General features: G+C 37.7%; 4 protein-coding genes and 1 pseudogene across 4 annotated transcripts; 4 read left to right on the forward strand and 1 right to left on the reverse strand.

The window, feature by feature from the left end:
* The first annotated feature begins 5,524 nt into the window (after positions 1–5,524).
* LOC122223637 lies at positions 5,525–6,435 on the forward strand (annotated as a pseudogene).
* Positions 6,436–23,091: 16,656 nt separating this feature from the next.
* LOC122223638 (olfactory receptor 6C4) lies at positions 23,092–24,018 on the forward strand. Its single transcript, XM_042944613.1, has one exon. The coding sequence runs from the start codon at positions 23,092–23,094 to the stop codon at positions 24,016–24,018; it is 927 nt and encodes a 308-aa protein (XP_042800547.1).
* A 1,620-nt stretch (positions 24,019–25,638) lies between these two features.
* LOC122225410 (olfactory receptor 6C2-like) lies at positions 25,639–34,082 on the reverse strand. Its single transcript, XM_042948318.1, has 3 exons — positions 33,173–34,082; positions 32,204–32,261; positions 25,639–25,729 (listed from the first exon to the last, which is right to left on the reverse strand). Exons 1-3 carry the CDS (start codon positions 34,080–34,082, stop codon positions 25,639–25,641), a joined length of 1,059 nt encoding a protein of 352 aa, XP_042804252.1.
* A 6,708-nt stretch (positions 34,083–40,790) lies between these two features.
* Positions 40,791–41,717, forward strand: LOC122224652 (olfactory receptor 2AP1-like). The gene is given in 3 exon segments (XM_042946779.1): positions 40,791–41,416; positions 41,418–41,578; positions 41,581–41,717. Coding segments are annotated over 3 exon segments (924 nt in total).
* Positions 41,718–64,185: 22,468 nt separating this feature from the next.
* Positions 64,186–65,115, forward strand: LOC122224651 (olfactory receptor 6C4-like). Its single transcript, XM_042946778.1, has one exon. It carries the CDS (start codon positions 64,186–64,188, stop codon positions 65,113–65,115), a length of 930 nt encoding a protein of 309 aa, XP_042802712.1.
* Positions 65,116–72,089: the final 6,974 nt, after the last annotated feature.

Here is a 72,089-nt window from a genome sequence, read left to right on the forward strand (position 1 = left end):
GAGCAGGAAGATGGCGGCATAGGAGGACGCTGGGCTCGCCTCCTCCTGCTGATAGCTTAGATTCCACTCACATCTGCCTAAATAACCCAGAAAACCACCAGAAGACTAGCAGAACGGACTCTCTGGAGCCAAGCATAGATGAGAGGCCCACGGAAGAGGGTAGGAAGGGCAGAGAGGCGGTGTGTGCTACACGCCATGCTACACGGCAGGAGGGAGCCCAGGCAGTGGAGGGGCAGCCCGCCCAGCAAGCCAGAATCCCCGAGTCTGGCTTGTAAAAGCGGAGAGGCTGGACTGTGTGAGTTCTGACAGCCAGGGGGACTTAACATCTAGAATGTTAAAAGTGAACAGCTCTGCTCTCGGAGAGTGGGGAGGGCGAGAGGACACCAGGAGGGAGAGTTGCTGAGCCCAGGAACACAGAGCTCAGCTTGGTGGGGAACAAAGGCGCTGCCCAGCACCATCTCCCTCTCCCACTCCCCAGCCGAAATCCAAAAGGGAACCAGTTCCCCTGAACGAACTTGCTTACACCACGCAAACACCCAACGCTGTGCTTCTGTAGATCCATCCCTCCAATTGGTCTGCCTCCCTCCCGGTGCTGCAGGGCCCCTCCCACAGGGGACCACTGATGGCAAAGCAAGCTAAGCCTGACCCTCCCACCTCTGTGCACTTTGTGGATCCACCCTGCCTAATATGCCAGATCCCATCAAAGCAGCACCACAAGCCTGGCAGTGTGGAAGTAGCCCAGACAGGGGCCACACCACTCCACAGTGAGTCCTGCCCCTGGGAGAGGGGAAAATAAGGTACACACCAGTCTGACTGTGGCCCCAGCGGTGGGCTGGGGACAGACATCAGGTCTGACTGCAGCCTGCCCACCAAAGCAAGTTACTGTGCAGTACAGGGGAAGTGTTCTGCAGATTGGAGCCACCTCAGGGACTACCCAAAATGACAAAATGGAAGAATTCTCCTCAAAAGAAACTCCAGGAATTAGCGACAGCTAACGAATTGGTCAAAAATGATTTAAGCAATATAACAGAAGAAGAATTTAGAATAATAGTCACAAAATTAATCGCTGGGCTTGAAAAAAGTATAGAGGACAACAGAGTATCTATTGCTACAGAGATCAAGGGACTAAGAAACAGCCATGAGGAGCTAAAAAATGCTATAAATGAGGTGCAAAATAAAATGGAGTTGACCACAGTTCGGATTGAAGAGGCAGAGGAGAGAATAGGTGAATTAGAAGATAAAATTATGGAAAAAGAGAAAGCTGAGAAAAAGAGAGATAAAAAAAAATCCAGGAGTATGAGGGGAGCATTGGAGAACTAAGTGATGCAATCAAAAGGAACAATATCCGTACAATAGGAATTCCAGAAGAGGAAGAGAGAGAGAAAGGGGATGAAGGTGTACTTGAAGAAATCATAGCTGAGAACTTCCCTGATCTGGGGAAGGAAAAATGCATTGAAATCCAAGAGGCACAGAGAACTTCCTTCAGACGTAACTTGAATTGATCTTTTGCACGACATATCATAGTGAAACTGGCAACATACAAGGATAAAGAGAAAATTCTGAAAGCAGCTAGGGATAAACATGCTGTAACATATAAAGGGAGACCGATAAGACTAGTGACAGACCTATCTACTGAAAGTTGGCAGGCCAGAAAGGAATGGCAGGAAATCTTCAATGTGATGAACGGGAAAAATATGCAGCTGAGAATCCTTTATCCAGCAAGTCTGTCATTCAGAATAGGAGAGACAAAGGTCTTCCCAAACAAACAAAAACTGAAGGAATTCATCACCACTAAACCAGCCCTATAAGAGATCCTAACGGGGATTCTGTGAGTGAAATGTTGCAAGGACCACAAAGTACACAATGTTTATGTACCCAATGGAATACTACGTGGCAATGAGAAGGAATGAAATATGGCCTTTTGTAGCAATGCAGATGGAACTGGAGAGTGTTAAGTGAAATAAGTCATACAGAGAAAGACAGATACCATATGTTTTCACTCATATGTGGATCCTGAGAAACTTAACAGAAGACCATGGGGGAAGGGAAAGAAAAAAAAAAGTTAAGAGAGGGAGGGAGCCATACCATAAGAGACTCTTAAAACCTGAGAACAAACTGAAGGTTGATGGGGGGGTGGGTGATGGGTATTGAGGAGGGCACCTGTTTGGACGAGCACTGGGTGTTGTATGGAAACCAATTTGACAATAAATTTCATTTAAAAAAAAAAGATTAATTATTTACTCTTAGGTACAGATGAAATAGCCTGGTGTAATTATGGGTGATTATGAAAAAAAGTGACCATTTATCTTCCTGATGCCTAAAATTGCCTCAATACATTGAGGTCCTTAATTGAATATTTAAATCCTAAAATGTAAATAGATTGGTGATGTAAACTTTAGATTACACTTTAAGCATAATTAATCAATCAATGTCAAGGACAAAATGCCTGGTCTCATCCATCCAATAAAAACTTGCTGATTATCTGCTATGTTCCAGGCAAAGCTCTAGTCCTGGATCTACAGTGGTTTACAAAATAGATATGGTCTGTGTTCTCACGGAACTTGCCGTCAATTAGGGGATAGGGATAAAAAGTAAAAGAATCTAAAATTACCAATTATACTTTAATTATACTCTAAATTAAATAAACATATCTTTTGTTTTAGCAGTGGGGACAGAATATAAATAGAATTTCACAGGAAGGCATCTTTTTTTTTTCAATATATGAAATTTATTGTCAAATTGGTTTCCATACAACACCCAGTGCTCATCCCAACAGGTGCCCTCCTCAATACCCATCACCCACCCTCCCCTCCCTCCCACCCCCCATCAACCCTCAGTTTGTTCTCAGTTTTTAAGAGTCTCTTACGCTTTGGCTCTCTTCCACTCTAAACTCTTTTTTTTTTTTCCTTCCCCTCCCCCATGGACTTCTGTTAAGTTTCTCAGGATCCACATAAGAGTGAAAACATATGGTATCTGTCTTTCTCTGTATGGCTTATTTAACTTAGCATCACACTCTCCAGTTCCATCCACGTTGCTACAAAAGGGCCATATTTCGTTCTTTCTCATTGCCATGTAGTACTCCATTGTGTATATAAACCACAATTTCTTTATCCGTTCATCAGTTGATGGACATTTAGGCTCTTTCCATAATTTGGCTATTGTTGAGAGTGCTGCTATAAACATTGGGGTACAGGTGCCCCTATGCATCAGTACTCCTGTATCCCTTGGGTAAATTCCTAGCAGTGCTATTGCTGGGTCATAGGGTAGGTCTATTTTTAATTTTTTGAGGAACCTCCACACTGTTTTCCAGAGTGGCTGCACCAGTTTGCATTCCCACCAACAGTGCAAGAGGGTTCCTGTTTCTCCACATCCTCGCCAGCATCTATAGTCTCCTGATTTGTTCATTTTGGCCACTCTGACTGGCGTGAGGTGATATCTGAGTGTGGTTTTCATTTGTATTTCCCTGATAAGGAGCGACGTTGAACATCTTTTCATGTGCCTGTTGGCCATCTGGATGTCTTCTTTAGAGAAGTGTCTATTCATATTTTCTGCCCATTTCTTCACTGGGTTATTTTTTTTGGGTGTGGAGTTTGGTGAGCTCTTTATAGATTTTAAAGGGCTAGGGATACTAGCCCTTTGTCTGATATGTCATTTGCAAATATCTTTTCCCATTCCGTTGGTTGCCTTTTAGTTTTGTAGATTGTTTCCTTTGCTGTGCAGAAGCTTTTTATCTTCATAAGGTCCCAGTAATTCATTTTTGCTTTTAATTCCCTTGTCTTTGGGGATGTGTTGAGTAAGAGATTGCTACGGCTGAGGTCAGAGAGGTCTTTTCCTGCTTTCTCCTCTAGGGTTTTGATGGTTTCCTGTCTCACATTGAGGTCCTTTATCCATTTTGAGTTTATTTTTGTGAATGGTGTGAGAAAGTGGTCTAGTTTCAACCTTCTGCATGTTGCTGTCCAGTTCTCCCAGCACCATTTGTTAGAGACTGTCTTTTTCCATTGGATGTTCTTTCCTGCTTTGTCAAAGATGAGTTGGCCATACGTTTGTGGGTCTAGTTCTGGGGTTTCTATTCTATTCCATTGGTCTATGTGTCTGTTTTTGTGCCAATACCATGCTGTCTTGATGATGACAGCTTTGTAATAGAGGCTAAAGTCTGGGATTGTGATGCCTCCTGCTTTGGTCTTCTTCTTCAAAATTAGTTTGGCTATTCGGGGCCTTTTGTGGTTCCATATAAATTTTAGGATTGCTTGTTCTAGTTTCGAGAAGAATGTTGGTGCAATTTTGATTGGGATTGCATTGAATGTGTAGATAGCTTTGGGTAGTATTGACATTTTGACAATATTTATTCTTCCAATCCATGAGCAGGGAATGTCTTTCCATTTCTTTATATCTTCTTCAATTACCTTCATAAGCTTTCTATAGTTTTCAGCATACAGATCTTTTACATCTTTGGTTAGATTTAATCCTAGGTATTTTATGCTTCTTGGTGCAATTGTGAATGGGATCAGTTTCTTTATTTGTCTTTCTGTTGCTTCATTAGGAAGGCATCTTTGAAGGGGTTATATTTAAGCTGGCACCTGAAAAATAAAATCCAGCCATTCAAGAATGCATTCAGAGCATTTCAAGAAGAGAGAAACCGTTGCAAAAGCCCTGGGATGGGAAAAACTTGACATCTTCAGGAAACTGAAGAAGACTAGTACAGCTGGATAAGCAAGAGATGAATTAGAATTACACAGCCATGAGATCATGAAGGACCATATAAACCAAAGTAAGGAGTTTGAATTTTATCCCACAGGAAACAGAACCCTATTGAGTGGCTTTAAACACAGAAGGGGATCTCATGCATTTTTTCTTTAAGAAAGCTCTATGCCCAATGTGGGGCTTGAACTCATGACTCCAAGATCAAGAGTCACATGCTCTACTGGTTGAGCCAGCCAAGTACACCTCATGTATTGTTTTAATTCTTTAATGTCTACTTGCTTATTTTGAGAGGGGGTTGGGGGAGGGAGGAAAGAGAGAATCCCAGGTAGGCCCCATGCTGGCTGTCAGCCCAGAGCCCAAAGCAGGACTCAATCCCACGAACCTTGAGATCATGACCTGAACCAAAATCAAGAGTTGGACACTTAAACAGACTGAGCCACCCAGGTGCCCCATGTATTATTTTAAAAGATCATTCTGGTTCTATCTCTAGAATGGACTTGCAAGAGTGTTTTTGTGTAGTTTAGAAAGAGAAGAGAGCAGAAAGGCATAAAATACTTTAGATGAGAATTTGGATTACTACAGTGAGTAGAAAGCAGAGGCTGAAAGATTTAACTTCAGAACTTTAACCAGTCAACCCTGTTTGCCTCACATGGAACTAAGATGACAAGCATATCTTCATTAACAGGTGGCACATAAAATAAAATCCTGGCTCAGCTAACATTTTCAACTCAACCCACTGCTAACTTGTGCTGACAGTCTCTCTCTCTGATCTAATTTCTCTCTTATTTTCATATACAGACCAAGCCATAGTCAGGAATCCGTGATGAAAAATTATACAGCAATAACAACATTCATCCTGGTGGGACTAACAGATGACCCAAATCTACAGATTCTGCTTTTTATTTTTTTGTTTCTAATTTACTTGTTAAGTGTTGTAGGGAATCTGACCATCATCACTCTCACCTTGGTGGATTCCCACCTTAAAAGTCCCATGTATTTTTTCCTCTGGAATTTCTCCATCTTGGAAGTGTCATTTACAACTGTTTGCATTCCCAGATTCCTCTACACAATGGCATCTGGGGACAATAACGTTACCTACAGTGCATGTGCCACTCAATTATTTTTTGTTACTGTCTTGGGTGTAACTGAGTTTTTTCTCCTGACAACCATGTCCTATGACCACTATGTTGCCATCTGCAAACCCCTGCATTACATAACCTTCATGAATAACAGGGTCTGCATCAAGTTCCTGATTGGAACCTGCATCATTGCTCTGATCATTGTCATCCCACCATTTGGCATGGGCTTGAGCTCAAGTTTTGTGACTCCAATGTCATATATCACTTTGGCTGTGATGCTACTTCCATCCTGAAGATTACCTGCTCAGACACAGAGTTTATAGAGCAATTTGTCTTGGTCCTGGCTGTGCTGACACTCATTTTCACCTTGGTGTGTGTAATTCTGTCCTACACATACATCATCAGGACCATTCTCAGATTCCCTTCTGCCCAGCAAAGGAAAAAGGCTTTTTCTACTTGTTCTCCCCATATAATTGTGGTTTCTATTACTTATGGAAGATGCATCTTTATCTATATCAAACCTCATGCAAAAGAAGGGGTTGCTATTAATAAGGTGGTGTCAGTGCTTACCACCTCCATTGCCCCAGTGATGAATCCCTTCATTTCTACTCTGAGGAACAAGCAAGTAGTACAAGCTTTCAAAGACATGATCTGAAATGTTACATCTATCTCAAATAACTAAAGGACTAGTGAGGACAGAATGACAAATTATAGAAGAATTCTTGACCTCTGTTTTATTTTTCCCTAATTGTATATTGTTCATAGTTATATATATACAGCCCCATTCTGCTACACCTAGTGCCCACTATTGATACACACATTAATTTTTTAGTTCAATCTATTCTGAGAAACACATGGGAATAATTCTGCAGTAAATATTTATAACAATATACCTGCTTTTACTTATAGGACTAAGAAATTTGACAGCATCAATTACTATCATATGAGTGCTCAGCTACCCCTCTTGTACTGCTATGTCCTGATCTGAGTGCCTAATTTCTTAGGAACATCAGTGATGAGAATCTAGGTCTAAAGGAATGACCCTGCTATCACTCTATTGGATAATACTCATTACTCTGTCTCTCTCACTTTTCAGGGAGATATAAATGTAGGCTAAAATTTTCCTCTAAAACCATTTGCTTAAAAGTTGTACAACTTTTTATAAAAACCCAGCCTTTTTTCAAAATAGAATTTCATATTCTTATCATCTGTGTGTCTCTGTGTATGTCTGTGTGCATTTGTTTTCCTTTTTGGAATGTCATCTTAACAGGCTTAAAAAGATTAATGGGACAGATAAAATGTAAGTGACAGCTTAAACTTGCATTCTATTCTGTTATCCAAGTTATTCACTGTAATGATTTTTTTTTTACATTCAAAAACAATCCAATCTCAAACACAAAAGCTTACAAAATTAACCAATGAATAAAGAATAATTTTTAAGTGCCCAGTTTTGGCGTTTCAAGTTGGTGCCTCTTCCCCACTACCCCTTTCTTTCATCATAATTTTCTACTGTTCATCTGATGCTCTAGGAAGACATACGCTGTACCAGGAATCAGAAAGTCCAAGTTGCAACTAGGCTTTTACTACCACCAATTCAGACACATCTTCTAACTTTCCTCATCCCTTTCAATGTCAGGAAGGGACAAAGTAGGGAGTAAGGTAGCTAGAAAACAGGCAAGAAATTCCAGGGATACTTAGGAGTAGAGGGATATTCCAAGCTGATTTAGAAGACTAAGGAACTGGTATACGGATCAGCAGTCTTGATGCCAGAGGTAAAGAATTAATGAGTCTTTTCTTATACTAAAAATTACATGAGGGGAAATGAATCTTCATTCCCTCAATCCTACTCACACTCTGTCCACTGGAAATCACTGGATACAGAAAATGTTTTTTAAAATAAAATGAGAAAGAAAGACTTGTGGGAATTCTGAGCAGTGGGCTAAGCAAAGCTTGATTATTAAATGAGATTAGCAAGCTAAAAGAGTAATTAAAGGACATATTTAGTTTGCTAAGGATAGATAAAAACAAAGGGTATAGCTGAAGATAATGATTTTTCTTATCTTTTTCACCAAACTTTGAGAATGAATAACCCCCTAACCATATGACATATTTGTTGTTATTATTTTATTAATTGATCTCTACTGCTCTAGACACTAGGCCCTCTCTTTCACTAAACACTAAACTCCATAAAGTCAAAGATTGTGTCTACTTTTACTTACCAACAGTATTTTGAATGGAGTTAAATTTTACTCCATGCACCTCTTCCATTGAGCTGAAGATAGCCTCAGCCATTGTCCCCCTAACCCCAACCCAGGTAATACAAAGGTCCTTGGTCTTACCAAGGCCATGGAGAAGCTCTTCTAGGCAATAACCAAGAAAATATCCACTGGCCCCACCTGCATGTCCTTTCATGTTCACTAGCTCTTCTGTTTCCATGCCATGCTTGTAACTGGAAATCTTTGGGAAAGAAAGGGCCTAGGAATCTTAGGCCTAGGATCTAGTACCATGTAGTGAATCCCATTGAGTTGTAGCTGCCAGGGAGGAATGCATAGGCTGCCTTCTATGTGGAGTACCCACAAAATCTATTTAGTCTTTTTTTAATCTTTGTACTATATTCTCAGTAGGTTCAGGCTTTCAGAAATAAAAGTTATAAAACCCTTAATTCATTATCTCAAAAGTTATCTTGCCACACACAATTCATCTTTCCACATCCTATCCAAGACTCTTCTCCACCCAGTACAGACACACAAGTCTTAGCTCTGTGGTATTAGTGATTAGTGATTCTCTCTAAGACATAATTAAACTAGATCTTATCCATGTCAGTAGTAAGGTGGAGGAAAGAACACATAATTCAAGATTGTTATGGAAGTAAGAAAGTATATATTTAAAGTTCATAACACTTATTAGGTACTTCAAATGGTGAAAAGACATGTGGAATGAAATAAGTTAAAGGAAAGAGAGGAATCCTTCCATATTCCTGCCATATGATTATGTGGCCTTTTCTGATTAATGACAGTTAAGTGTATCACATGGGCACCACATAGTCCTCCCTGCTCCCTTTGTGTACAAGAAACTTTTGCTCAATCCCAGATGTACCACTTGCATCTTATGATGTACTGCTGTCAGGCCTGCTCAATATTATAACATGGTTGGTCTGTCCAAACTCAGTTCTTGATTGGTAATTCCAGAAGCACAACCACTTGCTATCCCATGGTCATATGCTCTGCACCTAGAAAGGTCAATTAGCACACCAGGAGTTTTTTTCAAAAAATGTGTAACTCTCCAGTGAAGATGGTTTAGCCTTGTCTCTCAGAACCCCACAAACCTTTGTTATGATTCTCACACTGAACCCAACATATGCTCTACATGGCATATTTTCCAGCTACTGAAGGCTTGATCTTTAATATTCCTTGCACTCTCACTATAAGAGATGGGAGCCTCTATGCAAGCTACCAGACAGGCCTTCAGGCTTTTTGAACACTTATTAATCATGCTCAGCTTTTTATTATCTTCTTCTAAAATGCCAATAGCACTTAGCAATAGCCATCCATATTAATTTTTCTCTTGTTGCATAACAAATTACCACAATTTTTATAAGTTAAAACAGCACACTTTTTTTAAGTTTACTTATTTATTTATTTTGAGAGTGAGAGATCAAGCATGAATGGGAGAGGGGTAGAGAGAGAGGAAGAATCCCAAACAGGCTCTAGGCTGTCATCACAGAGGCCAATGCACAGCTCAAACCCATGAAATGGTGAAATCATGACCTGAGCCAAAATCAAGAGTCAGATGCTCAACTGATTGAGCCACCCAGGTGACCTAAAACAGGACACATTTATTATCTCACAGTTTCTATGGGTCAGAAGTCTGAACACAGCTTAGCTAGGTCTTCTGTTCAAAGTCTCATAAGGCTATGATCAAGGCATCAGCCAGGCTGCCCTCTTTCCTGGAGATTACAGTTCTCTTCCATGTACCTATGGTTATCAGCAGAATTCAGTTCCTTTCTGCTACTGACTGAGGCTCTCAGCCCCTGGAGACTACCTGCAGTTCCCTGCCATGTGACCCACTCCATAAGCAGTTCACGTCACAACAACTTGCTTCTTAAAGGCCAGCAGGAAAAGAATTTTGCTTCAGCCTGCTAAGATGGAGTCTTATATGATGTAACATAATCATGGGAGTGGCATCACATTACCATTGTCACATAACACAACCAAATCAAAGAAGTTACAGTCCCACTATATTTTTCACATTCTATTGGTTAGAATCAAGTAAATGATTTTATCTGTACTCAAAGGGAGGGAATTACACAAAGGCATGGACACCAGGAGGTGGAAATTATTGGATGTCATACCAGGGACTGTTTTCCATATCATGTGTATTAGGTTCTCCAGAGAAACAGAAACAATAGGATGTGTATAAATAGACATTTATTTTAAGTAATTGGCTCATGCAATTGTGGAGGTATGGTAAGTCCAAAATCTGAAGGTTGGCCAGCAAGCCAGAGACTAAGGGTAGAGTTGCAATTCAAGTCCAAAGGCAGTCTGCTAGTAGAATTCCTTCTTGCTCAGGGAGGTCAGTCTTTGTTCTATGAAGGCCTTCAACTGGCTGGATGAAATTCACCCACATTATGAAAGGTAATTTGCTTTACTCAAAGTCTACCAATTTAATTGTTAATCTCTTCCAAAAAACACATTCACAGATGGAACATGTGACTCCTGATCTCAGGGTCATGAGTTCAAGCCCCATACTGGACATAGAGTTTAATTAATAATAATAATAATAATAATAATAATAATAATAAATCTTTTCAAAAGTGGGCAAAGGGACTAAACATACATACCTCCAAAGAAGACATACCAATAGCCAACAGGTATAAGATAAGGTGTTACAACATTGCCAATAATCAAGGAAAATAACAGAAATAATCAAGAAAAGGTATTACAACATCACCAATAATCAAGGAAATGCAAATCAAAATCACAATGAGATATCAGCTCACAGTTGGTAGGATGACTATTATGAAAAAGAACAAAAGTGTTGGTAAGAATGTGGAGAAATTGGAACTCCTGTACACTGTTGGTGGGAAGGTAAATTGGTGCAGCCACTATAAAGAATAGTATTTTTTGAGGTTCCTCAAAACATTAAAAATAGAATTACCATATAACTTAGAAATCCCACTTCTGGCTATTTATCCAAAGCATTAGAAACAAGATCTCTGCACTTCCATGTTCATTACAGCCTTATTCACCATAGGCAAGATACGAAAAAACCTGAATGTTCATTAATGATGAATGGTTAAAGAAAATGTGTTATATACATACAATAATATACTAGTTAGCCTTTAAAAATAAGGAAATCCTGCCAAATGGAACAACGTGGATGAACTTGGAGGATATTACCTAAGTGAAATAAGCCAGTCACAGAAGGACAAATACTGTGTAATCTCACTTATGTGAAGTATCTCAAATAATCAAACTCATAGAAGTAGAGAACTGAAGGTGCATATCAGAGTTTAGGGGGTGGAGAAATGGGAGTTGTTCTTCAATGGGTATGAATTTTAATTTATGAAAATGAATAAGCTCTAGAGATCTACTATACAATGTAATGCCTATACTTAACAATACTGTATTATGCACTTAAAAATTTGTTAAGTGGGTAGATCTCCTGTTAAGTGAGCACTTAACACATTTTTCAAAAAACCAAAGGGATGTAAGGAAACTTTTGGAAATGATGTATATGTTTTTTACCTTGGTTGTGGTATTAGTTTCATAGGGATATGCCTAAGTCCAAACACATCAAATTGTATACATTAAATATGTGCATTTATATACCAATTATACTTCAATAAAGCTGTTTTTAGAAAAGAAATAATTTCTGAAGTTGTATACACAGATTTATTTCCTTCTAAGATATGCTTCTTGTCAAGTACATACTCACCTGCTGCTTTGATATGGATGACTATATCTCTGGAAAACAGAGTATGGTAATTAACTAATTACAACTCTACCATGCAGTCTCCTTAATAAATAACCTTGAATGTAAAAAATGTGAAAAAAAATAGGAAAGCTTCTAGGTGAGAACTAGAAGAATATCTCCATGATCTTGGGATAAAGAATATTTTTTAAGTTGAAAACAAAGAGCACTAATTATAAAAGAAAAGTCTAGTAAGTTGGACTACTTTACCATTACATCAGTTTATAACCTGATGAAGTTCATTTGTCAAGAAACACTAGAGAGTAAAAAAGCAATGCAGAGAGTGAGAAAATATAGGCAAAATACACAACTTACAAAGGTCGCATAGACAATATATTTTAAATGCTTACAAATCAGTAAGAAGACAGATGACTTTAACACAACAGGCAACACATTTGAACAGCTCTTCACAAAAGAGGATATCCAAATGGTTAATACACATATGGATGAAGTATATCCATACAATGGAGTACTCTATAGCAATGAAAATAAACACCTTACTGCCACATGCAAAAACATGTATAAATCTCACAAATACAATGCTGAGTGAAAGAAACCAAACATGAAAGAATGCATATCATAAGATATCCATTTGTAAAATGCTTAAAACGGGCAAGATTAATCAATGGTGTTAGAAGTCAGGATATGGGTTAACTTTGGGGAAAAGAGGGAGAGTGTTTTGTTTAGGTAAAGGGGAAACTTTCAGGATGTTAGTAAGTTCTGTTTCTTTATCTAGGTGGTGATTACACAGACAAGTCCACTTTGCAATAATTAACTACATTTTCAGCATTTTTCTTCTATATGTCATAATTAAATTTACTGGACAGATAAAGTTTATTTTAAAAGCCAAGGAATAAAAATGAAAGAAAAAAGCCTGAAGGCCCAGATTATAAGCATTAATAAACGATGTATTTCTGGCAGAAAAAAAAAGTTCAGATGGAAATTAAACCACTTCAACATTTGGTACAGCAACTTATGGAAAGATCTTCAACTTGAGCTGAGTATCAGAGACCATATTTATGCACCGTAGAGCCAAGAGATGTGTTCAGCAAATTTTTCTAGGACAGATATGTTTGGTATGATTATAAAATTTAGGAATTTTCTAGCATTGTGCCTTGACAAGCTTCCAACAAGAGTTTTTGTGGATGTTAATATTTACCTTTCTAAATTGGATATGAAAGAGAATAGTTCTTTAAGCTGGAAAATGCTAATTCCTCCTGAAAATAATGTGCTTATGCAGTTACAATGAAGTAATGCTGTAATAAATGATGATTGATTTTGGTATTGATAAGTGTATTTATATAAATATATGATAAGTCACACAGAGAAAGACAAATACTGTTTGATCTCACTTTTATGTGGAATCTGAAGACACTGAATTCATAGACACAGAGAGTAGAATGCTAGTTGGCAGGGGCTAGGAGAGGGAGAATTGGGGGAGTATTCATCAAAGGGTACATGGTTTCAGGTATGGAAGATAAATAAGTCCTAGAGATCTACTATAGAGTACAATACCTCTAGTTAATAATACTGAAAAATTTGTTAAGACAGTAGATCTTATGTTAAATATTCTCAGCACACATGAAGGAAAAAAAACAGGGAAAAAGGGTACTTTTAGAGATGATAGTAAAGTTCATGGCATTTTTTATCATGACATTTTCACGAGTGTATACTTCAGACTCATCAAGATGATTACATACATATAGCATTTTTGTATGTCAATTATACCTCAACATAGGTAAATAAATAAATACATACATGCATACATACATACACAAAAATAAAGAAATAAATAAATTGTCACCTTAGAATCTATAGTGCATGAAGTATCCTTAAAACCTAAAGATTGGGGTGCCTGGGTGGCTCAGTTGGTTAAATGACTGACTTTGGCTCAGGTCATGATCTCTCTGCTCATGAGTTTGAGCCCCGCATCGAGCTCTGTGCTGACAGCTCAAAGCTTGGAGCCTGCTTCGATTCGGTGTCTCCCTCTCTCTCTGCCCCTCCCCTGCTGGCTCTCTCTCTCTCTCTCTCTCAAAAATAAATACACATTAAGAAAAAAACTAAAGATTACTTCTAGTTCCAGCAAAGATGGAGTAGAAGCATTCTTCACAGATCTTACAACTAAAAAAACCTTCAGAGAACACAACAAGCAAGCATAAGAAGACTGTGAAACGTGAAAGAAGAAGGAAGACTACCTAGGGACCTCAAGAATTGAGAAACACCACGACAGTGAGACCTCTGGGTATTCTATCACCTCTTGTATATCCCACACAGGGAAATTCAGAAGCTTTCAATCCAGAACCACCAACAAGCATAAAAATATAAAAATTCCTCAAAAAGGCTGTTTCTCCTAACCAAAGGACCAGGAAAAAGGTGGCCTAACAATGGAGAACCCTTGGGGAATAGCTGCCCTACTCCAGCCAAACAAAAACACACTTCAACCTCTGCAGCTTCAGAGGAACCAGACAGGGAGCTGATCTTCAACTCCACGTTCCCACCCTGCATAAGTGGTATTGCAGTGATTTCCTCTACCTAGCAATGATGCCAGGCCTGAGAAGATAGCTGACTGTCGCAGGTGGCTCTCTAATTCCTCCATCACCTACTGTCATCAGAGCCAAGAGAGGAGCAGGTGGTCCATCCCCTACACAATGAAAGCAGCTCACTCTGATTTCCCAGGCAGGGTGCTGTCAGTGGGCTGAGTGGGAAGCTAATCTTTCATTCTCATCCCATGGAAATAGGCAATGCTTCCAATCCTTCTGCAGAGTAGTATCATCAGGTAGGTGGTGAGCCAGCCTCCACTCCCACCTGGAGGTGGTGTTATTTGAGGCTACACTCTACTTTCTTCCATCCTTGCAGTCATTGAGGTCTAATTGGGAACTGAAACTCCACACCCACCTAAGGGCAATAAGACCGAATGACTCAGTGCAAACCTGGTCTATTCAACACTCCTGTCCCCTACAGTGTAAGCGGGGCCAGTGTGGAGCTGAGCCTCCACTCCCATCTGGCATTAACAAGACAGAATGATGTTGTGTGAGGTAGAGGTAGAGGATACTCCACTGCCCCTTTCTCTGTGTGAGCAAGGCCCAGTGGGGAGCTGACCCTCCACCTCTACCTACCATCAATGATGTGGGATGAAGTGGTATGAGATGGACTAGTTGGCCCCTCTGGCCAGACATCCCCTGGCCAGCAAAGATGAGCATGAAACTGGGAAGCCCGACCCTGCAGCAACAGCAGTGTGAGTCAGATCTGTGCTTGCCTCTCCCTGATGGTAGCAGGGCCTGGTTTAAGTATATACTCCCACTGACAAAAAGACAGTATGAATCAATGCCCTACTCTCAGTGTGAAGGTGTCACCAAGGCTGAGAAGGAAGCTGAACTTCCACCCCACCCATCTGCATGAGGCAACATGGGTAGAAAGTTCCACTTTTTTCAGGATGGTGTTGGCAGGGCTGAGCCAGAGACCAAACATACACACTCACCTGGTCTTGTGCTTCACCTCAACAGAGACTGGCTGCTGAAAAATATATATTACATAGGATTCTGAATATTGTAATTAAGTATCAAAAATATCAAAAGTACAATCCAAAATTGCTCATAACACAAAGAACCAAAAATACCACAACTTGAATAAAGAAAGATAATCAACAGATGCCAACACTGGGATGAATCAAATTTGGGGATTATCTAACATGAATTTTAAGGCAGCCATCATAAAAATGCTTCAATGCAGCTGTGGATTCTCTTTTAAAAAATGAAAACATAGATATCTCACAAAGAAATTAAAGTTATAAAATGAACTAAATGGAAATACAGAACTTAGAAATACAATAACAAATTTTGAACATTCACTGGATGACCTCATTAATATAGATGACTGAAGACAGATCAGTGAACTTGAAGACAGATCAGTAGCATTTACCCAATTGGAACAACAGAGAGTAAATACAATTTTTAAAAATAAAAAAAGCTTCAGGCATCCATGGGACAATTGGAAAAGAGCTAACATTGCTAAATTGGAATCCCAGAAGGAAATAAGAGAGCTGAGAAACGATTCTAAGAAATAATTATTGAACACTTCCCAAATTTGGAAAAACACATAAACCTGCAGATTCAAGTAGTCAAGCAGATTTAAAACAGAAGAAAGCTAAAGCAATGCACACCAAGACACATCACAATTGAATTTCTGGGTGCTAGTTATTTAGATGTGATATTTACTCCATCGTGGCACTTCTTTTTTGTGTACTTTTCTTCTGCATGCTAAATTTAAAAAGAAGATTTATTTTAAAAACAAAAGATTAAAGAGATTTTCACATGTAAAAAACTAAAAAATTAGCCACGAGAAGAACCAGACTATAATAAATTATAAAAGGTCAATGGATTATAATGGCAATATCCTGTCTATACTATAGTTTTGCAAGATGTTACTATCTTGGGAAACTAGTAAAGGGTACACCAGATTTCTCTGAGGTATCTCTCTATATTAGGGTGAAAATGGAAGAAATAACATGAAAGAAAGAATGGATAACAATTAAACTGGTAAATATATAGGTAAATCTAAGTGAACATCTGCAAAATCAGTAACAGTCATATACTATGGGGTTTTAACAATATATAGAACATAAAAATATAAAACAAAAATGTCACACTAATTAAGATATATGAAATGGAGATAAAGCCCTACATTCCTTTTGCTGACTGGGAGGAGGGTAAAGATAATAACTAACTATAGACTTTGATAATTTTTTGTGCCCCTAACAACTAGCCCTCAAAACTAACAGAATAAAAATTGGTAGACATGTAATGAAAAAATGGTTAAATCTATAATTATGGGGGAATTTTTTAAGCCATAAAATCAATAGTAGGACATGACAAAGAATATACAGATTTAAGGCACAAGATTAAAATCTTGACTTAATAAAAATATGGAAAGTATATTGTACCCAACAAATCCAGAATCCACTTTCTTTTCAAGAACAAACAACAACAAAAGAACAAACAGTACATTTTTATAATGAAAGGATCAAAACACAAATCTCAATAAATTTCAAAAGATTGGAAAAATGGATTTGTTCTCTGCCCACAGTGTAATTAAGCCAGAAATCAATATCAAAAGTATAACCAGAAATTAGTAATACATTTGAATATTTTAAATGCACTACCAAATAACCTGGATATGTTTCCTGAACAAACCTCTCTAAAAACGCTGTAGCATGCATGTACAAAAATGCTCATTGCAACTTGTTCAAAATTTCCCTGAAACAGAAACAACCTAAATTTCTATCAGCAGTAAAATGGATAAATAAGGTGGGTTTTTTTATGTTTATTCATTTATTTTTGAGACACGAACAGCACAAGTGAGGGAGGAACAGAGATAGAAACCCAAGCAGGGTTGGCGCTGTCAGCACAGAGCCTGCTGCAGGCCTTGATCTCATGAAACGTGAGATCATGACCTGAGCCCAAATCAAGAGTCAGATGTTTAACGGACTGAGTCACCCAGGTGCTCCAAAAATGGATAAATAAGTTTTACAATAAATTCATACATTGTGGTACAATGTTGTTGCGTGTGTTTATAAAGCATCTTTGATACTTCCTGGTGGGCATTAATAACATAAGTTTGTGTGGTGGTGTTATGTGTGCTTAAGGCAATGCCTGTGACTCCCAGGATTGTGAGCAAAGTAAGCACAATTAGCAGGAAAAGAGCATGTTGGTGTTGAGACTGAGGGAAGTTCTGTTGCCCAAAATAAAACATTGGCATAAAAGGTACACAGAATACAGGTGATGTTAGGAGGAAGGCCTGAGAATGGGATATGACTGGGGTATATAACAATGAAACCAAAGACCTAACAGGAGTGACTATTTTGACAGAAACGTCTTGTACAGGAAGGTTTCTATTTATAAGGTGCCAGTAAGCCCAATGATCAGAACAAAGTAAGGGGTCTTAACTGCCAGAAGTTGAGCATAAATACAGTTGCTGATGGCAGTGACAGTCATTTGGAAAACCATGTATTAATCATGTAATTTTAGCAAGGTTTCTTTAAGTAAGCTTCCTTGCACTTAAAGCCTTTAGCCTGAGGCTGGCACGGGGGTAGAGTGAAAGGGGTGGGTAGTTTTACTGAATGCTTTTTCAAGAGCCCAACACAGTGAATTCTGAGAACTGAAGTGTGTGCCTTGGTTACTATCAATAATGCCTGGAAGTCTGAAGAGAATAAGAAGTGTCTTGTTGGTACCTTGTGTTGTGGCTTCAATGGTAACATGTCTATAAGGATAGACGAGTAATATTCCCTTATAAATGTACCACCACGGTCAGAGAATAGTAAGTATCTTCTGCAGAGGGTCAGCGACCCCATAAAATCTATTTGCCATTGGTTAACGGATAGTCCCCAGGGAATTAAGCCTCATCAATTATATAGACAGTGGCACATTTTCCCATATAAGGTACATTAGTCACTACGTTACCCATGGCAGAGGAGAGGGGAAGTCCCTTTCATTCTTCTCAGGACTTCAAGGCATTAGCTTCTCCATGGCCTGATATTTCATAAGCCTACCAGTCCAGAGTTAGTGGCATCAGATCTGAGGCTGTGCCAATATGTGTCTCAGAAATCAAAACCAATTTATCTACCTGTGTATTATAATGAGTCCCTGAAAACTAAATTTTAGTATGTGGAGAATACGTGTGGCCTTGATTTGCATTTTGATGATCTATGAGGCAAAAAATCCCTAAAGTTCTTTACTTGAAAGATAGGGGGGGAACACCTCAGATAAGGAATTATTATTGCTGCCATTAGTCAAACCAGATGACCATATCATTGGCAATGGCACTAAAGTCTATAAAAATGTGAGGAAGGGGCCAAGTGTTGGCCAGAACATTGTCTAATGCTAACATAACTGTGCTGACCCACAGGTTCCATCCTTGCTTGATTAGGGATGTCCCAGTTAGGGAATGGAATGCAGTAGCTCTTCAGTAGGTTCTACCATGCATGATGGTGGTGCCAACATCTATAAAGAATACAAACTCCCTTTCCTACTCACTAAATTAATCCCAATGGGGTTGTTAGGTAGCCAACGGATAGGAGAAAAGGGTGACCTCTTCAGGCACTGTTGCATCTAGCAAAGGACTGATAATGTGGAAACCACTTCCTCTTACAGGTGGGATATGCCAGAGGGCCCAAGTTGGCTCCATAAGTAGCATTTTCCTTTTAACAATGAAGCATCTATGCCAAGTTTGTGGGGTGCTGACTCAATGACCACAGGCACAATGGGCAACTGGGTCCAGAGAGTCACAAGCTCAGGACATGTGAAAGCATTTATCTCAAGAAGAGCACACAATGCAGCCAACAGTTGCCATCCCAATGGTGTGTAGGATTCGGCCAAGGAAAATAGTCTCTTGCCAAAAGTCCATGAACAACGTATGACCACCATAGCTGATCCAAAAACCCCAGAAGGAATGTGAGGAGGTTGTTGAAGCCTCTACAATTAAGGAGCTTTTGCGGGGGACAAAATGAGAGTGCCTAATGTATTGCAATTTAATTTTTTTAATGTTTATTGATTTTTGAGATAGAGCACAAGCAGGAGAGGGACAGAGAGAAAGGGAGACACAGAATCTGAAGCAGGCTCCAGGCACTGAGCTGTTACCATAGAGCCTGATGTGGGGCTCGAACCCATGAACCATGAGATCATGATCTGAGCTGAAGACAGACACTTAACCGACTGAACCACCCAGATGCCCCTGATTTATTGCAATTTAGACAGATTCTAGAGCCTTTTGTCATTGGATAGCCCATTCAAAGTAAGCCAATTTAGGGGCATCTGGATGGCTCAGTTGGTTAAGTGGCCAACTTCAGCTCAGGTCATGGTCATACAGTTCATGAGTTCAAGCCTCACGCCAGGCTCTGTGCTGACAGCTTGGAGCCTGAAGCCTGTTTCAAATTCTGTGTCCCCCCCCCCTTCTCTGTCCCCCCCCCCCCCCCACACACACACACACTTGCACTGTCTCTCTCTCAAAAATAAATAAATTAAAAAAATATTTTTTTCAAAAAAACAAAATAAGCCAATTTGTGAGTAACAGTATAATGAATCTAAATAAAAAATGTAAATGTAAAAGATGTTTCTGAAACCCAAATAAACACAGTAAATGTTGAGTCTACTTTATTTTTTTTTAATTTTTTTTAACGTTTTATTTATTTTTGAGACAGAGAGAGACAGAGCATGAACAGGGGAGGGTCAGCGAGAGGGAGACACAGAATCTGAAACAGGCTCCCGGCTCTGAGCGGTCAGCACAGAGCCCGACGCGGGGCTCGAACTCACAGACCGCGAGATCATGACCTGAGCGGAAGTCGGCCACTTAACAGACTGAGCCACCCAGGTGCCCCTGTTGAGTCTACCTTAAAGTAGTAAGTGCCCATGTCAGTGAGAAGTCGGTTCCTTACTGCATCAGGTATGGATCATCCCTGAGCTGACAAGTAATGTCCAGAAATTTTACTTAAGCAGGACTTGAATTTTATAGGATGCAATGGCCCAACCCTGACTGGAGCTTGAATTTCCTTGCAGAAAGACATTATGTTATCAACCTAACACCATACCTGTGTTCTTGGAATAAGTTGGACGTAGTTAAGATGTGTAAAGGAATGAACATTGGCAAATGTCTCATGGGGAGGTGAGTGAAAATGTATCATTCCTTTAAAAGTAAAGAGCTATTCATAGAATACAACATATGAGCCAAATCTATAACAACAAAATATTTTCCAGTTGCTGATTCCTGTTAATTTTAGTAAAATTAGTAATGCAGATCTTAATGAAAACTATGATGGCATTAAGGTTATGGTAATTCACTGCGAAGTGAATTCATTTATATCACATTTGACCACTGGCCAAATTGGGTTATTAAAGGGAGAAATAATAGAAGTGATGAGTAGGCCAGGCACACCAATCCTCAGGGGTCTCACTCCATGGCTCTCAGCTTCACAAACCTCATGTCTGTGGCAGATTCTCTCATGGAACCCTTATCGTGGTCTCTCTGGACCTTCTCTCCTCAGCCATATGTTTACAACTTGTTCTTAAAACTGTCAACAATTGCGGTTCATTTGCAGCTTTTGAACTTAAGTCCATAGGGCATGTTTAACTTCTTCAGGGAATTGATCCCCATGTGCCTGTTCTGAAAAGAGCAGATAAAACCTGCAGCATTCTGCCTAACACAGAAACTGCAAAGAAGCCCATATCCTGCCTTCTAAGAACTTCAAAATCATCTCTCTTAGAAAAGAAATATTAAGGAATTTTCCATCTATCAAAGTCCACTTTTCTAATTCTATCATTGCTGTAGTAGGGGGTTATTCATTTATTTGTTTTTCTTTTATTATACATGTGAAGGACTGTATTTCTCAGGAAGTATCATTTGATTCTGGTTTGCATTAATAGAATGGAAGGTAATATGCTTCCTAAGTTAAGCCCCAAAGACTTGGGTACTTTCATTAAGAGAAAAGTGGAATGCTTACATGTGGAATCTAAGAAACAAAACCAACAACAACAACAAACAGAAACAGACTTATAATCTACAAAAGAAACTGTAGATTACCAGAGTGGGGAGAGAATAGGGGGAGGAAGGTAAGAAAGGTAAAGGGTATTAAGTGGGACTAACTTCCAATAATAAATCACAGGTATGTAATGTACAGCATAGATGATAATAATGTTTTTAAGAACTTTCATGGTGGCAGACAGTAACTAGGCTATTTTGGTGATCACTTCATAATACATTAAAAAATTATCAAATCACTATGTTGCACACCTGAAAATAATGAATATTGTAGGTCAATTATTATTCAATTTCTTAAAATAAAGAAATAGCCACCTATGGCCAGTGACTCCTGCAACAAAAAGAGAGAGTGAAGGGGAGAATGTTGACAGGAAGCCAATAGACAGCATGTCAAAATTTATACTACTCAAGACTCACAGGGCACATTTCACCCCTGACTTACCTCTTAGGATCAACAAAATAAACGTCCCACTACAGTCATTCAGATTGTCAAGGGTATGAGCACTGTATGTTTTTAAAGTCACTGATGTTATTATTCTATAAATGTGGATCATGAGGTCAATCAGTCACGAAAATCTGGATGAAAATGCAGTACTTGCCACAGACCAGAGGTTAGTACAAACAGGGAAGGGAGGGCTGTAGGGGAATCCAGGTCAATGTTTAATAGTGCCTAGTGCCTCCAACAGCATAAGGAAGTATGGGGAGATTGATAAGAATGATTGTGAGGATATGATTTTTTTCTTACCCATATGCATGTGAATTAGAAGGGCCTTTTACATTGTCTTTGCTTCTGACTCAGAAAAATCTAAAAATGTATGCAGGATACCACTGCCAAAGTTTCCTTCCTTGGGGGTTACCAATTTATCTACAAAGGACTCATTGTCAGAAACAAAAATGTCCCTCTTCCTTGTCTCTATACCAAGAAGAGAGAAACTGTCATCCTTAGTTTGCCACTAAGAAATCTTTAAGACTTTGAGCAAAATCCACACTGAGATGCTTCCTGTGGGTATCTCAAGATCTCTATTCTCAGAGATATATTCCAAATATACATGGCAGAGAAACATAAAAGAAATGCTAATAAATATGATTTATTGACACCATAGCCTTGTTCATGTACCAAAATATGCTCACAATATGAGATATACTGAACCAAAGATCATAAGTCTTAAAGGTCTATTACAAATTTATGCTTCAAAAGAAATAGGGGTGCAGAATAAATCACTTATACATCAAAACCTTCAACCATATCCATGTGGGGAATTTCCTATTGGTTGCTGTATCAAGGAAGTCAGAGATTTGGACAATTATGGAGATGAGGATCTATGGAAGATAGCCAGAGAAGTGTCAAACGGTACAGAGAAGGGGAAAGAGCACAAGGAGGAGAAAAGGAATCACAAAAAAACAGAATCTGATAGAAAAACTTCCACCAAGAGTACAGAAGTATGAAAAACTAATGGAGTCAGAGGAAAGTGACTTAAATATGGAGATTTTGTAAACACTTGGGGATTAAAGGATAGGTTCAAAATATATTCTCCTGGGGGAAAAATGAGTAATTATTCTGTAACAGATTCTGTTAAGTGTCCAAAAACATATCAACTGGGGAATTAAAAAGACTTTAGGATTAAGGTCATTCACATAGAAGATATTGGGCTTCCATGGAGCCAAGGCCACTGCAATGTGATACTGGTTTGGGACAACTGAATAGAGAGTAATATATGACATGATTCATTACTATCAGCTTTGTCTCTCCTACCCTGAGAAAGCTCATTTTTCATCAGTCACCTTTTTCCTTCAGATCTCCAAAGGGTCAACAATGAAAAATAGGACGTTTACTGAGTTCATTCTGTTGGGCTTCACAAATCAACCTGAGGTCCAAATTGTGATATTCATCTTTCTGCTCCTCACCTACATGTTAAGTGTCCTAGGAAATCTGACTATCATCATTCTCACTCGGGTACACCCTCACCTCCAGACCCCCATGTATTTCTTCCTCCGGAATTTCTCCTTCTTAGAAATTTCCTTCACATCCATTTTTATTCCCAGATTTCTGACCAGTGTGACAACAGGAAATAAAGTCATCAGTTTTGCTGGATGCTTGATTCAATATTTTTTTGCTATATTCCTTGGGGCAACAGAGTTTTACCTCTTGGCTTCTATGTCCTACGACCGCTATGTTGCCATCTGCAAACCCCTGCATTACCTGACCATCATGAGCAACAGAGTCTGCATACAACTCGTGTTCTGCTCCTGGCTAGGAGGATTCCTAGCTATCTTACCCCCAATCATCCTGATGAGCCAGGTGGATTTCTGTGCCTCCAATGTTCTGAATCACTATTACTGTGACTATGGGCCCCTTCTGGAGCTTGCCTGCTCAGACACAAGCCTCCTAGAATTGATGGTCATCTTCTTGGCAGTTGTGACTCTGGTGGTTACTCTGGTGCTGGTGACATGTTCTTATACATACATTATCAGGACCATTTTGAGGATCCCTTCTGCCCACCAGAGGACAAAGGCTTTTTCCACTTGTTCTTCCCACATGATTGTCATCTCCCTCTCTTATGGCAGCTGCATGTTTATGTACATTAATCCATCAGCAAAAGAAGAAGGCGCTTTCAACAAAGGAATAGCTGTGCTCATTACCTCAATTACTCCCTTATTAAACCCCTTCATTTACACTCTAAGAAATCAGCAAGTGAAGCAAGCATTCAAGGACACCGTCAAAAAGATTGTGAAGCTTTAAAAACAGAATACATTTCAATCAAAGGCATATATCCTAATTTCAAGGTATCTGCAGCCTAGTATGATAGAAAGGTATATAAACTGTATACTTACGTAATAAGCTTACAAAAAATAAAATAAAATTACGTGGTAAGGGCTATTAGAGAAAGATAAATGAGAATCCACAAAAAGAACAGTTAGAGAGAATTAACTATTTTCCAGAAATCACTTGAAATTCAAGAGGCAAAACATATTGCTTATTTAGAAGAGTGGAAAAATAAGAATTTAGAGGAAGAGAGGCCAAAATCTAGGATTGCCATTTTTCTTCATCATGAGGCCCTAGAAACTATGCTTCCATCAAAGTGTCAATAATTTTTATTCTCCTCCCCTTTTCATTCACCTTTCGCTGTAGCCATTACAACTTTTATCCTTCCATAAAGGAAAACAAAAAGGATATACATTTGGTCCACTTTTCTCCAAATGAAGTGAAAACCCTCAAGATTTTTATCAACTTACCCATCCATTTTCTAGAAGTTATGGTTCCAAGAGTATTCTAGAGCCAAGGTTAAAAGTCTTCCACTTCTACACAGGATCTATTGCTTTTCTTCACTGACATCTTTTTAAGTTAATGACTGAGATTTCCCATTCTCTCTCTTTGGTAGTTTTGGTGATTTTTTTTTTTTTGCTATTATATTTTCACATTTTGTTTACTTTTATTAGATATCAAAAAGGACACCTTCTGTGATATGACTCCATTCTTTTAACTTTCCCCCAAGTTTTTGCTTTTGTTTATAACATAATCCAGGGATGCCTTTTGCATAAACTGCAAATGAATATAAAGTATTAATATGGTTTTACATCTAGAATGTTCCAAATTATGAGTGTTAGCAACCAAATGGGAATAGAGACTACCCTACCAAGGACTCTATACATGGATTTAAGGTGACAACAACTTGAATATGAATTGGTGATGGGCCTAAACTTCAAAGGAACTAAGAACATTTTTGGAAATCTGAGTACTTGTAAATATTTTAGTAATATCCTAATGCATTGTAGAATGCTGGTTACTGTTTGAAGCACCAGTGAAACATCATCTGATGTGTTCACATGCTTTATATGTGGTAATATTATTTGGTGGAATGATGCTTCTTGGGAATTTAAGAAACAAGCTGCATTGGACTTGTTATGAGAGAAAATTTCCAGAACCATAAAAATATTGAAGAGTGCATCATATTTTGAATAAAGCATCTTTTATGTAAAGCCATTGCTATTTTGAATATCTGGATTTCTTTGGTGACTAAGAGATTGGTGATGCCTTTTAATTTATTACAAATTGTTGGGGAACATCATCAAAAAGACATGACCACAGATTGACCCGCGAGCTGGACCCATACTTGGAGGCTCCTCCCTCCCTCCCCTATCCTTGGAATGTGGGCTCCACTTGCCTTTCCCACTCCCAGAGGCTGCTCCAAGAACACAACCTTGAGATAGTTACATGGTGTGGAGAACACCTGCACGTTATAAGTGACTGAACCCAGTTAAAGCCTATTTATAAACTTTTAAGAAGCAGTGGGCAGCTGTGAGGATCCAACTGCCTTGCTGCCACCCAAGGCAAGCCTCATACGTAAATTCCCTTTGCTCATTAAAACTGCCACCTACCAACCTGGAATGGACTGCTTCTTTCTTCAGTCTCTCCTGTCGCGACCGGCGCGACAAACACCAAGGTCAGGGTCCTGAGGGTAGGGGAATGCAAGAAAAAAGAGAGAAGAGAAAGTTTGGGAACAGGAGGGTCCCCTGGGCTGATGGCCCAAGTGACGGCTTTATTGTTGCTGTGCACAATCTTTTATAATATAAGACTCTTATGGATCAGGTCATTCTAAGAATAATCAGGTTTCACATAATCGCTGCCAACCAAAACATTTAGTTCTGTGTTTCTTGTGAATTTTCTAGACGGGTCACAACAAGACCTTGTTGATAAGATTGCTAGCAAAACACAATTCCCATGTTTGTTTCTATCTGACTCGGGGTAGAAAAAGGGAGGTAGCATTATTGCCAACACCTGCAGACCACAGGCTTCAGGAATTAACTTTCTCAGCCTTGACAAGGCTTTCGTATGCCCTTGAAAGTGGGGGAATGGGAGGGGGAACCACCGGGTTGACTTGAGTCAACAGGGAACGTTGCTCGACCAGGTCTCAGCCTGGCGCCGGCCCGGCCTCCCACATGAATGGGAGGGGGAACCACTGGGTTGGCTTGAGTCAACGGGGAACATTGCTCCACCTGGTCTCAGCCTGGCACCGGGGCCCAGCCCCCCACACTCTCCCTGCCTTCTGAGTACAGAGGCCAGCTTCAGATTTCACCCAAGAAGCTCCCAAAAGTGTTATGAACCAACACAAATTTACTGAGCTATTATCAAATGATATAGAAATGTTATCAAATAGCCACCTTTCAATCATTATGTTCCCACAGATCCACACTTTTACCCAAATCTATGGTGAAGTGGAAGATAATGCCATATAGTGGTCAAAATATATGCTTTAGTTCGAATCCCAGATTTGTGTTTTACAACAGTTGCCTTGGGATGGTTTATGACCTCTCTAAGGCTTACTTTTCTCAAATTCTAAAATGTGGATAAATAGTTATGTCTATTGTATATGATAGTTTTGAACATTAAATGATATAATAGGCATAAAACATTTTAAAAGCTAATACTTAAATGTTTAATAAGTGATACCCATTTTAACAGTATGATAATGGTGAACAATACCTTCTCAAGAAAGTGGGGCTTAATTAGTAAAAGAGATGCTAAATTGATTGGTTTAATATGACTGGGACTATATAAACGTTGGCCATTCTAGGTGTAATCCCTCTGCACCAAGGTCAGCTTGCTTACATTTCCCTTATGTCTAGTTGCATCCTAGGATAGCCAGATCAATGAGGGTCTTATCCACACTTCAGATAAAGCCAATCAGAACATTTGGCAACAGATTATTAGGACCTAGCTACCTCAACTCCATGTGCCCTAGAAGCACACAAGATAAGGAAGGAGGATACTTGGTGTGAGTCAAAGTTGAAGAACACTTTAAGGACTTCACCCAGGGGCGCCTGGGTGGCTCAGTCGGTTAAGCATCTGACTTCGGCTCAGGTCATGATCTCACAGTTTGTGGGTTCGAGCCCCACATCAGGTTCTGTGCTACCAGCTCAGAGCCTGGAGCCTGCTTCGGATTCTGTGCCTCCCTCTCTCTCTGCCCCCTCTCCTGCTCATTCTCTCTCTCTCTCTCTCAAAAATAAACAATAAAGATTTTAAAAAAATTTTTTAAAAAGGACTTCACCCAGCCTTCATAATATCAGCATTTAGAAATTAATTTGGAAAGAAACATATTACCTTCTAAATGAGCTTGTCAAAAAAAAGACAACTTCTGAAACTGTTCATTAAGCTGGCTTTATGCTAGCACATACTTGGAATGTAATCCAAGTTATAGATAAACAGAGGAATGCGTTTATCGATCCTGCAGCTAAAACTTTGGAATGTTCAGTTTCTAAATGTATAAGTTAGTGGGCATTATCCCTCCTGTCACCACTAGACACAAGAATCAAAAGAAACAGTTTTAGCTACCAGTATTCTCAGGATAACATTAGAGCAGAGTTAGAGCAAGGAAATAATAGAAACACATGAGAGCTGACCCACCACACTTCAGCATTGGTTCCTCTATCCTCTATTCCTTCATCCCCAGCGGTTATGGACTACAGATACAAATCTAAATACGTAGTATTCTCCCAATGCTTCCCCTTGCAAACAGTTAAAATAAAATTCAAAAGAAAAAAAAAAGAGTATTTTTTAAGATGGCAAGTTAGGTAAGAACACTTCTATAATACTTGGGCCATCTAGCCTAAGGATCTTCTTTGTCATTTCTCTAAATTTATCCAGAAGGTCACAAATCAGGGTCTAAACTTCTATTCCTATACATCACTAGATAGTAGAGCTAAAGCCTATACATATGTAATGAGTTCAGAAGCCAAAATCACCACCCATGTTAGGAATATATCCACTGGCAGCGAGGTGCAAAATTACACACCACACAACATATGATGCAAAGAATTACTGGAACAGAAACATTAATAATTTAAAGTAAGTATAATTTATCAAAAAGATATGAATGATACTGTCAAAATCAAGGACAAAGCATTATTTTAAAAACTGGTTGAAAAGACTGTTGAAAAACATAATGAGTGAAATAAATAATAAAACAATGAGGATAAATACCTGGAGAGATAAAACAAAAATAGTGAGCTAAATCAGATCTGATGTGTTCTCCCATAAAGCAAAAAAAAAAAAAAAAAAAAAAAAAGATAAAGAGACTAGATAGATAACTGAAAACAATAAAGTTACTATATTAGATAGAAAAACAGGTAGGTAATTAGACAACAAAAGATAAGTGCAGATACCAAAATAAACCTATATAATAAGAGTTACAGGTAGAGAAGGGGTGGAATAATAGGAAATAATAATACATTTCCTATAATAGAGAAGGCTGGATATTTCTAAGTATGCTGAAATGGGATCTATAAGGAAAATATACACCTTAAGAAACCAGACTTTTGGGGGGCACCTGGGTGGCTCATTCACCTGAGCGTCAGACTCTTCAGCTCAGGTCATGATCTCACAGTTCATGGGTTCAAGCCCTGCACAGGGCTCTGTGCTGACAGCATGGAGCCTGCTTGGGTTTCTGTCTCCCTCTCTCTCTGCCCCTCCCCCACTTGCTCACTATCTCTCTCTCCCTCTCTCAAAAAAAATAGATAAAATTAAAACTAAATTAAATTAAATAGGGCTGCTTGGGTGGCTCAGTTGGTTAAGCATCCAACTCTGGCTCAGGTCACTATCTCATGGTTTGTGAGTTCCAGCCCCACATCGGGCTCTGTGCTGACAGCTCAGAGATTTTGGCTTCTGAACTCATTACATATGTATAGGCTTTAGCTCTACTATCTAGTGATGTATAGGAATAGAAGTTTAGGCCCTGATTCGTGACCTTCTGGATAAATTTAGAGAAATGACAAAGAAGATCCTTAGGCTAGATGGCCCAAGTATTATAGAAGTGTTCTTACCTAACTTGCCATCTTAAAAAATACTCTTTTTTTTTTCTTTTGAATTTTATTTTAACTGTTTGCAAGGGGAAGCATTGGGAGAATACTACGTATTTAGATTTGTATCTGTAGTCCATAACCGCTGGGGATGAAGGAATAGAGGATAGAGGAACCAATGCTGAAGTGTGGTGGGTCAGCTCTCATGTGTTTCTATTATTTCCTTGCTCTAACTCTGCTCTAATGTTATCCTGAGAATACTGGTGGCTAAAATAAATAAAATAACAAATAAAAATAATTTTAATAAAAAAATAAATAAAATAAACCAGGCATTTTTATTTCTTTTTTTTTAACTTAAAGTCAAGATTAACATATAGTGTAGTGTTGGTTTCAGGAGTAGAATTTAGTGATTTTTCACTTACATATAACACCCAGTGCTCATCACAAATGCTATCCTTAATGACCATCACCCATTCAACCCAAATACTACCAACACCCCTCCAGCAACCGTCTGTTTGTTCTCTGTATTTAAAAGTCCCTTTGGTTTGTCTCCCTCTCTGTTTTTATATTATTTTTGCTTCACTTCCCCTATGTTCATGTTTTGTTTCTTAAATTCCATATATGAGTGAAATCATATATTTATCTCTCTCTGACTGACTTATTTCACTTAGCAAAATACACTCTAGTTCCATCCGTGTTGTTGCAAATGGCAAGACTTCATACTTTTTTGAATGCCAAATAATATTCTATTGTGTATAATATATATATATATGTGTATAATATATATATATATATCACATCTTCTTTATCTATTCATCACTCAATGGACATTTGGCTTCTTGCCATACTTTAGCTGTTCTCGATAGCGCTCCTATAAACATTGGGGTGCCTGGGTCCCTTCAAAATAGCACACCTGTATCCTCTGGATAAATATCTAGTAGTGCAATTGTTAGATTGTAGGGTAGTTCTATTTTTAATTTTTTGAGAAAACGCCATACTGTCTTCCAGAGTGGCTGTACCAGTTTGCATTTCTACCAGCAGTGCAAAAGGGTTCCCCTTTCTCCACATCCTCACCAACATCTGAGGTGCTCATTTTAGCCATTCTGACAGGTGTGAGGTGGTATCTCATTGTGGTTTTGACTTGTATTTCCCTGATGACGAGTGACCGTGAGCATCTTTCCATGTGTCTGTTAGCCATCTGGATGTCTTCTTTGGGAAAGTGTCTCTTCGTGTCTTTTGCTTATTTCGTCACTGGATTATTTCTTTTTTGGATGGTGAGTTTGATAAGCTCTTTATACATTTTGGATACTAACCCTTTATAGAATATGTCACTTGCAAATATTTTCTCCCATTCCACCAGTTGCCTTTTAGTTTTGCTGGTTGTTTCCTTCACTGTGCAGAAGCTTTTTATCTTGATGAGGTCCCAGTAGTTCATTTTGGCTTTTGTTTTCTTTGCCTCCAGATATATGTCTAGTAAGAAGTTGCTGAGGCTGAGGTCATAGAGGTTGTTGCCTGTTTTCTCCTCTAAAGTTTTTTTTTTAAAGTTTTTTTTTTTTTTAATGTTTATTTTATTTTTTGAGACAGAGACAGAGCATGAATGGGGGAGGGGCAGAGAGAGAGGGAGACACAGAATCGGAAGCAGGCTCCAGGCTCTGAGCCATCAGCCCAGAGCCCGACGCGGGGCTCGAACTCACAGACTGTGAGATCGTGACCTGAGCTGAAGTCGGACGCTTAACCGACTGAGCCACCCAGGCGCCCCTCTCCTCTAAAGTTTTGATGGCTTCCTGACTTACCTTTAGGTTTTTCATCCATTTTAATTTTATTTTTGTGTATGGTGTAAGAAAGTGGTGTATGGGGTAAGAAAGTGGTCCATGTTCATTCTTTTGCATGTCACTGTCCAGTTTTCCCAATACCATTTGCTGAAGAGACTGTCTTTTCTTTTATTGGATATTCTTTCCTGATTTGTCAAAGATTAGTTGAACAAGCATTTGTAAGTCCATGTCTGCATTCTCTATTCTGTTGCATTGATCTATGTGTCTCTTTTTGTACCAATACCATACTGTCTTGATGATTACAGCTTTGTAATATAGCTTGAAGTCAGGAATTGTGATGTCTCCAGCTTTGGTTTTTATTTTCAACATTACTTTGGCTATTCGGGTCTTTCTAGTTCCATACAAATTTTAGAATTGTTTGTTCTAACTCTGTGAAGAATGCTGATGTTATTTTGATAGGGATTACATTGAATATGTAGATTGCTTTGGGTACTGACATTTTAACAATATTTATTCTTCCAATCTATTGCTGTGTAACATATCACTCTAAGTTTTAGTGGATAAAACATTTTTTTTTATCACTTGCAGTTCTAGAAGTGGACAGGAACAGCTGGGTGGTTCTCACATGGGTCTTTCATTTAGCCGTAATCGTTGGTGAATTGATTTGGAATCATGTGAAGACTCATCAGAGCTGATGTCCAAGGTGGGTTCTTCATCAGATGTCACCAAAGCTACAATGGCTGAAAGAGATGGGACCTTATCAGGTATTTCTCTCTACGTAGCCTCTCTGCAAGTATTTCGCTCCTCACTGCATGACAATCTCAGGGTATTCAAACTCCTCACATAACAACAGATTTCCCCAAAGCGTTTGTTCCAAAAAAGATGAGAGCTACAGATTTCCAAAGACCTAATTTCTGAAGTACTACACCTTCATTTCTACTACATTTTCATGGTCAAAATCAAGTCATAAAGATAGTCAAGATGAAAGGGGAGAGGAAAGAAACTACAACTTCTGATCTGGAAAGTAACGAAGAACTTGCAAGTATCTTTAATCCACCAGAGTCATGAATCTAAAAATGCCCTCAAGAGCCAAAGCAGCTATTTACAATTAGTTCATCCTTCCACCATTCTACCCTTTTCATAATCTCAGCCCCTCTGGTCCTCATTGTTTCAGCCACAATCTGATGCCCTCAAGTCAAGGATTCATGTGTTTTACCTGCCTTCAGTAATTGCTTTTGGAACAATTACTCAGAAGACAAAGCCTATCAATTATCATAAAAGACTATTTGGTTACATTTTTATGTTAATGATTTTTTGCACATGTTTTAATAACTTCAGATTACAAGAGACAAGGATTACAATTGAACAAGGATTACAATTTTGTTCAAATCCACATGTTTATTGTGAGGCAGCATTAACAAAGTGGAGTTGAATGTGAAGGGAACTTGTGTTTCCTAAAAATCAATGTTCTTATGCTCTTGAAAAGAGAAAATATTTTGAAAGAGGCAGTGTTGCAAGGAAGGGAAAGCAGTGACAAGAATGGAATAGATACAACACACAGGAGTAATGGTTAAGGTATACATGACAAGATTAAAAAGAGTTAAGAGGCACCTGGGTGGCTCAGTTGGTTAAGCATCTGACTGTTGTTTTTTTTTTATGTTTATTTATTTTTGAGACAGAGAGACAGAGACAGAGTGTGAGTGGGGGAGGGACAGAGAGAGAGGGAGACATGAAATCTGAGGCAGACTCCAGGCTCTCAGCTGTCAGCACAGAGCCCGATGCAGGGCTCAAACTCACAAACTGTGAGATCATGACCTGAGCTGAAGTCGGATGCTTAACTGACTGAGCCACCCAGGTGCCCCAGCATCCGACTCTTGATTTCAGCTCAGGTCATGATCTCATGGTTCACGGAATCAAGCCCCACATTGGGCTCTGCACCGATTGCTCCAACCTGCTCCAAAGAGGGATTTTCTCTCCCTCTCTCTCTGCTCATGCTTTATTTATAAATAAATAAATAAATAACATTTAAAAAGAGTTGATTTAAATGTAAATTAGGAAGACATACACATTTCAGAAAAGAAGAAAAATATCCATCTACATAATGCTGCACCTATCACAATTTTTCCTTAGATTATCTTCCCAATTTTCTTTATTGTTCCTCAATATTATGAGAATTGCACAACTCCCATAACTTAATAACCATCTATATACTAAATCAATAGATTGTTTGTAATATATGATATCATGTCAGTATATGATAAATTGTTTTTGTTTCAATTTAAACTCCCAATATGTGAATCTAATATTTCTTTGAAAGAAATGCAAGTCTTTTAAGGATGTCATGGAAAGACCGCCTTACTTGTGTATTTCTCAGAGTATAAATGAAGGGGTTCAACAAAGGGGCAACAGATGTAGTGAGCAGAGAAACTGCCTTATTAATGGCCACTTCATCCTTAGCTGAAGGTTTGATATACATAAAAATGCAGCTGCCATAGGTGACAGAAACCACAATCATGTGGGAAGAACAGGTGGAAAAGGCTTTTTTCTTTTGCTGGGCAGAAGGTAATCTTAGAATTGTCCTAATGATGTATATGTAGGACAGAACTATACACACAAGGGTCATTATGAAGGTCAACACAGCACAGACTATGACCAGCTGCTCTATGAACCACGTATCTGAACATGAATTTTTCAGTATCGGAGAAGCATCACAGAAAAAATGGTCAATATCAGAGTCACAGAATTCCAGATAGAGGCTCAAACCAAGGGGTGGAAAGATAATCAATAAGCCAGACACCCAACAAGACAGGATAAGATTCCAACAGACTCTGTTGTTCATGATAGTCACGTAATGCAGGGGTTTGCAGATGGCCACATAGCGGTCGTAGGACATCACAGCCAAGAGGAAAAATTCTGTAGCTCCAAAGAGAACAATAAAAAAGATTTGGCTGAAGCAGGCCTTGATGGTGATGGTTTTGTCCCCACTTGATATCATGTACAGGTATGTGGGGACACAGGCAGTTGTGAATGAGATTTCTAAGAAGGAGAAATTTTGAAGAAAAAGATACATAGCTGTTTTTAAATGAGAATCCACCAAGATGAGAGAAATTATGGTCAGATTCCCAATTACACTTATCATATATGTGATAAACAGAAAGATAAAAACCAGAATCTCTAGTTGTGGGTCATTTGTCAAACCCATTATGATGAACATTGTTATTGCCGAATGGTTTCTCATCATTGACTTCATACTACTGCCCAATCTTCACATAAAAGTCACAGAAATCGGATCTGAGGAGCAATGTCACAATATGACAGGATCAGACAGTGACTACCAATATACCAAGCAAACCAAGTCACATTCATTTCCTTCTGTAACTTGATAATCAGGTTTTGATGAGGTAATTCTCTCAGCTCCACTGAAATATACCACTGGGAAGCTAAGCTATGGGAAGTTTCTCTTGAAAATTGCTGCTACTGAAATTGTTTTCAAATATTCCAGGTCTCCCAGTTCACAGCACTTGTTTCCAATTTATTTTTTAAGCTCATACTTTGGTTGAGATTTCCCCTATTAGATCAGGAGTTGACTGCTTTGAGCTATACTTTGATGGGTCATACAGTCCCTTTATTCTAAGACTTTTGTACTCAAAAGCTAAATCCTAAAACTGTTTTGCTTTATGTTTTGGTGCCTGATAAAATGCAAAATATATGGAGGATGTTGGTTATGCCCTACTTAGATTCTCCAGATCCCTCTCCTAGTGAACTAGGCATTATTTAAAGGTCAACTAGATTTCTCCCAGAAACCAGTCCTTCAATAGTCCTTTCTCCTGACTTTCTAAGTTTGTCTGTTATCCCTTTATTTTCCATCCCTGTCCTCAGCAGAGAAGGCTTTAATGAATGATTATTTTAATATAATTTGAAAACCATGGGTAAAGTTACAAATAGCTGAAGGATTTATCAAAACATACTTTGCTTTCCCTCCTTCATAACCAACAGAAGTGTGATACATGTTTCAGTAATGCACAGGCATTAAGTGTATGGACCTTGAAACAGTTTGGGATCAAATCATATCTGTTTTCTACTAGCTGAGTGACCTTAGGCAAGTCATTTAATCTCTCTGTTCTCCAAATTCCTAATATGAAGTAGAGTTAACAGGAATACTACATCATAAGATTACTATGAATTTTAATTAAGTAATATAGGGGTGCCTCTTTGGTTCAGTCCATTAAGCATCCAACTCTTGATTTCAGCTCAAGTCGTGATCTCATGGTCATGGGATTGAGCCCATATATGAGGCTCCACTTTCAAATATCAGGCTCCACACTGAGTGCGGAGTCTTCTTGGGATTCTCTCTCTCCCTCTACCCCTCTCCGCCACTCATACTCATGCACTCTCACTCTCTCTCTCCAAAAATAATAAATAAATACATAAATACATAAAATCAACTCCCATGAACTACAGATTACTATACTACCTTGCCAGGTTACAGATATCATGATAGAAAAAGGGGCATTACCCTGGGTTTATGAGACAAATGGTTTGCAAACAGGTGATACCAGTACTGGAAAATGGTGGATATAAAAAAAATAGAATGTTTACCAGTGGTAATTGAGACATATGGGATATAAATATAGATAGATACCAGATAGATGGATGAGAAGAGACAGACAGAGAAATGGAGAGGTGTAGAGAGAGTGATTATAAACTTGTTTCTGCCAGTCAAATCACTGTACATGGGATTTCACCAACTTAAAGATGAATTGGATGAATCCTTCCCACATTTTTGATCTGGTGACAGTTGGCTTGAAAACGTGCCAGTACTCACCTTTGACATTCCTCATTGTATCACCAGGAAGCTATACCTCAAATGACCTTAGTGAGCCTCAGAGTTGAGCAAAAACATACTAATAGTATCAGCTAAGTATATTCCTAATCCCTGGCCCCCCAAGAACCTATATTAACCATATATGTATACACATGGTTTCTGAATTTGTAAAAAATACTATTCTAATTTAAAATTGGGAAACATTTCTATGCTAGGAAACTGGAAGGAAAATAATAAACTTTAAAGAGCAAGGAGGAGTTCAGAAGCCTCTCTAGCTCTGCAAAAGTAGGTGTTCTGATTTTCTCTGGACAAACATGTTTTTACACTTATGACCCTGTTTATTTCCTCCATCCAAACACACATGCTGAAAACTACTTTAAAAAGTCCTTGGAGGCCCTGATTCAAAGTCTCTAATGAATTTAAAGTATAATTTACTTTGACAAAAAAAATCCTAAGCCAAGCACAATGGGGATAATGTCTTTAGAGAGAAAAAGAGGCAATAATAGCAATAAACACAGTCCAAGCATAAAATAATAAGATTGCACTGACAAATAAGCTATCTGTTCTTAGTCATTTGTTTACACATGATTCATACAAATGTAATGAGTAAGAAGAACAAGAAGTAAGCCTTCTTGTCTAAATTACATACATAACAAATATTACAGAAAAATTCAGACAGATATGAAAAGTGAAAAAATTCATAGAAACTGCAACATCCAGAAAGAAACATTACTATTCTAATGTTCGTCCTTCCAAATATTGCCCATAGTAATATGCAAGTGGTGTATGTACTACTGCCAGTTTCCTATACAGGATACCTCTCAGGAACAGCCAAATGGAAGAGGTTCATGGGGGGTGGGGGATCAGGAAGGCACAGAGTTTCCATGCCCTCTCCTAACACACCACCCTCCTGGCACCTCAATGTGTTCACCAACACAGAACCTCCCCAAATAACCTTGTTCAACTTTTTAATAGTACTTAATCTCCATCCCCCTCTGCCCTCCCCAAAGAACAGTAAATGGGGCTAAAGTTTCCAGTCCTCTAGTCATGTGGTCTTTCTGATGACCAGCCACATTCTAAGGCTAACTAGGGTCCTCATCCTAAGTCACCTTACTAGCATAAATTCAAAGTAAAAGACATCCCTATCAATCAGGAAATTCCAAGAGTTTTAGGAGCTCTGTGCCAGGAAGAGGGACAAAGGCCAAATATTTCTTATATATCTACCTATAAGGCACATATATCCACAAGGTGAAATAGCCAGATGCAACACAGAGTAAAAGATTTTAATATCTGTATCTCAGTAATTAATAGAACAAAGAAATGAGTAAGTAAAATGAAGATTCGATCAATATAATTGATAATATATATATTATCAATATAATTGATTATATATATATATAAAATAGATGCTTGTAGAAAAATGCACCCAAAAGCTCAGAATACATTTTTATTTTTGCTTTCATCTCTATAAACATATTTGAAAGAAACAACTGAACATTTCCAGATACACTTTTATAGTGATTCCATCACTGGAGAAGAGAAAATGGGAAATATTTGTGGGGCATATACTATATACCAACTACTGGCCTTTAACAATTACAAGCCTACTTAATGGGCATTATGATTTCCGTTTTACAGAATAAGAAAGAGAGATTCAGAGACATGAAATTTCTTGTGTCATTCAAGAGAGAGTGGGTCACTGTGTTATATTTGGTTAAATTAACTGCTGTGAAGGCACCTTCGGGTGGCAAAAGGTTAGCCGTATATTGTTGCGACCGGCACAACAAACACCGAGATCAGGGTCCTGAGGGTAGGGGAATGTAAGAAAAAAAGAGAGAAGAGAAGACAGTTTGGGAACAGGAGGGTCCCCTGGGCTGATGGCCCAAGTGACGGCTTTATTGTTGCTGTACACAATCTTTTATAATATAAGACTCTTATGGATCAGGTCATTCTAAGAATAAACAGGTTTCACATGATCACTGACAACCAAAACATTTAGTTCTGTGTACCTTGTGAACTTTCTGAACGGGTCACAAGACCTTGTTGATAGATTGCTAGCAAAACACAGTTCCCATGTTTGTTTCTATTTGACCCGGGGTAGAAAAAGGGAGGTAGCATTACTGCCAACACCTGCAGACCACAGGCTTCAGGAATTAACTTTCTCAGCCTTGACAAGGCTTTCGTATGCCCTTGAAAGTGGGGGAATGGGAGGGGGAACCACCGGGTTGGCTGAGTCGACAGGGAGCCGTTGCTCAACCCGGTCTCAGCCTGGCACCGGGGCCTGGCCTCCCACAATATATGTGTGTGTGTGTGTGTGTGTGTGTGTGTGTGTGTGTGTGTGTGTGTATACACACATATATAAAACAAGTTCTTCATTGCCTTCAACCGAAAATGTTCAAGTGTTTTCTCAGAAGTAACTCACAGACCAATATAAGACTCCTACCTCAATCTGAGCATTCCACTTTTATCTATTCTGTATTTTATTTCTGCATGGGTATTGCAAAAAAAAATGAAAATTACTGCTTACTATCTTTAGCCAATAGTCTATAGATGGGCTAATTACAACTAGGTTAGTGATGTTTAGAAAATGGGACTTTTTTCAGGACTGTGTGGCCCGCAAATGGTTCTGGCTAAGTTCTTTATCCATGTTGTCAAGTGCAGCTATTCCCACTCATGGGGAAGACAAATGTATGACTCCATAGTCTTCCTCTTCTCTGCAGCTGTAGCTCCCTTGCTCCTCCCAACCCCACCTCTAAGCTAGTCTCTCTGGACCCTCATCCCTTAACCATATGTTCAGAATTTGTTCCCAAAATTGTCAACAAAGGACATTCATTAGCCTGTTCCAAACAAGGATTCCAGAGGCAACTTGTGTTCCTCATTCTGTTGTTTCCCCAGTGCATGCTCTCGAGAGAGCGAATATAACCTGTGTCACTCTGAGTAAATTATAAATCTGCAGTGGGAGGGGGAGCACATAATCTGCCTTCTGAGATCATCAACCTCATTTCATCCAGAAGAGAAAAATCAACAACCTCATTTCATCCAGAACTACTCTGCTCCTCATCCTTCTTTTGATCTCCTATTTATTGGTCCACTTTAAGAAGATAGACTACCCAAAAACTCTGATTCAGCTCCTGTCTGAATTAGTGGAAGAATAGAAACAGGTAAATACCCACTATACTAATAAGGGACAACAGAAGACTATTTCTACATGAGAAGCCCCGGAAGTTTTTGTTATTTCCATGAAATGTAGGATAGGACTTGGTGGCAGATAATGTAGAAAATGCGAATATATTATTTTTTAATCATGTGGCCTTACAATCTTTATTCACCTCTAAGAATTTCACCTCATAGAATCCCACTATGACTAGTATGATAGTCAAGTGAAGAAGTATGTTCCCTGTTTATAACTTCATTGATTTTACTTCTCTGTGGTTGTGAAGCCTGAATCTGATGCAGATGTGAACATTCAGCCACTCCCTGAAGATTGCAGGTTGGTAACCAGGAGGGGAAAGGCATCCAGAACATTGTGTAACTTCTCTTGATCCCTGATTCCAACTGTGGAGTGCAAGCCATTAGTGGATTGGAATCAATTTAATGGGTTGCAACCAGCATTTGAAATAAAAATGTTTTAAATAGAATAAAACAAAAAATAATATCACATTGTATCCCATATAGTAAGTAAAAAGTGTTCTGTAGAACTATTACTGAGGTTAGATACAGATGTATGCCAGAAAATGATATAAAATGTAGAACGTATTATACTAAAAAATTCTTGAAAGCTACTGCTTTATAAATGTTTATAACAACACACAGAAAACTTCTTGAATAAATCAGTAAAGACACTCCTACATAATGTGACTCTTAAATCACATGAGTTCACAAATCAGTAGAGACTTGAAATGCTCTTGAAATGCTTAAATATAGCATCTCCTAGAAAACCCTGGAGGCTCCAGGGTGGCTCAGTCGGTTAAGCATCCGACTTTGGCTCAGGTTATGATCTCAGGGTTCATGGGTTCCAGCCCTGTATCAGTCTCTGGGCTGACAGCTCAGAGCCTGGAGCCTGCTTCAGATTCTGCGCTCTCTCTCTCTCTCTCTCTCTCTCTCTCTCTCCCTACCCCGCTTGCACTCTGTCACACTCTCTCTCTCTCAAAAATAAACAAAAAAAAGAGGGGCGCCTGGGTGGCTCAGTCGGTTAAGTGTCTGACTTCGGCTCAGGTCATGATATGGTTTGTGAGTTTCGGCCCCACACGGGGCTCTATGCTGACAGCTCAGAGCCTGGAGTCTACTTCCGATTCTGTGTCTCCCTCTCTCTTTGCCCCTCCCCCGCTTATACTCTGTCTCTCTCACAAAATAAATAAACTTTAGGGGCGCCTGGGTGGCTCGGTCGGTTAAGCGTCCGACTTCGGCTCAGGTCATGATCTCACGGTCCGTGAGTTCGAGCCCCGCGTCGGGCTCTGTGCTGACAGCTCAGAGCCTGGAGCCTGCTTCCGATTCTGTGTCTCCCTCTCTCTCTGACCCTACCCCCTTCATGCTCTGTCTCTCTCTGTCTCAAAAATAAATAAACGTTAAAAAAAAAAATTTAAAAAAAATAAATAAATAAACTTTAAAAACAAATTTTAAATAAATAAAAGACTACTATAATTATATGAGAAAAAAAGAAACAGCAGAAAGAGTAAGAAAAACAGCAATTCTAAGAAAAGTTAAGTAGACAAAGTAAAGCAATGTATAGAATCAATGGGAAGTATGGAAAGTGAATACAGGGGGAGAAAATAGTAACTAGTCTGGAAGGGAGCAGCTGCTGGAAGCATTCCTTTTCTAACTCATTCCACAAACTTTCTGAACATCACCTGTGAGGAAGAGACTTGCCTCATGTTGGCACTGGGGAGAGTACCATGTGGGAAAATAATGGCAAGAACTTCTCTATACAGGGCAAATGAGACTGGAAAGGATACAACACCATTCAAATGGGCCACTGGTCTGGGTCAAGTCATCAGAGGAAAAGTTCACTGTCCATTACTCTTTGTTCTCTTCACATTTCACCTGTCCATTTCAGAGCACCTCTTCCTTTCTCACCTTTTATTATCATCACTTTTTTCTCTTCAGACTCAAAATTTTTCAACAATGAAAAATAAAACCAGGTTGACTGAATGTATCCTGCTGGGTCTAATAGATGTCCCTGAACTCCAGGTGGTGGTTTTCACCTTTATGTTCCTTGCTTATTTACTCAGCATCATCAGAAATCTGACTATCCTCATCCTCACCTTGCTGGACTCCCACCTTCAGACTCCCATGTATTTCTTTCTCTGGAACTTCTCTTTATTAGAAATGTCCTTCACAAACATTTTCATTCCCAGGGTCCTGATCAGCATCACAACAGGGAATAAGAGTATCAGTTTAGCTGGCTGCTTCACTCAGTATTTCTTTGCAATATTCCTTGGGGCAACAGAGTTTTATCTTCTGGCTGCCATGTCCTATGACTGCTATGTGACCATACGCAAACCCCTGCATTACATGGCCATTATGAGCAGCAGAGTCTGTACCCAAATGGTTCTCTACTCTTGGCTGGCTGGGTTATTGGTTATTATACCACTAATCCCTCTGATGAGTCAACAGGACTTTTGTGCATCCAACAGTCTGAATCATTATTTCTGTGACTATGAGCCCCTTCGGAAACTCTCCTGTTCAGACACAAGCCTCATCAAGAAGGTTGTCTTTCTTGTGGCATCTGTGACCCTACTGGTCACTCTGACTGCTGACTCTCTCCTATGTGTTCATAATCAAGATTATTCTGAAGCTCCCCTCTGCCCAGCAAAGGACAAAAGCCTTTTCCACCTGTTCTTCCCATATGACCATGATCTCTCCCTCCTATGGAAGCTGCTTCTTCACATTCATTAACCCCTCAGCAAAAAAAAGAACACATTTAACAAGGGAGTAGCTCTACTCATTACTACAGTCACATCTTTATTGAACCCCTTCATTTATACCCTAAGGAACCAACAGGTAAAGCAAGCCTTCAAGGATATAGTCAAAAAGCTTGTGAATCTTTAAAGAATTTCAGAATTGAAGCTTTAATGGTTGAGTGCTTACTGTGTACCAAGCCCTCTGCCAACTTACTACATATCCAAGAAAGAGTTAAATTCCAGGCCAGTGAGAGGGACCTGGAAATAAATAAATTACAACCTGTTAAGTTTTCATATAAAGAAATTATTAAGGCTATTTTATAGATGAAAAAGTAGCACAATCTGAGCTACAGTCAATAAATGTTTTCAGAGGGGATACCATCTAAACTCAATCTTAACAAGTAGGAGTAAGTCAAACAAGCAAAAATAGAGAAAGAGAAATCTGGGTAGAAGAAATACTATTTTTAGGAGCACAGAATTTCAATCCAAAAGGATTGAGTAAATGTCATTAATTTCAATGATACAAAAAGAAGGGGGAAAAGGTTTGTGAAGATGATAGCTATAGTTTTGAATTAAGTTAAATCTCATTTTGCATGAATTAAATGCCCATAATGTCAAAGCATCTGAATTTCAAGCCAGATCTAGGAATTTAGCAGAAGTCAAGCAGATCTAGGAATTTTCTGAAGTCAAAGAGACACACATACCTTTTTTAAAAGAATGTATTCCCCATCTCTTATCTTTTAATAATTACAAAGGATTAAATTATTTGATTTTAAGTCTTTAATCCTATTAAAATGCAATTAAGAGAGGTGGTGTACTGGTGCACTATAGTAGCGAACATCTCCAAATCTCAGTGGCTTAAATAACAAAAGTTTATAATCTTTCATCCTATATATCCTATGTGGATCAGCAGTGAACTCTGCTCTTGTGCTCTTCCCACATCTGCTTATTAGGCTGCCATCTCTAAGTGCCATGCTTTAAGGAACACAACAGGAAACACAGAGACACAGAATGTCTCAAACCTGTAATTACATGCTCCACTCAAAATCCACTGGTTAAAACAAGTTAACAACTGCAAAGCATCCAAGAAGTGTGATCTCACACACACGTGAAGGGACAAAAGACCATAAGAACTTGTGTGCAAAGGTGAGAACACTCTATAGGCTAGAATATGTGACATTCTTTCCAAATGGCAGCCAAGTTGAAACAGGATTGGCTACAGAAATTTGGCAGAGCTAACTACTGCCATGAAAATTGGAGTGAGACAGAATGAGAAAAACAGCTTCTTGAGGTTTGATCTTTTTAAAACATAAATCTTATCATGTCATTCTCTTTCTTAAAACCCTCTGATGGCTTCTCATTACTTAAATTCCAAATTCCTTACTATAACTTACAACGGCATTACACGAACTGGCTCTGGCCACCCTGCCCACTGACTAAGAAACCAAGCCCTGAAGAGGTTATAATTGGAATTGATGTTCCTTCCCCAAAGAGAACTTCAGGGCTATATGCATCCTTGTCTACCTTAACCACCACCAGAATTATAAGCTATCTATCACCCTTCATTACCCCCAAGTGATCTGTCATTTTTTTAATCCCTTAGATCCTCAACTTCTCCTCTGAAAATTCTCTTCACATCAGTCCTTCTCTAACTGAAACCTCCTATCCTTTGAAAACCTTCTTATGCAGTTCCCTCAAGCAATGGCTGTTTTCACTCCACATATTTCTGATGCTGGAGATGGAGTATGTGCCTTCTTGCTCCCCATTGACTCTTACAGATTATTGCCTCCCTTCTCCTCAAAAATTGTAGCTCCCTTAAAGCACATGCCATCAGAACATTCCTTGTTCTCCCTCAAATGCCCTTGGTTCACTGAGATGTTAGCAACTTGCTTACTTCCAATCTACCACTTAAACTGCTTACCATTCTTGGTGACTTGAATAACTACATAGATGATCCAGACAAGACTCTGGCCTCTTGATTTTTGACATCATCACTTCCAGTGGCCTTGTTAACCACCCACTCCCACATTATTACCCTAGACTTTGTCATTTACAATAACTACACTACCTCTAAAACCTCAATTCCAAGCTACCTAGCATGACTGTAACTTTCTATCTTCCCAAATCACTCCCTCTTTCCTTCCTTCTTTCCAAAACTTCTTCAACCCCAAATGGCTTCCCAATGATTCTGCCATCATTCATTATTTAACACTCATAACTCCTTCTCTGGCTTGTATTCTACAGTTCACAACCAATCAAATGGTCCTTTGCATGCCCCCTCAGCTCTCTTTCCTCTCTCTTCCTCCTATTTCCCTGTTATTCTTGATAGAAAAACTTCTCAGAAGGTTGGGATACTCACTATGTACTTCTTCACATTCTTTTTTAAATCCAGTCTAAACAGGCTTCTGCCATCACAGGAATGAACTGCTCCTGTCAAGGTCAACCACAACCTCAATGTTGCCAAACCCACTGGCTATGTCTTAGTTCTCATTTCATGTAACATAACAGCAGCATTATACAGTGTATCTCCCTTTCCTTCTGGAATCACTTTCTTCCCTTGGCTTCTGAGATATCACACTCTGTTTTTCTTCCTACTTTCACTACTTACTCCTTCTCAGACTTCTTTGCAGTTTTTACAAGTTATTGGCTTTGGAGCTATAAAAGTGAGACTACAAGTTAAATTGCTGTAAGAGGGGCGCCTGGGTGGTTCAGTTGGTTAAGTGTCCGACCCTTGATTTCAGCTCAGGTCATAATCTCACAGTCATGAGATCAAGCCCTGTGTCAGGCTCCATGCTTGGCTTGGGATTCTCTCTCCCTGTGCCCCTCTCCCCCACTTGCATACTCTCAATCTCTCAAAATAAATATGTAAACTTTTTTTTAAATGAGTTGCTGTAAGAAATTGAAAATCTCCATGGTCTAGAATCTCTTGCCATATTACTAATCCAATGGTCAGCCCTCATCTCACATTACCTACCAGCAACATTTGACATAACCAATCACTTTCTCCTCTATACACTTGCCTCCCAAGATACACAATTCCCTTAGTTTCCTCCTACCTCACTGATTGCGCGTCTTAGTCTCCTTTACGGTTCCATCTCTTCTCCAATCTCTTAAAGTTGAAGTGCACATCCCAAGGTTCAGCTCTTAGTCCTCTTCTCTTCTCTATCAACATTCATTCGAGAATGACAGCAGCAAAATGGTGGTATAAGAATTTCTAGGGTTCATCCTTTCCCAGAAGCATCAATTTGAACAACCCCATGTGCAAAAATACGTTCAAAGAACTAAGAATTCCAGGTAAGGATTTACAGCACCTAGATGAAGCACAGAAATAAGAAAAGACACACTGAAAGGGTAGGAAAGCAATTTCACATACCCCCCATCATCCATCCCCCAAGACTGGGCAACCCAGTTGACAGAGACACCCTTCCCAAGGGAAAGAGAGAGTGAAGTTAGTGCACAGCTTCACTGGTGATGCACTACTGGTACTCACCAGCACCAAGCCAGCTTTCATAACTCTTCTTCTAGACCAGTTCATACAGACCCATGCACCCAGCCCACCCTAGAACCAGGCCAGCCCCATGTACCCAGCCTCCAGGCTATCTCTCACAGACCCATGCTCCAGCCAGCCCACAGACACAGGCACATCCCAGTGGTCCCAGCCCCTGGTCAGTTCTTCAAACCCAGGATTCAATCCCACCCACACAGACCCAGACCCCAGGAACACTACTACAGACAGGTACTAAGGCTCAACCCAGGAAACTCAGCCCCACTCTCACAGACCCAGGCACCAGTCCAGCCCACCTGATGAACCAGACAAGAGTCTTGCCTGCCAAAGGGACTCCAGTAGATGGCCCACCCAAATCTCTAGGTGGGCTGACTGGTGAAGAGTTTTCCTTGCCAAAGCCAGCCTATAAAGACTGAAGGAAGTGCCTACTTCCTCAAATGTGCAAACACCAACACAAGGCCACAAGGATAATGAATAATCAAGAAAACATGACACCACCAAAGGAAACTAATAAACTTCAATAACTGACCCTGAAGAAATCCATCAACTGATAAGGATAAAGAAGATGTGAGATAGGGGCGCCTCAGTGGCTCAGTTGGTTAAACATCCACTTCAGCTCAGGTCATGATCTCACAGTTCATGGGTTCAAGCCCCATGTCAGGCTCTGTGCTAACAGCTCAGAGCCTGGAGCCTGCTTCAGATTCTGTGTCTCCCTCTCTCTTTGCCTTTTCCCTGCTCACTCTCTGTCTCTCTCTCAAAGTAAATAAACATTAAAGTTTTTTAAAAGTTTTAAAAAGATATAGGATATATAGATACATATACATATATAACATATATAACAGAACATTAGTGATAAAAAAAGATGAAATCTTGCCATTTTCAATGGCATGGATGTCACTAAACAGTATAATGCTATGTGAAATAAGTCAGTCAGAGGAAAACAAATATCATATGATATCACTCATATGTGGAATTTAAAAAACAAAACAAATGAACATAGGGGGAAAAAAGAGAAGCAAACCAATAAACAGACTCTTAACTATGGAGAACAAACTGATTGTTACTGGAGGGGTAGTGGACATAAGGGATGGGTTAAATAAGTGATGGGTATTAAGGAAGACACTTGTGATAAGCATCAGGTGTTGTATGTAAGTGATGAATCACTAAAGCCTACTCCTGAAACTAATATTGCACTGTATGTGAACTAGCTGGAATTTAAATAAAAACTTGGAAAGAGATGGGGCACCTGGGTGGTTCAGTCAGTTAAGTGTGCCACTGTTGATTTCCGCTCAGGTCATGATCTCACAGGTTCATGAGTTCGAGCCCCACATCAGGCTCTGCACTGGCAGTGCAGAGTTTGCTTGGGACTCTCTCTCTCCCTCTCTCTCTCTCTCTCTCTGCCTCTCCTCTGCTGTGTGTACTTGCTCTCTTCTCTCTTTCTCAAAATAAATTTTAAAAAAAACTTGGAAAGAGAAAAAAAGAAATGGAGATCTATGGTCTGTCTGGCAAAGATTCAGAATAATCATCTTAAAAAATTTAGTGAACTACAAGAAACCACAGATTGACAATTAAAAGAAAATAGGAAAACTATGAATGAACAAAATGAGAAGTTCAACAAAGAAATAGAAACCTAGAATCTAATATTACTGAACCAAAGAATTCAATGGAGAGCCTCAAAATCAAGCTTGACAAAGCAGATGAAAGAATTGTGAACTTCAAGACAGTTCACTTGATATTATCCAGTCAGAGAAGCCAGAGGACAAAGAATGAAAAAAAGTGAAGAAATGCCTACATGAATTATAAGATACCATCAAGAGAAACAATCTACACATTATTGGAGTTCCAGAAGGAAAAGAGAGAGGAAAGGAGGTAGAAAGTTTATGTAAATAAATAATGGCTAAGAACTTTCTAAATCTGGGGAGAGAGGTGGACATCCAAGTTCATAAAGCTCATAGATCCCCCAAAATTTCAACCTAAAATGATCCTGCCAAGACACATTATAACAAAATGATAAAACCAAGAACAAAAAAAGAAGCTTAAAAGCAGAAAAAGAAAATAATCCTCAAAAATTAGGGAATCCCTGGAGCAACTGAGTGGCTCAATCAGTTAGGCATCTGACTTTAATTTCAGTTCAAGTCATGATCTCATGGTTCTTGAGATGGTTCATGAGGTCGAGCCCCATGTCAGGCTCTGCACTAATAACACAGTGCCTGCTTGGGATTCTCTTTCTCCTTCTCTGGTTCTGCCCCTCACCTGTTCTCTCTCTCTCTCTCTCTCTCAATATAAATAAATAAACATTAAAAAAAACAGGGAATCCCCATAACACTATAAGCAATTTTCCAGCAGAAATCTTACAGGCAAGGAGAGAATGAGATAATATACTCAAAGTCATGAAAGAAAAAAACTGCCAACTGAGAAAACTTTATCTGACAAGTTTGTCCAACAGGAATGAAATAGAAATAAAGACTTTCCCACCCAAGAAACAAAAGCTGAGGGAGTTCATACCACCAGATATGTCTTAAAAGAAATACTAAAGGAGTTCTACAAGCTGAAATGAAAGGATATAACTAATAACATGAAAAGACAGGAATATGTAAAACACATAAAAGGTAAAGGTAAGTGTATAGTAAAATTCAGAACACTCTAATACTATAAGACAGTGATATGGTAATCACTTAACTCTAGCATAAACATTAAATGACAAAGGTATTAAAAATAACTACAGCAGCAATGATTTCTTAATGGATACACAATATAAAAGAAGTAAATTATGACATTAAAAACATAAAATTGGAAAGGGAGTAAAAGAGTATAGTTCATGTATGTGATCAAAGATAAGCTGTTATTAGCTTAAAATAGATAGTTATGTCTATAAAATGTTTTATGTTAAACCTTATGTTAACCACAAAAATATACACCAGGTACACCAAAATATAAACAGAAGAGAATCAAAACATACCACTATAGAAAAGAACAAGACAGGAAGAAACAAGAGAATGACAAAACAACCAGAAAACAATTAATAACATGCATTATTGGGTCCTTACCTATCAATAACGACTTTAAATATAAATGGATTAAATTCTCCAACCAAAAAGCTGAATGGGGAAGGGAAAAAAAGGCAAAGCTACATTACTGTCTACAAGGGACTCACTTAAGCTTTAAGACAATACATAGTCTCAAAGTGAAGGAATAGAAAAAAATCTTCCATGCAATGGAAACCAAAAGAAAGCAGGGGTAGATATACTTATATAAGACAAAATAGACTTTAAGTGAAAAACTAACAAGACACAAAGGTCATTATGTTATAATAAAGAGGTCAATTCATCAAGAAGATATAACCATTATAAATACATATGCACCCAACATCAGAGCACATAAATATATAAAGCAAAAACTGAAGAAAGAAATAAACAGCAACACAGTAATAGTTTAAAAACTTTAATATCTCATTTTCAACAATGGATAGATCATCCAAAGAGAGATCTTTCAGAAACACCAGATTTGAACTAAATTATAAACCAAATAGACTAGACCTAACAAATATATACAGAATATTCCATCTAATAATAGCAGAATACACATTCTTCACAAATTTATACAGAACAGTTTTAGGATAGATCATATGTTTGGCCAAAAAACAACTCTCAACAAATTCAAGAAGATGGAAATTGTATCAATTATCTTTTCCACCCACAATAGTATGAAACTAGAAATCAACAAGATAAAAGCTAGAAAATTCAGTGAAACATGGAAATTAAACAATACACACCTAGGGGCGCCTGGGTGGCGCAGTCGGTTAAGCGTCCGACTTCAGCCAGGTCACGATCTCGCGGTCCGTGAGTTCGAGCCCCGCGTCAGGCTCTGGGCTGATGGCTCGGAGCCTGGAGCCTGTTTCCGATTCTGTGTCTCCCTCTCTCTCTGCCCCTCCCCCGTTCATGCTCTGTCTCTCTCTGTCCCAAAAATAAATAAAAAACGTTGAAAAAAAAAATTAAAAAAAAAAAAAAAAAAAAAAAAAAAAAAAAAAACAATACACACCTAAACAACCAGTGGATCAAAAAAAAAGAAATTAGATAATGCTGAAATACAACATTCTAAAACTGCAGCAAAGATGCAGCAAAGCAATTCTAAGAAAATTTGTAACTATAAATGCATACATTAAGAAAAAAGAAAGATCTCAAATAGAAAAAACTAACATTACACCTCAAGAAACTAGAAAAAGAACTAAGTCCAAAATTAGCAGAAGGAAGGAACTGTCAAATATCAGAGCAGAAATAAATGAAACAAACCAAGAAAAACAGTAGAAAAATTTAACCAAACTAACGGCTAGTTTTTTAATAGATAAATAAAATTGACAAGGCTTTAGCTACACTAACCAAGAAAAAAGAGAGAGGGCTCAAATAAATAAAATTATAAATGAAAGAAGAAACATTACAATTGACACCACACAAATACAAAAGATTAGAATAACTACTATGACAAATTATATGCCATTAAAATGGACAACCTAGAAGAAATGGATAAATTCCTAGGAACATTCAGTCTACCAAGACCAAATCATAAAGAAACATAAAATATGAACAGACCAATAACAAGTAATCAAAAACCTCCCAACAAAAAAAGCCCAGGACCAGATGGTTTTATGGGTGAATTCTACCAAACATTTAAACAATTAATGCCAATCCCTTTCAACCCTTCCAAAACATTGAAGAGGATGGAACACTCCAAATCCATTTTATGGGGTCAGTATTACACTGATAGGACACTACAGAAAAAGAAAACTACAAGCCAATAACCCTGATGACTTTAGATGCAAAAATTCTTATCAAATGCTAGCAAACTAAATCAACAGGACACTAAAAAGAATCATATACCATGATCAAGTGGGATTTATTCCTGGGACACACAGGTGGTTCAACACAAACAAATCAATAAATATGATACAACACATTAACAAAAATGAAGGATAAAAAGTAATATGACCAGCTTAAAAGATGCAGAAAAGGTATTTTACAAAATACAACATACTTTCATGATAAAGTTCTCAACAAAGTGGGTAAAGAAGAAACATGCCTCAACATAGTAAAAATCATATATGACAATCCCACAGCTAACATCATATTCAACAGTGAAATGTTAAAAACTTTTGCTCTAAAATCAGGAACAAGACATGGTGCCCGCTCTCACCACTTTTATTCGCCATAACACTGGAAGCCCTAGCCAGAGCAATAAACAAGAATAACAATAATAATAACCAAGAGAAGAAGGAAGGAAGGAAGGAAGGAAGGAAGGAAAGAAGAAAAGAAAAAAGGAAAGCAAAGGTGTGAAAATCAGAAAGGAAAAAGTAAAATGATCTGTTTGCAGATGACATGATCTTATATATAGAAAACCCTTAAGACTCCACCAAAAAACTGTTAGAACTAATCAATAAATTCAGTAAACTTGCAGGATACAAACCAACATACAAAAATTAGTTGCATTTCTCTACACTAACAATGAACTATCAAAAGAGAAATTAAGAGGGGCACCTGGGTGGCTCAGTCAGTTAAGTGGCCAACTTCGGCTCAGGTTATGATCTCACGGTCCATGGGTTCGAGCCCCGTGTCTGGCTCTGTGCTGACAGCTCAGAGCCTGGAGCCTGTTTCAGATTCTTTGTCTCCCTCTCTCTGACCCCCCCACCCCAATCATGCTGTCTCTCTGTCTCAAAAATAAATAAACATTAAAAAATTTTTTCAAAAAACAAAAAGAGAGAAATTAAGAAAATAATCCCATTTATAATGGCATAAAAGTCAATAAAATACTTAGGAACAAATTTAACCAGGATATGAAAGAACTACATGTTGAAATTATGTGACACTAATGAAAGAAATTGAAGAAGACATAAATAAATGATAAGATCCTCTGTGTTCATGGGCAGAAAAAAATTAACATTGTTAAAATATTCATACTACCCATAGTAATCTACATTTTTGATGCAATGACTATCAAAATTCTCCCTGGGCTCCAATATACAAATCCAGACATATCAGTCTGACTATAAACATTATGCTGCAGTAACAACCTGGACAAAGACAAAGCTTTATTTCTTGTTCATTATGCACGTCCATTGTGGAACAACTGAAGCTCTGCTGCATATTATTTTTACTCACGTATCCACACTAATGGAGAAGCTTCTGTCTGGAACACTGTGATAAAGTAATTCATACCCTTTCCACTCACATTTAATTAACATTAATTAAAGCAAGCCGTAAGGCCAAGCCTGATGTCAACAGGGTGGGATATTATAATACCCAGAAAGGAATAACAGATATTTTTGAATAACAATAGTATGTCTGTCCTATCACACAAACTGAATAGCTTCACTTTGGACACTCAACACATACATTGGTTGCTCTCAACTTCCTCAATCTTTCATTTAAAACATCATAATCTTTGTCAAAGTCAGAAATAACTTGGAGAAGGAGGCAGCATGTCTAGGGCTGGGCTTTCAGCCAGCAAAGAAATTGGTTACATACCGGGGAACTGAGCAAAGTAAATATACTAAGAATAATAGGAACCAGTTTTCTCACTATCATAAAAGTGAGTTACAAATACAGAAAGTTGGGGGCTAGACTTAATCCAGTGGTGTTGGATTAGAATTGACATGAACTCATGGTGTTTAATATATATAAACAAAGAGAGGAAGAGTTATGAATATGTATCTGTGTGCACACATGTACATGTGTGTGTCAATATATATATTTCCTAGCTTTGTCTGTTATAAGCAATGGCACTCTGGTAGCAATGAGAACACCTCACATCTAAACCACCCAAATCTTGGTTTCTAAAAACCATCCTCCACCAAAAGAAACTAGGGCTCTTAGGATGAATAACTGATTTCAGTGCTAGTAAAAAGAAAGTACAAGTAAGATAGGACATCTTATTGTATTATAAAATAAGAAGTCTCCCAAAGAATATTGGGAAAAACTAAAAAATTCACAGAAGCCAGTTTGTAGGGGCTCCCACTGACCAAACTTGGGGCAACTGGATCATCACAATTAATAATGACTCTAATGTGTGTACAAACCTACTGGGAACCACAAATCAAAATCCAGTAATAGATATGCAAAGAATAAAGAGAAAGAAATCCAAATATATCACTACAGAAACCCAACAAACCATGAAAGTCAGCAAAAGAAGAATCAGAAAAAAACTACAAAAAACAACCACAAAACAAGTAACAAAATGGCAATAAATACATATCTATCAATAATTACTTTGAATTTAAAAGAACTAAATGCTCCAATCAAAAGATATAAGGTGACAGAGTGGATAAAAAAAAACAAAGAAAGTGGATAAAAAAAAAACAAGACCCATCTATATGCTGCCTGCAGGAGACACATTTCAGACTTAAAGATGCCTGCAGACTGAAAGTGAAAGGAAAAAGAAACATTTATCATGCAAATGGGTGTCAAAAGAAGCCCAGGGGAGCAATACATATACCAGACAAAACAGACTTTAAGATAAAGACTGTAACAAGAGACAAAGAAGGACACCATATAATCATTAAGATAACAATCCAACAAGAAGATACAACAATTGTAAATATTTATGCACCCAACATAAGAGCACCCAAATACATAAAGCAGTTAGTAACAAAGATAAAGGAACTGACTGACAGTAATACAATAGTATAGGGGACCTCAACACCCTATTTACATCAACTGACAGATCATCGAAACAGAAAATTAACAAGGAAATAGTGGCTTTGAATGACACACTGGACCAGATGGATTTAACGGATATAATCAGAACATTCCATCCTAAAACAGTAGCATAGACATTCTTTTCAAGTGCACATGGACATTCTCAAAAATAGATGACCTGTTAGCCCATAAAACAAGTCTCAACAAATTCAAAAAGATCTGAGTCACGCCATGAATCTTTTCTGACCACAACTCAATGAAACTAGAAATCAACCACAAGAAAAAACCTGGAAAGAACACAAATATGTGGAGATTAAATAACATGCTACTAACCAATGAATGGGTCAACCAAGAAATGAAAGAAATTAAAAGTTACGTGAAAACAAATGAAAATGAAAACACATTGGTCCAAAACCTTTGGGATCCAGCAAAAGCAGGTCTAAGAGGGAAGTTTACAGCAATTCAGACCTACCTCAAGAGGCATAAAAAAAAAAAATCTCAACAGCCTAACCTTACACCTAAAATATCTAGAAAGAAAACAACAACAAACAAACACAAAACCAGGAGAAGGAAGAAAATAATGAAGGTTAGAGCAGAAATAAATAATATAGAAACAAACAAAAAAAAGAACAATAGACAGATCAAAGAAACCAGGAGTTGGTTATTTAAAAAGATAAGCAAAATTGATAAACCTCTAGCCAGACTCATTAAAAAAAAAGAGAGAAAGAAAGAGAGAAACCAAAAAACAGTATCAGAAATGAGAGAGGAGAAATAACCAACACCACAGAAATAACAAACAACTGTAAGACAATAGTATGAAAAATGATATGCCTGTTCAACAAACTGAACAACCTAGAAGAAACAAATAAATTCCAGAAATATATAAACTACCAAAACTGAACCAGGAAGAAACAGGAAATTTTAACAGACTGATTACCAGCAATGAAATTGAATCAGTAATCATAAAACTTCCAACAAACAAAAATACATAACCAGAGGACTTCATGGGTGAATTCTACCAAGCATTTAAAGAGTTAACATCTATTCTCAAACTCTTCCAAAAAATAGAAAAGAAAGGAAAACTTCCAAATTCGATCTACAAGGCCAGCATTACCCTGATACCAAAACCAGATAAAGGTACCAAAAAGCAAAAAGAGAACTACAGGCCAAAATCTCTGATGAACATAGGTAACAAAAATCCTCAACAAGATACTAGCAAACGGAATCCAAGAATACATTAAAAAAATAATTCACCACGATTCATTGGGATTTGTTCCCAGGAGGCAAGGGTAGCTCAACATTCACAAATCAATCAATGTGATAAATTACATCAGTAAGAGAATAGATAAGAACCATATGATCATTTCAATAGATGCAGAAAAAGCATGTGACAAAGTACAACATCCATTCACTCTAACCCTCAACAAAGTAAGCTTGGACGGAAAATACCTCAACATAATAAAGGCCTTAGAGGAAAAATCTACAAGGAACATCACACTCAATGGGAAAAAACTGAGATGTTTCCCCCTAAGGTCAGGAACAAGACAAGGATGTCCACTCTCACCACTTGTATCCAACAGAGTACTGGAAGTCCTAGGTGCAGCCATCAGAAAACAAAAAGAAACACACCCAAATCAGCAAGGAAGAAGTAGAACTTTCACTATTTTCAGATGACATGATACTCTATATAGAAAATCCCAAAGACTCCACCAAAAAACTACTAGAACTGATCAATGATATTAGTAAAGTCACACGATACAAAATCACTGTACAGAGATCTATTGCATTTATATACACCAATAATGAGGCAGCAGAAAGTGAAATCAAGGAATCAATCCCATTTATAATTGCACCAAAAATATAAAATAACTAGGGATAAACCTAATTAAAGAGGTGAAAGACCTGTACCCTAAAAACTATAAAACATTGATGAAAGAGGGGCACCTGGATGGCTCAGTCGGTTAAGCATCTGACTTTGGCTCAGGACATGATCCTACAGTTCATGAGTTCGAGCCCCACATCAGGCTCTGTGGACAGCTGAGTGCCTGTAGCCTGCTTTGGATTCTGGGTCTCTCTCTCTCTAACCCTCCCTCACTCGAGCTCTCTCTCTCTCTCAAAAACAAATAAAACATTTTAAAAAATAAAAAATAAATAAAACACTCATGAAAGAAATTAAAGATGACACAAAGAAAAGGAAAGACATCCCATGCTCATGAATTGGAAGAACAAATATTGTTAAAATGTCTACACTACCCAAAGAAATCTACACATTTAGTACAATCCCTATCAAAATACCAACAGCATTTTTCACAAAGCTACAACAAACTATCCTAAAATTTGTATGGAACCACTAAATATCTCTAATAGCCAAAGCAAGCTTGAAAAAGAAAAACACAAGTGGAGGTATCACAATTCAAGACTTCAAGTTATACTACAAAGCTACAGTAATCAAAACAGTATGGTACTGGCACAAAAACAGACACGTTGATCAATAGAACAGAATGGAAAATCCAAAAATAAACCCACAATTATATGGCACATTAATCTTCAACAAAGCAGGAAAGACTAGGGGCACCTGGGTGGTGCAGTCGGTTAAGCGTCCGACTTCAGCCAGGTCACGATCTCGCGGTCTGTGAGTTCGAGCCCCGCGTCAGGCTCTGGGCTGATGGCTCGGAGCCTGGAGCCTGTTTCCAATTCTGTGTCTCCCTCTCTCTCTGCCCCTCCCCCGTTCATGCTCTGTCTCTCTCTGTCCCAAAAATAAATAAAAAACGTTGAAAAAAAAATTTTTAAAGCAGGAAAGACTATGCAATGGGAAAAAGATATTCTCTTCAACAAATGGTGTTGGGAAAACTGCACAGCAACATATGAAAGAATGAAACTGGACCACTTTCGTATACCATGCACAAAAATAAATTCAAAATGGATGAAAGATCTAAATGTGAGACATGAAGCCATTAAAATCCTAGAAGAGAGCACAGACAGTAATTTTTCTGACATCGGCTGTAGCAACATTTTTCTAGGTATGTCTCCTGAGGCAACAGAAACAAAAGCAAAAATAAACTGTTGGGACTACATCAAAATAAAAAGTTTCTGCACCTGAAGAAAACAATCAACCAAATTAAAAGGCAACCTACAGAATGAGAAAAGGTATTTGCGAAGTATCTAAAATATATAAAGAACTTATAAAACTTATCACAAAAAAATAAATAATGCAATTAAAAAATGGGCAGAAGACATGAACACACATTTCTCCAAAGAAAACATCCAGAGGGCCAACAGGCACATGAAAAGATGCTCAACATCACTCATCATCAAGGAAATGTAAATCAAGACTACAAAGGGGGGCGGGGCGCCTATGTGGCTCAGTCAGTGAAGCATCTAACTCTTGATTTTGACTCAGGTCATGATCTCATGGTTCATGAGATCGAGCCCCACATGGGACTCCACGCTGACAGCACAGAGCCTGCTTAGGATTTTCTTTCCTCCTCTCTCTCTGCCCCTCTCCCCTTAAAATAAATAAACTTTAAAAAACTACAATGAGATATCACCTCACAACTGTCAGAATGGCTAAAATCAGAAACACAAGAAAGAAGTGTTGCCAAGAATGTGGAGAAAAAGGAACCCTCTTACACTATTGGTGGGAATACAAACTGGTGCAGCCACTGTGGAAAACAGTATGGAGTTTCCTCAAAAAGTAAAAATAGATCTACTCTATGATCCAGTAATCACACTACGAGGTATTTACTCCAAAAATACAAAAACATTATTTCAAAGTGATACAGGTATCCCTAAGTTTATGGCAACCTTATTTATAATAGCCAAATTATGACAGCAGCCCAAGTGTCTATCAATAGATGACTGGATAAAGATCTGGTGTGTGTACATATATGCAATGGACTATTATTCAGCCATAAAAAGAATGAAATCTTGCCATTTGCAACAACATGGATGGAGCTAGAGAGTATAACACTAAGTGAAATAAGTCAGTCAGAGAACAACAAATACCATATGATTTCACTCACATGTGGAATTTAAGAAACACAACGTATGAACAAAGGAGAAAAAGAGAGAGAGAAACCAAGAAACAGACTTCTAACTACAGAGAACAAACTGATGGTTATCAGAGAGAAGGTGGGTGGGGGATGGATGAAATAGGTGAGGATGATTAAGAGAGATTAAGAAATATCTTAATGAGCACCGAGTAATATATGGAATTGCTGAATCACTATAATGTACACCTGAAACTAATATAACACTGTATGTTAACTACACTGGAATTAAAATAAAATAAAATATTTAGACTTTGATAATGGATTTGAAGAAGTTTGAGCAAGAGTGTCAGTCAGGAAGTAGAAGAGGGATTTTTTCAAGACTGAGGAAATGGAAGAAGGATACAGGGCCTCCAGTCTTCCATCTCAGAATAGTTATCAGGGCACAAAAGACTGACGGGAAAGAAAAGGGGCTACTGGGAAAAATATTAACCTCTCCTCCATATCTCATGTTATTTGACGAATATGAAGATCACCACAGCAACAGAAAGCAAATGCCCCAAGTGCTACTATCTTACCTTGGGAAGACATACAGTGTTCTATACATCAAGCAAATAATTACGTTATATTGTCTAGAGTTATACATAAATGTAATAAAGGTATCTTATTTAGCATTATGCACAGCATGTAGTAAACTGCTCAAAAAACATGTTGTTTTCTATTGCCTGCTATTATTTTTAATTACTATCATTACTGCAGTTTCCACAAGGCTTTTGTACTACGCTGATGTTCTCCTATTAGCTGCCTCAGAGTCCCTTTGGATTTCTTCCCCAACCCTTTATTAAAAGTTCAATTCCAGAGTTTTCAACAAAATAGAGTTTATTAGTATGCTCTAAATGTTGGTCTCCTGGGATCTTTAACTTCTGTCCTCAAATGATCGTGCTGAGGTCTCTTCTGAATAGAACATTTAAAATATGCTTCATTCTGCTATAAAATCATAAGGAGCACATACCCAGGCTCAAACAAGTCAGAACAAAGGAAAAAGGCTTTGAAGAAGGATGCTTCCCATTATCACTACTTAACTATGCTTAATTTAAATAAATCTTATCTCAAGGGTGTCCAGGGTGCATTTTAAATTAATGTAGAATGAAAAAGTGGCACAGTTAAGCTGATATAGAGCAGGATGAGTAGGGTTTTTGCTACTAAATTTTCATAAGTTTGTGAAATTTGTGGACAATTAGGTCAATAAGTACAGGTGGGAAAGCAAACAAGTTCAATTTTATGCCATCGTTCATCCACTTCAGACTCCTAAATTGTGATTCATCCCATGGACATGTATGGGTAATATCTCACACTTGCCCTGAAAGTCAAGTGTAAGTATATTTGCATTTTATAGCTATATCAGTGTTACCTGTTTGTGCTTATGGAGCATGAAATCATATGAGTGTGGGGGTTTTTATTAAAAACTAACTTTTCCCATTCACTAGGTTGCCTTTTCATTTTGCTGATGGTTCCAATCTAGACAGTATCACGCTAAGTGAAATAAATCAGAGAGAGAAATACAAATACCATATGATTTCCCTTATATGTAGGGTCTAAAAAACAAACAGAAACAGACTCATAAACAGAGAACTAGTGGTTGCCAGCAGGGAGGATTGGTAAGATGGGTGAAACGGGTGAATGGGATTAAAAGGTACAAACTTTCAGTTATAAAATAAATAAGTCATGGAGCTGAAAAGTAGAGCATAGGGAATATAGTCAATAATATTGAGAAAACATTGTATGATGACAGATGGTGACTATACTCATTGTGGTGAGCACTGAGTAATGTATAGAATGGTCAATTCACTATGTTGTATATGAGACTAATATAACATTGTCACCTAAAATTCAATTTTTAAAAATAATTTATAGCATTCATGCAGTACAGACAAAGTATAAACAGACAGCTTCCCCTATGTCCCTCACTTCCTCATCTAACTTCATAAAGATAATACTGATCCTTTACTCTCCCAGATCTATGTGACTATGCATATAAAAATATACTTTTATATCATATATAAGATATAGAGATATTGAGATATATCTTTTTTTACCCAATGGGGATCACACAATACACTATAGTTCAGCAGCTTGCTTTATTCACATAGCAATATAAAAAATATATCTTTCCAAATGAGTTCACATAAATCTTTGCCATTCATTTTTATTGGCATTTTGTAGTTTGGATATCCCAAAATTTTTTCATCATTTCCCTATTGGTGGAAATTCAAATTGTTTCCAACTTTTTACATCTACAAACAATATTATAAAACTATTGAAGTGAATTTATTACAGAATTTATATGGAATGTAAATGTGAACTTTTGAATGATAACATAAAGCTATTCATCAAAGACCGAAAATGAAGGCAAGGAAGCGCAAGAGCTTGGACATTCACATCATTGGATGACATTAGCTCATTCTACACATCCTCGAGATTAGTACATTCTTGGGAACAACAGCAAAGATGGCTCTCTGGTGTTCCAGATAGGCACACAGCCCAGGGGTAGAGGGCTTAGGATTGAGGGTTTTAGGATTTCTTTATTTCAGGGAACCTAGAAGACCAGAACAAAAATAGGATGCCCAAAGACATTTGAGGCTTCTTTCTTAGGACAATCACTGACCTTTTTGAAAAAGAATATTACAACAAAATATCTGGAATTCCTGGTTCTGTATTGGGGCCAAGGAAATGACTCAGCCTGTCCAAGAGGCTTAGATAGACAGGATGGGGGAGTCCAGGTACAGATGAACACTTCTCCCTAAGAGTAGAGTCAGTGTTAAAAATTTAAAGTAGTTCATGAAAGCCCCCCTGAAATCATTTGATGTCTGAGGTTTCTCTTTCCATGAGAGACAGATAAGTATCCTGAAAACAAAGCATGAGGGAGTTGTGTGCCCAAACTCTACATTTATTAAAGCATTTCAAAATTCAATAACAAATAAAAGAAATACAGATTTTTCTTATTTGGTGATGGAAGAGCACAAACTATGAAAAAAATAATCTCTAAAAAATAAAAATAAAAAAATAAAAAAAAAAACACCTTGCCAATAGAGGTCTGGCTCTCAGCTCAAAATTCCAGCAGAACCAGGCAACACTCATGATGTGTCATGATGTGTTCCACTCATCAGTGGAAGAGAGAAGGGAAATGGAAAAAAATCAATTTTTGTATTCAAGCAACTTTATCCTAAACTAGCTCTTGGAAGTTCCTGTTAGTTACTAGACCAAAAAGCAAAAACATATATACAATTTATGTGGTAAATTACCAAAGAGAACAAACTAAGGAGGGGAAGAGAAAAAAGAGCACTATCTTTTTTTCATTTATTTAACAACTATGTATTTTGACCATACTGTGTGTTTTTGCCACTGTAATTGGAGAATAAAAGAATACCAAAAAAGAGGAATAATATATTTATAATATGCCTAGCATAAACCAACACTACAATCATTCAATAAGTGTTGGTTCTCCTGCCCTTCCCCTGCTCTTAAGGAATTTATAGTCCATTCTTAGAAAGATGGTGTGTGTGTGTGTGTGTGTGTGTGTGTGTGTGTGTGTACACACACACACACACACACACACACAGATAGATACAGAGATAGATATATACAGATATATATGCTTAATTATATATCTGCTTAATATATATCACAAAATAGTTAATGCCTGAATAAAATGCATCATTTACATTAATTCTTATCTTAGAATCAGGCATCTCTCTGCATTTATGCTGTGTCACAGATATTCAGATGTTCATTTTGATGTAAAAATTCTGCAGAGTATAGCCACAATGGAAAACAGCATGGTGGTTCCCCAAAAAACTAAAAATAGAATTACCATATGATCCAACAATACAGGCTGCTAGGTATATACCCAGAAGAACCGAAAGTAGGATCTCGAAGATATATTTGCACACTCATGTTTATAGCACCATTATACACAATAACCAAAACAGAAGCAACCCAAACATCCATCAATAGATGACTGAGTAAGCAAAATATGATATGTATACATGATGCAACATTATTCAGCCTTTAAAAAGGAGAACATCCCTTGAGAAAATTACACTAAGCAAAATAAAACAGACACAAAATGACAAATATTGTATGATTTTATTTATATGCGCTAACTAAAATAGATTCATAAAAACAGAAAGTAGAATGGTGCTTGCCAGAGGCAGGAAAGAAGGGGGAAAATGAGTTGTTAAATGGCTATAGCGTTTCAGTTTTACAAGATAAAAAGTTCTGGAGATCTGTTGCACACTGAAGTAAATATACTTAACACTATTGAACTTAAAAATGATTAAGATGGTAAATTTTATGTTCCATGTTTTTTACCACAATTTTTTAATTGCACAAAGCATCTCACAAATGCTAATGACACTCTTTACAGGTTGTCTTACTCAGATGATAGTGCCTAGCAAATGGACTCAGTTTACTGATTTTCTGTCTCTATTTGCACAAGGAGATCTGCCAGAAGTGGAGGAAGAGATAAATTCCCATTTCTATAGTGTCTTGGCTATAGAAACAGAGAAAGACTCTAGTAGCTTGAGCCAGGTGTTTTTCAGGGTTAATGTAAGGACTATCTTCCTATTAAAAGTTTGCCTGAAAATACTAGAAATCTCCTTTAGGATTTATATGGATAAATATACAGGAAGTTAAATTTAGATCAATGGTCTACAAACGTAACTTTTTCAACTACCTTCTGAAAGAAAACTTGGGAGTGATAAAACTGTCAGTTTTTATAAAATAACATTTTTTAAATAAGAATTAATGTAATTATGCATTCTATTCAATAATTAACCATTTTCTATTTTATGTATATGACATCTTTCTAAAAATAGACTGTAAGTTCCTTAAAAGCAGGGGAAGGGCAAGAGAACCAACACTTACTGAACCCTGACTCTTAAGAGTTACTATTTTTCAAAATTAAATTTCTTGACATTTAACCAAAAAACCTATCAAGGAGTTTGGAAATTTAAATAGGCTTTATCAGAAGGAAAAAAATAAGACACTGAGATATATTTTAACATTCAAAATTCCAGCAGAACCAGGTAAGACTCATGATGTGTCCTGATGTGTTCCACTCATCAGTGGAAGAGAGAAAGGAAATGGAAAAAAATCAATTTTTGTATTCAAGCAACTTTATCCTAAACTGACTCTTGGAAGTTCTTGTTAGTTCCCTAACTTCCCCTAAGCTTAATTTGAGGGGAATATGTCCAAAAGAAAATGTATTATAGAGAGTTAAAAATATGGGACTGAAAATGAAACAGGAATCCAGGCCTAACAGTATGAGGCAAGTATAAGACAGAATCATTTCACACATTTTAAAACTAAAGCCAGCAACAACTTCTGAAAAATGTGTTTAGAGGAATGTAAGCCAGAGTAAGAGAACATCATTAGAATCTCGAGAAAGGATGAAAAATTAGGAAGAAGCCATTAGTTAAAGGCAGAAATTAAGAAAATATTAGAAGGAAAAAAATCAAAGACAATATTGAGACAAAATATAAAAATACAGAATTTTTTTAAGAATATGCAATCTCTGCTTAATAAATATGTTAAAAAACAAAGAAGCATGTCTGGTGCATGTGTATTATAAAATAGAAAAATTTGCAGCTATGTGTGCTTGGCCAAACCACTAAAATTTTACCAGCCTCAGTTTATCATCATCACCACTATTTATCCTCACAATATCATTAATGCACATTATCTCATCTGTAAGATTCAGATAATAGTTCAAATCATTCTGTTCCTGAATGAGGATGGGAAAGCAGCACAACCTGGTAGTTGAGTGTGCAGACTAAGGATCAGGCAGTACTGGGACATAATTCTGGCCCCACAAGACACTAGTGGGATTTGGAACAATTTATCAACTGCTCCAAAGCTCCCTTTCCTCATCTGCAAAATGGAGATAGTAATGGGTTACCTATCTCAAAGAGTTATTATGGGAATCAAATAAAATAATGACAAGGTTTGGCAACTCAAGTGATGACAGTTATTATCATAGTTATAACCAAGTAAATGTACATAAAATGTTTTTTAATGGAGAAGATGGTAAAATAAATATGTTTGTTACTTGTTTATATTTTCAAGAGTTCGAAAGAGACTGGCCTCTGACACAAGAAGAGTCATCTACTCTTTTGAAAAGAGGTATGAGAAGATGAGTACAGGGACAGAAATGTCTTGATAAAAGAAAGGTAGATGTGGAGGATCATGCCAGAGGAAATTTTACTTATTAATAAACTGTAAGTATGTTACCTGCTGAAAAAGGCTCTGAGAATTTGAGAACTATAGAGAAGGTTAAATAAAATTAAGTCTGAATTTTAAATTTAAGTTAAATTTTATCATAATAGCTATGTAACTATTCAGAACAATGTTCTTCACCTATAAACTAAAATACTCAACTAAACTACTCAAATAAACTAAAAAATACTCAACCTCTTGAAGTATGATATAACTAGTCGCAAGCAACTTCTGCATGTTGCTGTCCAATTTTCCCAACAGCCTTGTTGAATAAACTGTCTTTTTTCCATTGGATATTCTATTCTGCTTTGTTAAAGATTAGTTGACCATATAGTTGTGGGTCCATTTCTGGGTTTTCTATTCTGTTCCATTGACATATGTCTCTGTTTTTGTGCCAGCACCAAACTCTTAAATGAGGTTTGCAACTTTTGATTTCAGTTCTCTTTGTCTAGCCAGAGTAAAATTACATGGTTATTAGTACCAACAGATATGAAAGAAAATGATATCAGGTATCTTCTTGGATATATAGCACCTGGTCCACTGCTAAAACCATCTAAGACAGGAGTCCTGAGACCGAAAGAAAGCTGACACTGGCAGCAAAGATTTATGGACCAATGATGTTAGTTACAACAGTCCACAAATTCAAAAAATTGAAGGGAAGTTGAGGGCATCTTTGGTTACTGCAATTATAATGGTAGTGCTGATTCCCTCCTAAAGCCTCCTCAACTGTGAACTAACACAGCTTTTCTTCTCACACTGAGACCAAGAGAGTGATGGAAATGAGACATCACTGCCAAGTTACCAGATATAGTGAAAGATCAAAAGTAGACTCAATGTTCAAAGTGAAAATAAAAACAGAAAATGGAAAGAATGATAACTTGGGAGTTGGTTTAGAAGGTAGGCTAGGAAAGTACGTGAAGAACCTAAAATGGAACCAAGGAGAAAATTTTCCTGCATGAAAATTTAAAATAATAATTCTTATGAAGATCCAGCCTCTCTGTCCAATAGAAAATCTCTCATTTGAATCAAATTGACAAAAAATAGATATTTGAACCGACTCAACAGAAAAGACTTAGCTTCTCCTAAATGTTCCTGAGCTCCTCTTCAATTCTCATCACTGATTTATTTCCTCTGTACCTTTATAGGCAGCAAAGGTTAGCAATGAAAAACGAAACCTTTCTGACAGAATTCATTCTGCTGGGACTATCAGACACCCTGGAGATCCAACTTGTAATCTTTATATTTCTCTTCCTCACCTACATATTCAGCATCATTGGAAACCTGACAATCATCACCCTTACTCTACTGGATTCCCACCTCCAGACTCCCATGTATTTCTTCCTCCGGAATTTCTCCTTCTTAGAAATTTCCTTTACAACCACTTTTACTCCCAGGCTGCTCTTCAGCATCACAACTGGAAACAAGAGCATCAGCTTTGCTGGCTGCTTCACTCAGTATTTCTTTGCCATCTTCTTCGGAGCCACAGAGTTTTACCTTCTGGCTGCCATGTCCTTTGACCGCTATGTGGCCATATGCAAACCCCTGCATTACATGACCATTATGAGCAGCAGAGTCTGCATCCAGCTGGTCCTCTGCTCTTGGTTGGCTGGATTCCTAATCATCATATCCCCAATCATCCTGACCAGTCAGCTGGATTTCTGTGCCTCCAACATGCTGAATCATTATTACTGTGACTATGGACCCCTCCTAGAAATATCTTGCTCAGACACAAGATTCCTGGAGCTGGTTGACTTTATCTTAGCAGTTGTGACCTTGGTGGTCACTCTGGTGCTGGTGATTCTCTCCTACACAAACATCATCTGGACCATTCTCAAGATCCCCTCAGCTCAGCAAAGGAAAAAGGCTTTTTCCACGTGTTTTTCCCACATGATTGTCATCTCCCTCTCTTATGGCAGCTGCATCTTCATGTACATAAAACCCTCAGCTAAAGAAGGAGTTGCCTTCAATAAGGGGGTAGCTGTGCTCAATAACTCAGTTGCCCCTTTATTGAACCCATTCATTTACACCTTAAGGAACAAACAAGTAAAACAAGCCTTCAAGGATGTGGCCAGAAAGATTATGAGTATTTAGTGAATGTAAAAACCTCAAACTCAAAGGAAAATCTGAACAATATGCATGAAATTTCTCCCCATGAAAACATAGAGAAAGCTTCTCTAATCCTCTCCTTATTAAAGCAATGCTTCAAATGAATTCATTGTAAAGAGGTACCAAAGTTATATTTCAAACTTGCCAATGAGGGGAAACTCTTCCCAAAAAAATTGTTCACATATTTATTTCTAGTTAATAGATTTTTTAACTTGACAGTTTAAAGTGTTGCAAAAATGTAAGATAATTCAACTCTTCACATTATTTTGAGAATATAGTTATTTAAAATAAAAATACATTATTTGTGCTAAGAAGAAATGTATTTATTATAGTTATCTTAAAGCAAATTAATATATAGTTTTTTTTAAGTTCTGTTTTAATTTCTAATATGATTTTTAAAGATATAAATGTAACCCCTTAGTAGATAAATTTTTATAGGAAAAAGATGTCACTGGATAACATTGTTTGTCTGGGTACAAGAAGGGAATAGCTGAATAAATATTACTAGGATGTCACAAGACTGATGATCCTGGGCTTCTGGTAAAGTTTAGCTGTATATGTGAAGCTCTTACTTTAATCAAAGTCTTTCAGAAAGTTGTCCAAATTATCAGAAATACCACACTCTTTCCAGAAGAGGCTAGTAATTACATCTTTCAATAAAGTTCCATTCTTGCAATAAAGGGCATCTTTTCTCAAGTTTGAGACAATTTCCTTTCTCATCCTTATTGCTCTGACAATTCTGAAACTGTCTCCTTTAGGGTTAGGAGTTCCAGTTGTAGGGTTTCCAGTTGTAGGGTTAATATTTCTCACTCTATCTCTCTTTCCAGTCAGGAAATTAAAATGAAAACTATTACCAAAGGTATCCCTAACAGAGTGAATATCCAGTCTCCTCCTAAGGGACGATTCAGAAGAGTGGGAATCATGAACCAAGTTAGCAAGAGTCAAAACCTATAGGACTCTATGAGTGTGCCTTAGCATTAGCATCATTTTGATGAACCTAAGGAGGCTGAGATGAAAGGGATGCCTAAAGATGGGCATGCCTTAATTAAGAAACAGTATCCGAAGTTTTTAAGAATTGGTGTTTTATTTTTATTGTATTTTCTTTTTATTTTCTATATATTAAATGTACTAGATATAATCTGCACTACTTCCCAATTTTTTTATTCTTCCAAGATTTTATTTAAATTCAAGTTAGTTAACATGCAGTATAAGTATTGTTTTCAGTAATAGAATCCAGTTAATCACTTCCATGTAACACCCAGTGCTCATCACAAACGCCTTCCTTAAAACCCATCATCCATTTAGCCCATTCCCCCACATACCTTGCCTCCAATAATCCTGTTTGTTCTCTATAGTTAAGACTCTTTTCTGGTTTGCCTTCCACTCTGTTTTTATATTATTTTATTTTTCCTCCCCTTCCCCTATGTTCATCTGTTTTGTTTCTTCAATTCCACATATGAGTGAAATCATATAGAACTTGTCTTTCTCTGAATGACTTACTTCATTTAACATAACACTCTCTAGTTCCATCCATATCATTACAAACGGCAAGATTTCATTCTTTTTGATTGCCAAATAATATTCCATTGTATATCTATACCACACCTTCTTTATACATTCATCAGTCAATGGACATTTGGGCTCTTTCCATAATTTGGCTATTGTTGATAGTGCTGCTTATATAAACATTGGAGTGCATCTGCTCCTTCGAACCAGTATTTTTGTATCTTTTGGATAAATACCTGGTAGTACAATTGCTGGGTCATAGGGTAGTTCTATTTTTAACTTTTTGAGGAATCTCCATACTGTTTTCCAGAGTGGCTGCACCAGTTTGCATTCCCACCAACAGTGCAAGAGGGTTCCCCTTTCTCTGCATCCTCACAACACCTGTTGTTTCTTGTGTTGTTAATTTTAGCCACTCTGACAGGTGTGAGGTAATAGCTCATTATGGTTTTGATTTGTATTTCCCTGATTATTAGTGATGTTGAACATCTTTTCATGTGTCTGTTGGCCATTTGTATGCCTTCTTTGGAGAAATGTCTGTTCAAGTCTCCTGCCCAGTTCTTAACTGAATTATTTATTTTTAGGGTATTGAGTTTGATAAGTTCTTTACAGATTTTGGATACTAACCCTATATCATATATGTCATTTGCAAATATCTTCTCCCATTCCATCAGTTTCATGTTAATTTTGTTGATTGTTTCCTTCACTGTGCAGAAGCTTTTTATCTTGATGAAGTCCCAAAAGTTCATTTCAGCTTTTGTTTCCCTTGCCTCTGGTGATGTTTCTAGTAAGAAGTTGCTACTGACAAGGTCAAAGAGGTTGCTTCCTGTGTTATCCTCTAGGATTTTGATAGTTTCCTATCTCACATTTAGGTCCTTCATCCCTTTAGAATTTTTTTTTTCACTTTTAATTTATTTTCCTGTCGGGTATAAGAAAATGGTCCAGGTCACCATTCAGTTTTCCCAACACCATTTGTTGAAGAGACTGTCTTTTTCCCATTGAATATTCTTTCCCATTTTTTCAAAGACTAGTTGACCATATAGTTGTGGGTCCATTTCTGGGTTCTCTATTCTGTTACATTGACCTATGTGTCTGTTTTTGTGCCAGTATAGTACTGTCTTGAGATTACAGCTTTGTAATACACTTTGAAGTCTGGAATTGTGATGCCTCCAGCTTTGCTTTGCTTTTTCAGGATTACTTTGGCTATTCAGGGTCTCTTCTGGTACCATACAAATTTTAGAACTGTTAGTTCTAGTTCTGTGTAAAAGCTGTTGGTGTTTTAATAGGGACTGTGTTGAATGTGTAGATTGCTTTGGTAGTATAAACATCTTAAAAATGTTTGTTCTCCAATCCATGAACATGGAATGCTTTTCCATTTCTTTGTGCCTTCTTCAATTTCTTTTATAAGTGTTCTATAATTTTCAGAGTACAGATATTTTGCTTTGGTTCGGTATCTAATTGTTTTGGTCAATTTTAAAAGGGATCAATCCCTTGATTTCTTTTTTGCTGCCTCATTATTGGTATATAGAAATGCAACTTATCTCAGCACATTGATTTCATATGCTGCAATTTTTCTGAATTTATGTATCAGTTCTAGAAATCTTTTGGTGGAGTCTTTGAGTTTTCTACATAGAGTATCATGTCATCTATGAAGAGTGAAAGTTTGACTTCTTCCTTGCTGATCTGGATGCCTTTTATTTCTTTTTGTTGTCTGATTGCTGAGGCTAAGACTTCCAATACTATGCTGAACAACAGTGGTGAGAGTGGACATCCCTTACCTTAGGGGAAAAGCTCTGTTTTTCCTCATTGAGGATATTAGTTATGGGTCTCTTTCATATATGGCCTTTATGATGGTGAGGTATGTTTCTTCTACCCCTACCTTCTTGAGGTTTTTTTATCAAAAAAGGATGCTGTATTGTGCCAAATGCTTTTTTTCATCAGTTGAGAGATTCATATGGTTCTTATACTTTCTTTTATTAATTTTATCACATCGATTGATTTATGAATATTGAATCAGACCTGCAACCCAGGAATAAATCCCTCTTGATTGTGGTGAATAATTCTTATAATGTACTGTTGTATTCGATATGCTAGTATCTTTTTGAGAACTTTAACATCTATGTTCATCAGGGATATTGGTCTGTAATTCTCCTTTTTAATGACACCTTCATCTGGTTTGGAATCAAGGTAATGCCGGCCTCATAGAATGAGTTTGGAACTTTACCTTTCATTTCTATTTTTGGAACTGTTTCAGAAGAATTACATTTCAAAAGAATTAAGTATTAACTCTTCTTTAACTGCTTGGTAGAATTCCCCTGGGAAGCCAAGGGATTAGTGTTTCAAAGGGTAAAGTGGAGAAGACAAAGAAACCTATAGGATGTTAAGGTATCCACATCTATTTAAAGTGGTAAGATCTTGATTCTAGGTAGCGCAGGAAAAGTTAAGCATGTATATTGTAATTCCTCAGAACTTACTTTAAAAAAATTAAACAATGATGAGCACGTGGGTGGCTCAGTCGGTTAAGCATCTGACTTCAGCTCAGGTCATGATCTCACAGCTCATGCATTTGAGCCCCACATTGGACTCTGTGCTGACAGCTCAGAGCCTGGAACCTGCTTCTGATTCTGTGTCTCCCTCTCTCTGTGTCCCTCCCCTACTCATGCTCTGTCTCTCTCTGTCTCTCTCTCTCTCAAAAATAAATAATCATTTTTTTAATTTTTAATTAAACAAAGAGATACAGAAGTCTTAGCCTCAGCAATCAGACAACAAAAAGAAATAAAAGGCATCCAAATTGGCAAGGAAGAAGTCAAACTTTCACTCTTCACAGATGACATGATACACTATGCATAAAACCCTAAAGACTCCACCAAAAGATTGCTAGAACTGATCCATGAATTCAGCAAAGTCACAGGATATAAAATCAATGTACAGAAATAGGTTGCATTTCTATATATCAATAATTAAGCAGAAAAAAGAAATCAAGGAATTGATCCCTTTTATAATTGCACCAAAACAATTAGATACCTAGGAATAAACCTAGCCAAAGAGGTTAAAGATCTGTACTCTGAAAAACATACTGATAAATGTATAAAGAAGGTATGGTATAGATATACAATGGAATATTATTCAGCCATCAAAAGAAATGAAATCTTGTCATTTGCAATGACTTGGATCGAGCTAGAGTGTATTATTCTAAATGAAATAAGTCAGTAAGAGAAAGACAAATACCACATGATTTCACTCATATGTGGCATTAAATAAACAAAACAGATGAACATATGGGAGGGGGGAAAAGAGAGAGGTATACAAACCATGAGAGACTCTTAAAGATAGAGAACAAACTGAGGGTTGATGGAGGAAAGTGGGTGAGGGATGGGCTAAGTAGATAACAGGTATTAAGGAGCGCACATTTTATAATGAGCACTGGGTGTTACATATAATTGATCAATCACTGAATTCTATTGCTGAAGCTATATCGCACTGTATGTTAACTAACTAGAATTTAAATAAAAATCTGAAAAAAAATAGATAGTCAAAATCATAATAAATAAATGAATTTCAGTGGAATATTAAAAATTTTTTCAAATAATGCAAAAGTAGGCATGAAATGAGAAGTGAAGGACTAAAACAGAGGAAACAAATGTAAATAATTACATTTAAATTTAATGTAATTATTGATATGCTTGGAGTTACTTCTAAAAACACACCAATAATTACATTAAAAGTAATTGATTAAAAAAAGTAATTGATCCATACATGCCATTTAAAATAGAGATTATCTTCCAAAACCAGATAAACACCCCACTAAAAAGGAGAACTACAGACCAATTTCCTTGATGAACATGGATACAAAAATCCTCAACGAGATACTAACCAACAGGATCCAACAATATTAAAAGAATTATTCACGACAATCAAGTGGGATCAAGTGGGATGCAAGACTGGTTCATATCCACAAATCAGTCAATGTGATTCATCATGTCAATAAAAGAAAGGACAAGAATCACACAATCTTCTCAACAGATACAGAGAAAGAGTTTGACAAAATACAGCATCCTTTCTTGATAAAAACACTCAAGAAAGTAGGGATAAATGGATCATACCTCAAGATCATAAAAGCCATATATGAGAGACTAACTGCTAATATCATCCTCAATGTGGAAAAACTGAGAGATTTCCCTCTGAGGTCAGGAACATGACATGGATGTCCACCCTCACCACTGTTATTCAACATGGAATTGGAAGTCCCAGCCTCAGTAATCAGACAACACAAAGGAATAAAAGGCATCCAAATGGGCAAGGAGGAAGTCAAACTTTCACTCTTCACAGACGACACGATACTCTGTATGGAAAACACAAAAGATTCCATCAAAAAAATGCTGGAACTGATCCATGAATTCAGCAAAGTCACAGGATATAAAATCAATGTACAGAAATTGGTTGCATTTCTATACACCAATAATGAAGCAACAGAAAGAGAAATCAAGGAACTGATCCCATTTACAATTGCACCAAAAACCATAAAATACCTAGGAATAAACATAACCAAAGAGGTGAAAAATCTATACACTGAAAACTATAGACAGTTTATGAAAGAAATCAAAGAAGACACAAAAAAATGGACAAATATCCCATGCTCATGGATTGGAAGAATAAATACTGTTAAAATCTCAATACTACCCAAAGCAATCTACATATTTAATGCAATTCCTATCACATTCTTCACCGAGCTAGAACAATCCTAAAATTTGTAAGGAACCAGAAAAGACCCTGAATAGCCAAAACAATCCTGAAAAGAAAACTAAAGCTGGAGGCATGGCAATCCCAGACTTCAAAATGTATTACAAAGCTGTAATCATCAAGAGAGTATGGTACTGGCACAAAAACAGACACTCAGATCAATGGAACAGAATAGAGAACCCTAAAATGGACCCACAAACGTATGGCTAACTAATCTTTGACAAAGCAGGGAATAATATCCAATGGATAAAGACAGTGTCTCAGCAAATACTGTTGAGAAAATTGGGCAGTGGCATGCAGAAGAATGAATCTGGATGAGTTTCTTACACCATACAGAAAAATAAACTCAAAATGGATAAAAGACCTAAATGTAAGACAGGAAGCCATCAAAATCCTAGAGGAGAAAGCAGACAAAAATCTCTTTGACCTCAGCTACAGCAACTTCTTACTCAACACGTCTCTGGAGGCAAGGGAAACAAAAGCAAAAATGAACCATTGGGACCTCATCAATATAAAAAAGTTTCTGGACAGCGAAGGAAACAATCAGCAAAACTAAAAGGCAACCAACAGAATAGGTGAAAATATTTGCAAATGACATATTCAATAAAGGGTTAGCGTCCAAAATCTATAAAGAACTGATCAAACTCAACACCCCCCAAAAAACAAATAATCCAGTGAAGAAATGGGCAAAAGACATGAATAGACACTTCTCCAAA

Source organism: Panthera leo, chromosome B4, assembly GCF_018350215.1.
Source record: "Panthera leo isolate Ple1 chromosome B4, P.leo_Ple1_pat1.1, whole genome shotgun sequence".
Classification (NCBI taxonomy): Eukaryota; Metazoa; Chordata; class Mammalia; order Carnivora; family Felidae; genus Panthera; species Panthera leo.

Excerpts from the sequence above, each read along its gene's own strand:
- LOC122223638 (XM_042944613.1), top strand. The coding sequence starts at position 23,092 with ATGAAAAATAGGACGTTTACTGAGTTCATTCTGTTGGGCTTCACAAAT.
- LOC122224651 (XM_042946778.1), top strand. The coding sequence starts at position 64,186 with ATGAAAAACGAAACCTTTCTGACAGAATTCATTCTGCTGGGACTATCA.
- LOC122225410 (XM_042948318.1), bottom strand. The coding sequence starts at position 34,082 with ATGAGAAACCATTCGGCAATAACAATGTTCATCATAATGGGTTTGACA. Across the intron at positions 32,262-33,172 it reads TTTCCATGACATCCTTAAAA|TAATGCTGCCTCACAATAAA; the intron begins GACTTGCATTTC and ends ACTCCACTTTGT. Across the intron at positions 25,730-32,203 it reads ATTGTAATCCTTGTTCAATT|GACCCTGACCTTGGTGTTTG; the intron begins GTAATCCTTGTC and ends CCCTACCCTCAG.